The following is a 72,089-nucleotide window of genomic DNA, read 5'->3' as shown; positions in this document are numbered from 1 at the left end:
CATTCACACAGCTAAGGGAGCTGCTGCCTCCCCCCAACAGAAATTCCTCTCCTCCAAAGTGGACATGACATGAATATTTCCGTTGCCTATGGTGACCAGTGCTCCCCTGCCGCCCCACCTCCCTCACCCTCCCGCAGGGCTGTGTGAATCACGCTGACCTCCCCTCATGTGATCTGATCCTTATCCACCCGTAATTTATCTGCCGTCTTAGAAGAGGAGCGGCCCGTCAAAGCTTCCTGGACATGTCATGTGAGGGAGGTGAGGGCATGTGCTGTCATCCGTTGCATTCTGGGAGGCACCCTATTTCCCATTACTTTGATGTTTGGATTCAGCTGATTCGCGGTTTGCTAGCCTAGCCTGTTTTATCTTCCACTTCAAGTAATGCACATACACCGCGATCCTGGAGCAGTCACAGTTGGCCTTCGCTGATGTTGTCAGCCACTGAGGTCTGTCCCGACATCAGCACGGATACCGTTGCTCATGAATCAGTACGTTCAGCTGTCTTGGTCACACAAGCTTCCACCAAACGTGTCCCACCAATCACCCCTCTTACAAACTCACTGAGGTGTACCTTTGCACCCATGTATAGATAACCAGGCCAGTCCAGCATTCATGCACATGACCCTGTGCATATGTAATTTGATTAATTCATCAATAATCTACTCTTTTTTTCCATTATCTGTAGAACAGATAAGATCTGTAGATCTGTAAACCAAATGGCTAAGGTTCCCCATAAAGTTACCATAGTACCACTAGATGGCAAAAAGGCACAATTGAATAGTGGCAGCATCTGAATATTGGCCATTCAGTTCTTTCTTTGGTATTTTCCTTCAATGACTATCTGAAATTATTGCATAGTTATCTTGTAATCCTTCAGATGTCATGATTAAATAAATAAAGAATGAGGCACAAGTGTATTTCTAGGCAATAATATGATAAGTTCAATAGCCAAAGGCTGGTGTCATGTTATGAGAACTTTTATTCACTCTCACACTGTGTAAAATGAAAGGAAGTGATTTCTTAAAGAATTGGGGGCGACATTAAAAGGGGGTAAGTATTCTCATCTAGCAGTCGGAGAGTTGGTGGTTCGATTCCCCACCAAGGGTGTTGAAGTGGTTGAAGCCTTGCATGGCAGCCTTTCGTGTGAGTGCATGTGAATGGGCGAATGAGAGCCATTAATTGTAAAGTGCTTTGCGTAGCCCTATTTGCTGGAAAAATCGTTATATAAGTACAGTCAATTCAAAGAAGAAAGACACTAAAATTACATACGTATGGAATATGCTCTGTAATGGAAAACTAAATTGATCCATTCTACTATTTCTCCTCCTTATCGTATGTGCATGTTGCTTTTTATCTGACAGTTGCAGTTCTCACCATGGTAATGTACTGTAAGGAGTAATGAAGTGTGACAGAAATACATCATGAACCAGAGGGCCAAAGCTGATCCCTTGGGCCTCTTCTTTTGGCCTTTTAAGAAGTACAGTTCCCCAGGGACTCACTCAGCTCACGTCTCCACTCTCCCTTTGTAAGTTCTATCAAAGTTCTGTTCAAATATACTTATTCATATCTATCAAGCTAATTTCACACCAAAAAGGTCACCTGAGATCACACCAAATAATTACAAACAACCTCCATCATCTAGAGGACTGCGATTTAGCACTGTACTTCACCGGAGATGTGAAATTTTCATTTCTGAAGCTGTCAGTCTTGTGGTAGCTGCACTCCGCTCTCTGTCATCAGCCTGTTAACCACAATACGCATGGCACAAGGCGGCCATTAATGATGCCATTAAATTTCTCAGAATATGAATTCCCCCATGATGCAAATGTCAAAACATACCACATAAATTATCTTTGCAACTTCATAGTGGCTTGTAACCCAGTTTAATTGGCCTGCTCTTAGTTTTGAAAAGGTACACAGCGAGGTTGCACAAGGCTGGTTGTGCTGCCTTGAATAGTCAGTTGGCTGATTCACACTTATGAAAGTGTTGATGAGTAGTCTTTCTTTTGTCTTCTAACATTTATCCTTCCCCTATCCCTCTCTCCTATTCCAATGAGGTTCATTTGTACCATATTAGAAGCTTAGGAAACTATTTCTACCGCTATCCGAAGTCACATTTATGGACGGAAACATCAGTTAAAAGGACATCTATTGACTCCATAGTTACAAAAAGTCTACTGATTGCCCACAAAAAAAAACTGTGCCGTTGTCCTAACAGCAATAATCTGTTTAACTATTTGTGCTGGAATTCCATGGTCACCCAATTAAAGTTACTTTTTAAAGCCTCTGCACTTCAAGCCCCTAACCACTTCCACCACCCCCCACCCTACCAAGGAGAGTTGACACACCATGACGACTTATGACTGTTAGGTCCTTCTTCTCATTGTCCTGTGGAGTGCGTCAGATAAGCGGAACAATGCTAATCGTTCGAGGGAGAGGAAGGTACACAGGAGACTGAGAAGAGGTGATAGCTCTTCTATATCAGGAACCTTGTTCAGAGAGCTAAACAAGCATCCTAATCAGAGCTCAGTCTGAGAACTATACCTAGTGAGTAAAGCATGTTTAAAAATAACTGCACCCAGCACATCTGTAAACCACAATTAATGGAATCTCTGTCTTTCTGTGTCTGTCTAACTCTCTATGTCTCTCTCACACACACATACACATGCACATTAAAATGCTCACGAGCACATTAAATAGGCAACACACACATTTACACACAGAGACCTCCAGACACAGGCACACACAGACATCTAGACACACACTTGCGCACACCCCCCAACCCTGCCCCCCCCCCAGTCATGTCATTTTGGCTGTTGGCATGGAATCCTGGTAATTGGCCCGACTGCAGAGAAGTGGTAAGACCAGGGCTGTCTAGAGTTACCTTTATGAGGAATGGGGCTTTCAAAAGAACTTCATTTTCACTTTAATTAAAACAAGCCGCCTTGACATTCACCCCCCATGGCCAATTTCGATCAATATCAAATCCTACATATAATGAGAACCTCCGGTATATATCTGACAAGCCCCCTCATATGACTAACCCGCCTCCCCTCTTAAAAAAACCTTCCTCTATCCTTACTCCTCATTATTTGTAAATACCGTAAGCTAAGGTCCTGACACCTTAACACCTCCTAACGAGTGTACAGCAAACTCTGAAGAGATTTACAGTAGATCATTGTTATGAAGTACAGTGCACGAATGTCGGTACTGTGAACTGATGATTAGCACTACCGTATTTACCTTTATGTTCCTTCTCTGGATTTCCACTTCTGGTATATACTTGAATATGATTACTTTTTATGTTGACACTGTGCATTGCTTGATTAATTCCTATGGGCACGTTCATTTTTTGAGATCACTGAACTTGCCAAACTGTGTTTGTGAAGAAGAACAACTTGTACTTAATTGTGAGTCAAAGTTAAGGACAAATATGGATTGAATCCAGGCCACTGGATTTTATCTTGGTGTTCCGTCTCGGAGGTGTTATTATTCTGTGCCTACAACCTGGTTCTTGTGACATGTGTTCTGTGTGTAAAATATCTTGCTTGCTAGAAGGCCTTGTAAGCTGACTTGTGTAAGTGCATGTGCCAAAATAATGAATCATAACTTTAGAGTAGTCCTCCTGTATTAGCAGTGGTGTGGAGACAGGCCTGCCCTGCATGTTGGTTAGTGCAAAGACAAAAGGCAATCAACTAACAGCCATTTTATAACTCCTTTGACCTTGGTTCATATTCATAAATATGCCAGAGTAGGGGTGCTGGTCTGGGATCAGCTTCTCCAGTTTTACCTCCAGATTGGGTATGTTAGGATTTGGACTGGTGAAAGCTGATGGTGGATCAGCACTGCCTCTCCGAGACACCTTATTAATACAGGCTCAGTGGTGGAAGAATGACAAGAGGAAAGGGGAAAAAAAACACATCCAGACTCAGAAATGATGGTTTTATGGCTGAGGAATTGGGGAGGAAGCAGTACCATGCAGCCGATACGCGTGAACGGCGCTCATATTGAGAAAGGCATTGTAAAACACATAGGCCGATTGCTAATCAGCCCCAGCTGGCAGGCCTGTTAGAGAGGCTTCTGCTATCTATGACTCATACACGCTCTATGATGAGGATGAGTGTGTGACCAGGGTGCTCTTCTGTTTTCTCTTCTCTCTCTCTCATGAGAAGGGTAATAGCTGTTCAGCAGTCAAGGCTTTTTTGACATGACTGGGCAGTGAGTCGTTGCAGGGGTGTAGTCCAGAGGCTGAACCGCACTCCCACGCTACGCGTATGAAACTCCCATGATCCTCCTCGAGGCTGCTCTTCTTGTCCTCACTCGAAAGGCCAAGTACACCGAGTCCTGTTCGCAGTGGAAGTCCTGAAGGCTCATACGTGTGATGGAATGTACCCTCGCAATTCAGGGAAGAAAGCCCTGCTGTTGAAACATTCAGGTGCCGTCGAATGCTTCACCCCTACCCATTAGCAGCATTTCAAAATTTTCAATGGGCATAGGCTGCATTTTAGAATATGAATAAAATATTACTGTGGATATACGTAAATAGCCAGATGTACTAGCGATAGCCATTTTCTCTCAATCCCTGAGCTCTGCTCGGCACGCTATCATACTGCAGTGCGCCTCATACCCTCGCCACTCCTATTAAATAGTATAACAATGACACATTAGCGCCGGTAGCCCCCATAATGCAATGCTTTGAGTAACATACAGCTGGGTCGGCCTCTTTGCAGCATTTCAATTTCGTGCGATCGACCGAAAAAAGAAACGCCATCCGCGCTGTCCCCGCACCAAATTAGTGATGTGGCCTGAGTGAGACTATTCCATTACTCCTCCGCATTTGGGTCCGCCGGGAGACACGCTGCAGGATTGTGCAGTGCTTAAAGGATTGCGGTGTCTAGCACTCCAGTGACCCCGGTTAGGTCTGAGTTAATTACCAGGGACCCAATGGTTATCTCAGTCCTTCTCCCGGGGATTCCCCCGGCCAGACGCCAGGATAAAGTGGAGCGTGTCGCGGGCCGGTCGCACATCCAGGTCGAGGCGGAAAACAAACTTTTTTTCCCTTTGTTAACCTCGCAGTATTTTTTCTCTATTTTCTGGGCCCGGGATCGATCACATCTGTGACAGCTTCAAGTAATTCCAGCATTTTTTTTGGGTCTTCTGAGTCAGGGTTTCAAAGCTTTCAACCTTTTATTTTCTTTTTTCTTCACCTCTTCTTTCACTTGAGTTTCTAGTGATGAGGAGGGGGGTTGATACTAAATCAGTTCAGTCCATTTGCCACTCTTTCATATACACTCACTGAGCACTTTATTTGGAACACCTGTACACCTACTTATTCATGCGATGATATAATCAGCTAATTGTGTGGCAGCAGTGCAATGCATACAATCATGCAGATACGGGTCAGGAGCCTCCAGTATTGTTTACATCAACCAAAAATGTGATCTAAGTCACTTTGACCATGCAATGATTGTTGGTGCCAGACATCTGGTGGTTTGAGTATCTCAGAAACTGCTGATCTCCTGGGATTATCACCCACAACAGTCTCTAGAGTTTACTCAGAATGGTGGGAAAAAACAAAAAAAATCAAGTGAGCAGCATTTCTGTGGGCAGAAACATTGTTAATGAGAGAGGTCACAGGAGAATAGCTAAACTGGTTAAAGCTGACAGGAAGGCGACATAAAGCAAATAACCACACATTACAACAGTGGTATGCAGAAGAGCATCTCTGAACGACAATGCGTCAAACCGCAAAATGGATAGGCTACAGCAGCTAAATGCCTAATAAAGTGCTCAATGAGTGTACATCTGAAGGTAGTTTTTTTTAAGAGCCGTCGAAGGAAGCTTTTATGGTTCCCTGAGAGGAATTAAGTGCTGTGGATTTGTGTATTCCTAAGGAGTCCCACTTGCTCAACGGTGGGGGAAGGCAGGACAAGTTGTATTGTATTATTTCGGTCTTATTACTTCCTCGTTCAGATAAGAAAACATACCTGTGGGATTAGATGACTGGACCATGCACTATACATTTTAATCAGCAAAGTGGCCTAACCGCAGTCATCAAAGGCCACAGAACTGCAGGCAAGAGTGAAATCCTCGTTGTTCTGGGGACTGTGGAGAGAGAGCAGACAGCCGCATTAGCATAAGGAGCGTTTAGCATATCCGCCAAGACCCGCGACTGTGCACTGAAGCCTGTAATGCCAGCTCTATGCAGCACCGTGGCAATTTTGCCAGAAGTCGCCAATCAATAATGGCTGAACAAAGTGTGAGTAGATTAAAGGTGCAAGTTCAGGTTGCCATCTTGCTAGAAAAATACCAAGTTGCTCTGTGCCTGCTGAGTGGCACATCCAGTTAAAACAGTCTGTTCTGAAGATTGTCTGTAATAGAACCCCGACTGTTCTAGTGCAGATTGGCTAGAAGCCCCGTGTGGTAATGCATAATTGGCTATATCATTGCCTGGGGGGGGGTTGGGGTCGGGGTCAGTCAGTAGGGTAGCCGCCATCTCAGGTGTCTGCACTCTGTTTAACGCTACCTAGCTAGCCGGTGCTCATTATGCGGCCTGTGCAGCTCTGTTAGTGGACGGCAGTGAAAGGAAGGGGCAGCTGCCTGTACAGTATATCTTTAGGGAAATGCGTGCTAGTTTGTGCCCTCTTGAACAGCCAATAGACTTTTGATTGTGATTCACTATAATGATATAATATAATAATATATAATATAATATGTGCTGAGTTGAGCTGTTACTCTGCTGGAGAACTGCGCAATTGGTACAGGCTGCTCACAGGTGCCTGGTAACTCAGGGGAGTCATTACCATGCCATTCCATGCCATGCAAAACCCTCCCTCGATCTTTGTTCTATGCTGCAGCCAATTATGAATCACCCTGATTCAATTCCTTTCTGAGCCACTGGGACACTCCGCAAATATAATAACAATAGTCTCAGCTGGATACACCACCCAAAAGCTGCGATAACTTTCTGAGACACCGCGCCACCCACAGCTTTTTCGGCAGGGCAGTGAGGTGGTAAAGTCCCAGCTCACTCTCGCCACACAATTAGCCTGCCAGACTTAGCGATTTATGATGTCATCAAACCGCACACTGGTTCCCATAAAACCACTGCAAAGACAGTGGGACCATGGTGTTAGGCATGTTAAATCCTGTTTAGTTAATGAAAAACTATTTTCAGGGGAGCATACTTAGGGAAGAATAGCCAAATAACATTTAAAAAATAGGCTTAGTACTCATGGGTTTATTAAATGCATGAAGAGGCTACATCCTCATGGTAGCTAACAGCACCGAAATGTGTTGATGTTAAACTCCAGTGTGTTGTCAGGCTGTGTGAAAAGTATATAAAAAGCATATCAACAATAACAGCTTGAGGTAAAATATTTCACAACATATTTCTCAACAATGCAACTGTATGTTATTGCAATTGTACTTCTACCTTGGTCTGTCTCACAACTAAGCTGAATTCCTTTAGTTCAACCAGTCCATCTAGTTTCATGTCTAGTTTGCAAACTAGAATTTTCTATACGTTTCTTTCTGGATTGCTTTTGAAACTTCCACACTGTGAAAAAGAAGATTGGTAACACAAAGTGCCTTCATTACCTCTGGGATCCACGCATTTTAAGAATAATCTTGGCTCTGATGCTTTCTTGCAGTTTGCCAGAACTCGTTGTCCTTTTTAAATCAAGATGCAGGGTGACAAAAGCAGAACGCAGACTTTCCTGCTTTGCAAACTCAACAAATTATTGAGGGAATTATGTGGACTTCTAACTCATGTGGAGCTTTTGTGGCAGCTCTCCCATTTACCTTGCATTCTTTCAGTAAATGCACCCCCACACATTTTTCCAAAAACCCCCCCCACACACACACACAAACCCTTCCATTTTCCTGTTGCCTCATCTACTAGTTAGGGCAGCCTGTAGCTTAGTGTTAAGGCACATGACTGCAAAGGTCGGTAGTTCAATCCCCGGTGTAGCCACAATAAGATCTGCATAGCCGTTGGGCCCTTAACCCTGCATTGCCCCAAGAGAGGATTGTCTCCTGCTTAGTCTAATCAACTGTACGTCGCTCTGGATAAGATGCCATTAATGTAATGTACAGTACATTCAGACTTTGGGATTCCATCAGCAGAGTCAGGCCCAGCGATTACCCAGCTCTCGTGGCCTGCTGAGCCTTGTGCTCACCCATGGTCAACAGAGAGCTAGCGGAGCCTGGAGGGAACTCAGCTTCCATTCAATGCAAATAAAGCTGTGGCATCAGGAAGCCATGCAAATATACCTGCTGCTCAGGACCCAGGCACCTGCTCTTCTTTTATTAATACAGCCACAATATGTGCACGCGTACAATGCCTTCACTTTATGTGCTGCATCACACATTCAGTGGGGACAGGACATTGCAGGCTTGTGGTGATGTACCTCGACTTTGTTTTTGCTGGCAGACAGCATAGCCTGATGTTATGATTGCTTTCAAGCTATTTATATGTCACTCTTCAAAGCTTTGGAGAATCTACTAATATATTCACACCACTGAACCGGGAGATTACCAGAAAGGCTGAAGCCCATCTTGACAATGTGAATCAAAGGTATCTCAAAGCCACCTGAAGGATTTACCCAGACTTTCACTTGTTTCAAAAAAATAAAATGGTCACCTTCTATCTTAGCTGTCTTCCAACACATTCTGTTCCATACCTCGCCCCCGACTGCTGCTGCAGTGACTGTCCTTTTCTCAGGATCACACTGATAGTTTGAGATGTAGTATTCTAGTGTTGAAGCGCAGGGCATAAATTGTCACATAGACAAATGATGACCGAATCACAGAAGCTGTAGTTGAATCTAGTGTTGGAGAATAATGTGACACATTTCAGCAATCATGCAACAGCTGTGGGATGTGGAGTTTGGTTTCGGGTGGCTACTGTTCAGGCCAGTCAGCTGAATGGATTCAAATGTCTTAATTGATAAATTGGGCTGTGTGCCCTTAAAATAGTGAAACATTAGACCCACACAAAAATTTAAGGGGACATTGTGGTGTGCTGTATGCACCAATGTTCACATAATTCTGATTAAAATAAATGAACAAAGGGGGCCAATAGGCTGGGCCTAGCAGGCACAGTGAGTAACAGTTTTAATTTTGTGGCATTCACTAACAACGTATGTATGGCCTGATCAATGATTTCATATTAATTCTGCGAAAATAGCCTTAGAGTTCTCACTGACTCACGGCTAAGAGAACGACTCATAATCCCATAGAAAAGAGGGGGTTGATCTGGCCTTGGCATGCAGAAAGCTAAGCCTTTCTCGCTTTAAGGATCAACATATTATTTCATTATTTATTATATGTGTTAAGCTACCAGCAAAGGGTAGGTAAAAGTAATGGATTGCATTTACACAGAAGCACCTTTCATCTCTCTCAAAGCTCTTTACAAGCTCGACTGGTGCCAGTGTGCAGCTCCTACGCATGTGTAAAGATATTTTATTGTGGGTTGGGGCTAAGGTTTTGAATGGGGTCACAGTGGTTTTAGTCCTTCAACTGCTTCTGAGCTTTCTTTATGAATAGTCAAAAGCAGAAAAAGTGCTGACCTACTAGCATTTTATCATTAGGAAAACAGATGGCAAGGAAAGTGCTATACTGTGATGTATTTTCACCACCACACCTTCCTCTTTTAGCATTTCCCAGTCATTACCACCGCATGTCGGCTATAATCGGTGCTAAGACTGGGCTTTTGCGATCATATGCTCTCAGCCAACGTAATGTGGGCCAATAATCACCTTTAATTTCGTGTTCACCAAATGTATATACCTATAATTACCATGCTAACCTCCGCTCTGCATTAATCGCGAATAATGCTATCACACAGCTCTGGAGAGCAAGATAGCTACAGGTCAGAGCAGATATGACTACACTAATTAAGAAGGAAATCGGCTCAAGGAATATGTCCTCGCTTTGCATTAAATCTGGCTTCAAAGTCAAGACTGCCTGGCGGGAGGTGGGAGACTGGGGTAGATGTATATGAATTAAACAGGACCACTGACTGCTCCACACTAAACCAAAAACAGGAGGTCTTAGAGACCCCAATTAATGCTATTGTTTATCGCTAATGCAGCCCCCTCCCTTCCCATACTTTCTTCATCTTCTTTGAGATTGTTTTCAGACCCTATAGGCAAAAAAATACAGAATCTCAGAGGTGGTAATAACATGTTTATCAGATATGGCACGCACACCGCAATGATGGCAAATCACATCTTCCGCCAAAGCCAAGAACCCAATCTTATTAATATGTAAGTGTAAAAATGAAACCATGATTCCTTGCAGCGACCAACTCCGTTAATGCTCTTTATGAACAGACCGGGAGCTATGCACCCTCCCAGCTTCTCAAGTCATTAAGATCAAACGAGAACCTGGATAAGCTCCCAATCAACTACCTCACCCCAGGAAGTGCTGACCTCATCTTTCAAAATGGCCTTCACACATCAGACATACTTCACCTCCATAAGCTTGGGGTTTCTCACCCAGATCAATGCGTTTATCTGTCTCTTGCTTTTTATGCATCTGTCCTGGTCTGTTAGTCTGTCTGTAAGCCAATCTGTCTATCTATCTATCAGGCTCTGAAACAATGCCAGTGTAGGCTATTTGCTTATCAATGTGCATGCCTGTCTATCTCTGAAACTCTGTGTATTTACTTGTCTATCAATATTTTGGGCTAGTGTTTTCTGATTTGAGAGTGACTTGACATGTTTCTGTCTATTTTGTCCTTGAGAATTACATGGTTCAAAGTGACATTTTAGTAAAAAATGGATTACATAGAAATAAGTGCTGTACTACTCTTCACATGTGTGTGGTGTAAAAAATTAATTTGGGGTGGAATTCTAGTTTTCAGGAAGTGTTAAAACAATGAACTGACAAGAACTTTAAACCTCAGTATCTCAGAACTGTAAAAATGGCAGGTAGAACCATGTAATTTCACAGGTCTCAATTTATCTCTTACTCAATGACTGCCAACCTGTTTCCCTATCTGACTGTCTGTCTCCCTGTGTCTCTGCATACTTGCCTGTCTGGGTCCATTTCTTTACACTGGTCTGTGTGTGTTTGAGCGTGCACCTACGTGTGTGCATGTATGCATGCGATGTGTGTGACAGCTTGTGTTTCTGTGAGAGAATTTGTGTGTACGTATGCTTGCGTGCATGTGTGTGCGTCTGAGAGCATGTGCGTAACTCTATTTCTGCGTCAGCGACATGACGCTGCTCCAGTGTTTGGTCTTTGGTAGATTTCCCATGATGTCTTTTCTCTGTGCGGATGGCAGTTTCCCTCAGTCCCGCTGAGTCACCGTGGAAACAAAGCGGAGTCAATGGCCAGGTTTTGTGTTCTGCATTGTCTACGTCACACGATGTGATTAAGCCACCCCAGAGATTAAGTGCCAAGCAATAAATCTGCTGTGTTCACTTCAATGTCCCTCTGTACCTTATGGGCATAAACTGGCCAGAAAACCCTTTCATCACATTGGTTGAATATTAATGGTTTTTATTAATAGTTTTTTTTTTTTTTGGAGAATAAGTGACATCACCTCAGGGCAGCATGACAATGAAAAGGCGAATAACTCCAGAAATTGTAACTGTGATGGGGGAGGAAGATCTATGAACTCATTAACACTATAATTGTTCCAGTTACCATGAGTTATCAATCATTGTCTTGTTTGAACCAATCAGCTGATTTTTGCTGTCCGCAGCGAAGGAGGGTGGTTGGTCCAGATCAGTGGGTAACTGTCTATCTGAATGATCTATTGTAGCACTTTCTCCCCAGGTTCCAAAATGAGAGGGTAAAATGTAAAGGTGTATGTCTGTACAGTAAAGTTTAAGGACAAGCTTTAAAGTATTAAAATCCCCTTCTATATTATATTCATGCACATCTCAGATATTTAAAGAAAGCGATTTCAGTTGTTTACCCAACCCAGTTGTACACAAAGTGGAAAGAAACAAAGAGTCTTACTTCTTTAAAAAAACTTTTTTCTGTATAAAAATGTCAGGGAGAACGATAATTCTCTCTTCGTAAAGGCCTTGAAAAAATTAAAGTCCCCTGGCTCAGATGAAGATGAATGTTCGCTCTGCAGAAATTCTAGTCCTGCATTTAGGAACCGAAAGGTGCAGCGTCAGATTGTCTGGTGAGGTAACGCCGAGAGGTCCCTGCACTGCTCTCATTTAATGATTCATACGGCTCACTTTGATTTGTAGAGCAGATTAGAAATTTGCTGATAACACTTATCTAAGCTTTGCAGAGCAAAAAAAGTTTGAATCTTATAAGACAACAATAGCAACAGCAGTAGAAAAACAAGGGCAAACAATTTTTCAAAAATGTGTTATTCCAATTTGTGCTGGCTCACTCCATGTTGCTTGAAAAGCACATTGATGAGACGTGTTAACCTGATCTGGAATGGTTTTGACCCACTACAAGAAAAGGGGACCTGGACTGTGCCCACTGCCAGAAGCTTGTTGGCAAGCTTCCTCTCTCTTCTCTCTTCTTTAACAAAATCATCCAAAAACCCTTTCAGATTGGATGTCCATATTTGTAAAAATGTTATATGTCAAAAGGAATGTTCATTGGCAGTGAACAGAGGTTAGTGGTATAGGTGGGGGGGAGTGATCATTGTGAAATATGCAGTATCTTAGGCCTCAATTGGACACATTGCACTTACTTGTTTGTTTTTATTCCTTTCCACCAAATACAAAAGAAAGCATAAGATGTATGTCATTAAAAACAACAAAAAGCCCCTCTTAAGTTAAAAAACGAATTAGTCCATATATGGATATTTTAAAAATATTTTTAGTTATATATGTTTTTTATACACTCAGTGAGCACTTTATTAGGTATTAATTAGACCTATTTTTTATACTTAATAAGTCTTCTTCTGTTGTAGCCTGTCCACTTAGAGTTGTGATGTGTGTTCAGAGATGCTCTTCTGCATACCACTGTTGTTATATGTGGTTATTTGCATAACTGCCAACTTCCTGTCAGCTTTGACCAGCCTGGCCCTTCTCCTCTGGCCCCTGTCATTAACAACGTTTTTGCCCACAGAACTGCTGCTCACTGTATTTTTTTTCGCACCATTCTCTGCAAACTCTAGAGACTGTTCTGTGTGAAAATCCCAGGAGATCAGCAGTTTCTGAGATACTCAAACCACCCTATCTGGCAACAACAATCATTCCACAATCAATTAGATCACATTTCTTCCCCATTCTGACATTTAGTCTGAAAAACATCAGAACCTCTTGACCGTGTCTGTATGCTTTTATGCATTTAGTTGCTGCTACATGATTGGCTGATTAAACATTTTCATTAACAAGCTGGTGTACAGGTCTACCTAATAAAGTGTTCACTTGGTGTATATCTACTCACATCACGAGTCAATTAACAATACATAATATAAATGCATCTTTATAATGGTAATGATGATAATGATGATGAATATTAGAATATTCAGGTAACTAAACATTTTTGTCGACCCTGGGAATATTTTTGGCGAGTGAAGATGGACTACATCTACACTGCTCCTGAGTCAGTTGTCAGTAAGGGCAGGTACCACAATAAAAGTTATGTAATAATGTGAATACATGATATTAAATTACCTTTAACAAAACCGGTTGATGCCTGGATGCTCGATAAACTGATGGGCAAATCAATTAAATCCGATCCAGAAATTGCGTTCTCTCTCTGGCTGCACCCCAGTTCCTGAACTGTAGGGGGCGTGAACGTAAATGGACCCGTGGGGCGTTCAACGGGTCAACTGCAACCTGCAGGAAAGTGGGTCAGTTATGTTATTTTCGTATGCCGTTTCGGTTTCTTTAGTTGCCCTGAAATCTATCGGCGCATTTCAGTATCACGGCACCAGTACTGAACTACTTCTTAAAACTTTACACTTTGAATACCGTTAAATAAATTTGATATTCAAAAAGGAGCATTTTAGAGTAATAGCCTGGAGTAAGACTGTAAGACTACCAGTTTTTTAAGACTCGCCTACGTTTTCTAAAAGATACAAAATAAACTGCCCCAATCCTGAGTCTGCGTTATGGGTTGTTATTGTTTCGCAACAACGCATGCCCTAACCTAACGCAATTTCTGATGGAAATTTATAAGGAGAATCATTTATATGCTGTGGAACTGGTGTACATTGTCTCCACTCGCGCCAGTAGATATTTGAATTACAGCCATGGCCATGCAAAGTTTGATTTCCTTTCGTAAATTAGGATATACGTGATCTAACACGTTATACGTTAAAACAGTCAACACCAAACAAGATGCCTGCATATGTCAAATACACACATAATAAAACACATGTCACACTCAGAATTTCACTACGGACAAGACATGAAATGAGGTATGTCACACTGCGGCCTCTGGGTTGCATCCGGATGCATCTCTCTCATCTCAGCGCAACCTGTCTCCTCCCGGTCTTTCTCCTCGACACTGCGACTGTCGATGACATGCTACCAAAATCCAGTCATTCCGCTTTCGTTGCATAGTTTTTCTTTTTCTTTTCCACTTGCGTTTCTTTTTCTTTCGTAAACCGGGGACATTTGAATGGCAGCCAATCAGACGCGGGTTCCACTCTACATCAGCCTACCCGCTCTTCTGAAAGAGAGGAGAGAGAGAGAGAGAGAGAGAGAGAGAGAGAGAGAGAGAGAGAGAGAGAGAGAGAGAGAGAGCGATTGTGCGAGCGAGCGAGAGAGAGAGAGAGAGAGAGAGAGAGAGAGAGAGAGAGAGAGAGAGAGAGAGAGAGAGAGAGAGAGAGCAGGTCAGAAGATAATGTGTACAGTAGGCTATTGCGGCTGCAAGATTCGGATACGCATCTTACTGCCTCTTTCATTGCTTCTCTTTGGTAGCACGTTTTAACTGCTTTAAAGGTTTGGTGAGTATCGCGTTATAACAACTTTTGTTATTGCTTTAGCCTACGCTGCATCTTCTTATGCGTTGTATTCCCGCTTATTTATATTTATTTATCTAAAATGTGTAATGAGCTGAAAGCTCTAGTCTCTATTTACGATGATGTAAAGGAACCGTAGAATTCTTGAGCAATTGTGCATAAGTTATCAGGTTGTTCTTTTTTCGGCCAGGGACGTGCGGAGCGTTGTTAAGTTGATAAACCCATATTTGCTGACCCACATATTTTATTCATTTGAGATCGTGGTTACACTTACGATATGAATTAATCTGAGATCACACCAAATCACAGATGCACAGATTATTGTTATTTTGTGATGATGTTAATGTGTGTTCACATTAACTGTCTGACTAACAGGCGTTTATTCACACTTGAGCCTAGACGAGAGAATTGTTAGGGCTTTGGCTGTTTCTCATTATACACGTTGTCCAGTCTGATGTGTTGTCAGATTAGTTTATTCGGTATGGAAAATCCCGAAATCTAAATGTCCAAATCTTAATAAATAAGAAATACCAGTTATCATAGTGTTTTTTCTCCTTTTTTTCTCTCTTCGCAAAAGAGCATGTGGGAGAAGTGTTTTCTTTAAATCTGAATATCCAGACAGGTGGACAGATGGGCACTAATAACCTCCGGCTCGTTAAATGGTAGAATTAATTGTTTGCGGGTTTCAGACGGAATCTAATGTAAGCAGTTCTCAACTGTCCATCATAACTTAAAGTGCACTTGCCATAATTGATCGGTTTCCTATTGTCTTTTGAAATCGCGTGCGTCATATTCGTTTATGTGCAAGTGCTTGTATTCAAGAGGCATTGGCCGCTTGGCAAAGCGACAAGTGTGAAGTGACTGACGTACGGGGGGCTTTTCTAGTTGTGATACAGTTTGTGAAGATATGTGAGTGTGCTTCGTGAATGGGACACTTTTAATGAAGCTTCGCCGTTAATATGTTGCCAAATGAACAGAGTAACACGTTTCGTGAGCTGGCGCAAGCATTATTTCTGCAGACGCTCTGTAAACTCTGTGACGAAGAGCGTATAGGCTATTACTTGAGATCGATGTGGGTTCTTTTAGAAATACTTATTTCAGCTTTGCACCAAATAAAATTAGTATTTTAATTATCAGTGGTCCATGCACCATTTTGAACACCAGTAAAAACCCTGTATGCGGCTAAATTGTGCCGTCCTGTTTCATTTTGAAGTCGGTGTTGCAGTTGTGAGGTAGCCTATGACACAGTAGGACTTATGAATTAATTAAGACCACCATGAAATCCCCTTACTTTTCACCACTAAACCAGATCCATGGAGACTCAGTAGGGCTTGGATATAATAATTAAAGGTCACATTGCGCGTAAATTATCGAGGTGATTGTGTTTCATTTGACGCAAGTGCATGGTTGTTGATTTCTTTAAAATGATTAATGTATTTATGTTTTAACAAATTAAATACTGGACAATGTCACACAGCCTACAGCAAAATAATACCTGTATGAAATGTTTAATTCTTTTCTCAGAAATTAATATGTAGCCTACGCAACCAGGGAGAAATTCCCCTGGTAGCGTAGCCTATAGCTACTGCATAGTAACAGCGAACATAGAAAGTCATCCTGCCTCTGCCAGCATGTGGTAATTCAAATGGGCTGCATCTTAATATGGTACTGTTTGATATCGTACTAGATTAATTACGCTCCTATCATTAATTACAGATCTGCTTTATTTGGGCTTTTACGTTTGAATGTTACATACTTTAAAGTTTAATATATTTTTTATAACTAAAATACTGCTCTGATTTGTATTCGTGTGTAGGTGTTTAAGGGAAAAGTTATCGCAAAGAGAAAAATAACAGTGGTGGGCCAGTCGCGCCATTGTTCTTCTTGATTGATTTGAAATTTTATAAACTACATGGATGAACACGGCCGTGAAAGATGCTGAAAATTAACGTGAAAGCGAAATGTACTGCGGGTGGCTTATTCTCAGACGCTCCCAGAGAATTCGGTTTTTCACTGTGTGTCAGTCGATTTATTAGGCTCTTGCACTATACCCATATGAATCAAATCAGCTCATTCAGATGATACAGTACGCCGACCTGATCCACTGGTAAACTAAGCCACACAACCAACATTTACATTTAAATATTCTGGCCAATCACAAAATGAGCTAATATCCAACAGAATATATCACAGATTCATTGACAAAGGCAATATACAAAACATTGATATTTGAGTGTTGTACTACTAAAATTAAAAAAGAGGAAACTTGGTACAAAAACCTATTGAATACTGTTAAGCGTGATTTGGACACACACACACATACACACACACACACACACACACACATATATACACACATATATATACACACACACACACACATATATATATAGTTTTAAAAAATATATAGTTCTCAAATTATCCATGTACTCAAGCATAATAAAGTCTTTAAGATTTGAACCCACAAGCTGCTGGTCATAAGCCTAGCTTTTTATCTTCTGCACTAAAGTGCCGTCCTTCCAAGGTACAAATACTGTAGTGCTATTTAAGCATTTTCACAAGAAAGTTCACGTAAGAGAGACTGTTAGGTTGGCCATCCCAGTTGCTCAGTATTATCCATTTAAAAGCCCCTGGCTTGTTGGGCGCTTTGGTTTGTCCAATCTTGTTTTCAGGTTGATTCATTTCAACATATATGTCATTCTTTTACAACTTCTATCAATTTATTAAATACTGTAATATTGCCCTGATGGGCCATTGACGAATATGATGGGCCATTGAAAAATATGCAAACTAAAACAATCTTCTGGGCCATAAAATATATTAACTTGTTAGTATAACAGCTTGGTGTTCTCAATATGTACTGGTCATTGAGAAACATAATATGTCATACATATTTTAGGATACTATTTTGCTTCAATTATTGCTACATATTATGCAAATGCTAGTGTATGCTATGGTGCAAATGTTACTGTACCATTGTTGGCCATTGTTAGGCACCGTGCCTGTGTTTGCATGCCTTGAGTTTGTTTTACTTGTTTACTAGGTCATTTTTGATTGTGGGAGTGTTAGAAATTACAGTATGTGCATGTAAAGTAAATATCATGCTTGCAGTGTATATACCATAGTAGCACAGCACTATTTGGATGCAGTGTTAACTGACGTTGCTTGTATAGATCAGTGTTAAGCACAGTGTCCACGTTAGCATAAATGATGGTAATGTTGCACTTATTCATAACTGTCAGGCACTATGGGCTTGTGGCTCAGTTTTTAAATCTGTTTAAGCAGATGCTGTGTGTGTCTTGCTATGATAGACTTGGAAATGCGCACACAATAAATATATTGCATACCATAAGATACATTAATTATATTTTAAGAATGCAGGCCCTGCCTCTAGTTTCTTGTGTCACTGGCACTATGCCCTCTTGTGGAGGGAATATTAGTACCGCTCATCATTTTGGCTACTGTCACTTTAAAGTCTTAAGTTCATTTATTCCATTACCATTTTCTTTCTTATGGACCCTATACATTTCAATAACTGGAAGAATAAATCGCCACCAAATTCACACTTATCCTCAGCAATTGAGAATGGGTTGATTTGATAGAAATATGTTCCCAGCAATCACGCATATTTTTTTTTGGTGGAAGGTGGAAGTATAAGTAATAAGTTATACAAATATATATATTTTATTTATTTATTTCAACATTACCATGTTTGTGTGTTTAAAAATAGACCTCAGGCCTTTCACTGGCTCCATGTTGTATAACTGTTTCAGGTAGTTACGTTGACTGACACCTGACTGCACAATGGGTCTTTTGTATGGGCGGAATACAATCACACAGAAGAAGCACTTGCATCTCTCTTAATGTGCTGTGGAGGGTCACGCCTCTAGCACATCACACTGCATTATAATGTGAACAAAGCAGGTGTTTAGCAGAAATTAAAGCTATGATCTCAGAGATGTGCAAATGAAACATATATGCACAATGCAAATAATTGTTGCATATATAGATATTAAAGTATATGCTATCCTCAAATGATTTTAGATGATAGCATAACATATCATTGAAATTGTTTTAATCTTATGGCAGTAAGTGGCAAGGGTATTTGGTGAAGTTAGAGAAAGGTTTCCAAACGTTATATTTGGGCATTTAGTAGATACTTTTAGCCAGAGAGAATTGGATGGATTACACTTTTTACATACAGTCCATTTAAATGGTATATCTGAAAACGTTTTCCTGAAGCAGTTCAATTCAAGTTAAGTACCTTGCTCAAGGGCCCAGCAGCAGTGCCTCAACTGAGAATCGATCCCACAACCTTTGAGTTGTAAGCCCAGAAACTACGCTATCTTTGGACCTTACCCCAAGTTTCTCATTGTAAAGTTAAGAGAAATCGGTTTTATTTTTCGCATGTGATGTAATTTAAGACTAATACATTTTATTGATATTGTTTCCTTTGTTCATGGTACTGACTACATAATCATTAAAAATGACAATAAAGATACAAAATCTATATATTACTAAAAACATTATTTCCTAACATGCTGACAAATTACTATAATGTGTTATATAATGTGGCCTTATGTCAGGCCAGGTCAATTGAATGTTCAGATTGCCGTTCATTTGCTTTTCTTCTTGTGTATCCTGGGCTTTATAATGCTGTGTTGTGAAAGGCTTGCTACTAAGAAGCACAATTGACATGAACTTGCCTCATTTCATCACGTTTTTAGATGTAATGTAGCGTAGCTTTGGCCTTTGAATGAGCTGTTCTGGTTGACAACCAAATGAGTTTTCATGTTGGGCACTGGTTCAGATTAATTACTGCTGAAAGACAAATAATTCTCCTTGCCAATTTATTTTTTTTACATTCATTTAATAACAGCTTTGGCTCTTATGAAATTGATAAAGAGAAGACCTGGAGGCAAAACAGTGAAGGAGTGGTCAAAGCGCCGTCCAGACATCTCTACCTCATATCAAGAGTTTCCTGTGCGCATTTGCATACTGCCTACGGTGGCATTTATAGATTCCACACAGCCGCATGCTGTTCAGTGTGTGCTGCTCTCCTCCTGTGTGCTAGGCACGCGCGTGTGTGTGGGGTGTTTTTAAGATATTATTCCTATTTATGGAGGCCTTCGAAGATACAGCTGTGTGGGGCACAGTACACTTCTTATTCTGCTAAAATAAAGCACTGCGCACCAGTCACACAGTCAGCAAGCAAGGGAGAGAGAGAGAGCGAGAGAGAGAAGGAGTGAGACTGGGGGTAAGAGAGAGAAAGAGAGTGAGGGAGAGAGAGAGAGAGGAGAGAGACTGGGTGTAAGAGAGAGAAAGAGAGAGTGAGATAGAGAGAAGGAGAGAGACCAGGGGTAAGAGAGAGAAAGAGAGAGAAGGAGAGAAACCGGGGGTAAGGGAGAGAAAGATAGAGAAGGAGAGAGACCAGGGGTAAGAGAGAAAAAGAAAGCATGAGAGAGAGAGCGACAGAGAGAGAGTTTCTGATGCACATCTGACAGAACGTGAAAGCAAAAGGCCCAAAGCTTGTTTCTCTGCAGTTAAGTTCCAAGAAGGCATTAGTACATTAGTGATGGTGTCCGCGGGGCCTTCAGCAGCAGGGCCGTGGGTAACGGCACAGGGGAGACAGCCCTGCAGGTTGGTAATTGAATGAAATGGGGTAAAGAGGAAGCATTAGCCGTACCCTGGCCGGGGCGAATGGAGACCACAGTAGGGGAGAGGGAGGCGAGGGGAGGGGGTAAGGAGGAGGGAGGGGGAGAGGGGATTATAGCTGAATAGGGTGATAAGGATGTGTTCCCCTTCCTGCAGTTCTGCTTCTTTTCTCTCGCTGAAAAATCTCCAACACCACGGCACGGGATGGGCCAGCACCATGCTGCTGGAGTCACATGACCCCCCTCCCTTCCGTGTGGGAAAGGGGTCTGTGTGTGTGTGTGTGTGTGCTTCTCTATCTGTGTGTATGTGTGCAAGTGAGTATGAAAGAGAGTTATGAAAACCCTTGTCACCAAAAATGTTGATATCATATGGCTGTGTTTCTGATACCTAGTGGCTGTGAGTCTCTGGTGCATACTGACATTGTGTCTGTGGTGAATACTGGCTGCATGTCTGTGGTGCATCCTGGTTTTGTGTCGGTGGTGGATACTGACTGTGTGTCAATGGAGCATACTGACATTGTGTCTGTGGTGCATACTGACTTTGTGTGTGTGGTGCATACTAACTGTGTGTCTGTGGTTTGTCTTGGGTCAGTGGGCTGATCATGATAGAAAGTCATTCCTTACACATCACAACATTACCAGCTGTTGCAATCCACAACGGTATAGAAACATACCTTCTAAATAGACCTCATATGAAGTCTGAAGTGAGATGGTGAGTCACGAACTGTCACCAGACATTTTACAGATGTGACATGAATATAATTTAAAGGCACTTTTATAACGCGCATTTGAATAATGCTAGAATGTTACACTCAAATTATTTCTTATTTCCCTTGCCGTGCTGTATAAAGATAGGCAATATGATTCCGCTCAGATAACAGATGACAGATGTAATATCCAGCACACATTAAGCGGCAAACATTAACACTAAACTAAAACACAAATAGATAGGGCACAGTTCGCATATGGTTGTCGAAAGGGGAATCAATAATGGCAAAGTGTGTTATTTAGCTCTGCTAATTGATTTGCTGCAGACAAGCTTAACGAACGGGCCTCTCTGAGCGCATGTTGTATATCTGCAGCCATGGCCCTGGGGTCAGGCTCCTCTGCTCTATCCACTGTCCGACGCGGCGCCTTCGGGCTCGTAATGATGCTGTAGTCTCCCCGCAAGGAACGGGGGGAGAGGGGTCCTGCATGTAACGAGATGTGAGCCGCAAGTTTGGTCAACAAAACAAAAAAACTGCTCGTAATGTCCTGTTCAGTAGCCTAGACGCACCGGGCTCACAGTGAGACATTTTAGAAAGGCACATTTTGCCACTCCCCCTCTCGCACCCCTCACCCCCTCGGCCCGAATACGGTGCCAGGTAAACTGGTCTTGGGGTGCTACGGATGTCCTGGGGCGGCTATAATGTATGGTTTTGATTTGCTGAAAGGAATGGCCTGTGTGGAGCAGAGGCCATTGAGGCCCATTACGGTTACCTGGCAATACTGCCGGGAGCCTGTTAGTGCGTGTATCCATGTGTTAGTGCTTTATTCATGAATTTGGTAATGCCAGTAATGCCTCGAACAAAGGTGTTTTCATACTGTAAGGCTCATATTCTGGAGACCAGGCTAATACATATCGTAATTCAGCAGGTTAGTGATGTTTGGAAAAGAGGTGATTTAATACAGAGATCAGCCGGTCTTTGGAGATGAGTTGTTTTAATACCAAGATCCGGTCAGAACAGTAGCCGTAAATCCTCGGGAAGCTTGCATCTGACATTGACGTTATAAATGTTGCAGCACAATCCATCTCGCGCGTGTGAAAGCAGAACCGCAGGAGAAGCAGCGATTTTATACACATAAACATTCTCCCCTCACAGCTCTCGCCCGCAACGGCACAGCGCTCGCCTGCTCACAACACGAGGGCAATCTTATTTTCTCTATTTTTCTAAACAGTTTCCCTCCTTTTTTCTCCGTGGTTTGGAGCCCCTGCCTCCTGAGCCGCCCCTATGCGAATCACCTTTTTTCGGTAAGCTTAGATTATGAGCGTTACGGTGGGACTACTGACATATATAAAGCTGCGGTGCTTTGAATTTACTGTGGCCCTCTCCTCTGCAGGCTACAGTGTCACACATTTCACATATTGGTCAGATGGAATTTATAACCGCAGGATTCATCCTTTCTTCGGTATACTTACCACTCGGGTGAAAAATGTAGAGTAGATGTTCCCCCCGTGCCGCATTATCAGTAGAGGGGAGTATGGAGGTGTATGGAGGTGTGTGGGGAGGGTTATATTGATTACATTATATTGATTACAGGTAAGTACAGAAAAGGCACACACACTCAAAATCAACTCGCTCATGCAGAGCTGAATGGGTTCTGTTGGACGTTAGGGAGCAGAAGCTCCAGTGTGTTTGATCAGGCAGCCTTTCCTCTCTCTTCTCCACCTGGTCAGATAATGATGAGTCCTGGTGGAGGTCTGCATGGGTCGGCTGCTGTGCTGTTGTGGGGAGGGAGGGGGTGAGGAGGAGGACAATCAGTTCGCTCAAGTTGAATTAAGGAGCAGATATCTTCACCCTCACAGTTGTGGGTGAGGAAGAATAACATGCCTAGGATTGGAGTACAGGGAACAGACAGCACAGGAAATCAAAGCCTGTCTGTTGCTGTTGCCCCAACGGATTTGGTATCTACAGTATGTGGCATACTCATCCTCATTTGTGGTGATGTTTCAGTTATTTCCATTATGCAATAAAAAAGTAAAAGAAATATATACATATATTAATGATATATTACCGAGAAAGAGGGAAGAAGAGATGTCAAATTCAAATAAGTTTTGCATAGAAACAAATAAGGTTTCTTGGGAACTAATAATGTAAAAGCAAATGTTGCACTGGGAATCTTATTTGGGGAATACCTGCCACTGAGCCAGTGAACAGTGAGTCCTAACAACAGCAAGCTTCATCATGCTCTTAGTTTTCTCTCTCTCTGTTTATCTCTCTTTCTCTCTCCCTCTTTCACACGCACTCTTTCTCTCTCTCACACTCTCTCGCTCTCTCACACACACGCACGCACACACACTCTCCCTCTCTGTCTGTTTCTCTCTCCGTCTATCTCTGTTTTTTATTGTACCCTTCAAGGAAAGCCCATTATTCTTACTCTGAATAGGCCTTCTTTCAATTATAACATTTATTGGAGTTGCTTTGTTGTTGGATCACAGCTTACTTAGTTCTCCGTGACAATGGGGTTTGTCATTTTATTAGCGACCTGCTGTTAATGTCAATAGGCGCTATTGTATTGTTGGGTCTTTATATTCACAGAGGCATTTCCTGCAGACCCACACAACCTGACTCAATCCTGCAGCTGTATGCTTGGCCCACCAACATTAAACAAACAAATAAGGTGTTTTTTCTTTGCTCTTATTTAAACACAGTGGGGCCCAGTTGGCTGTAAATGAAGAAGGTGGATGGTGTCTCTTTAAACTGCCGATGTTCCTAAATAGTTTTTCATGATTTAATAAGCTCACCGGGTTTATGTACAAGAATCGCCCAGCAGAGGTGGGTTAATTTTGTATGGGTATAAACATGGCTACGTCTCATTAGATGCCTTTGATTATGAGAAACAAATCAGCTTTAATCAAATAATTATGCTACAACATTCCACCGAATGATACCGGCAATACCCACATTAGATACTGCAGTGTGATGATAGTGAAAAGGCTATGGTAATCCTTATAGACCACAACTTGACATTGTGTAATCATTAGTACGCTACTCACACTATTGACGACAGGGGATAGAGCATTCATACCCAAGGCTTTAGTCATTTTACTGGGATTGTACCAGACCTGTCATTAAAAGTAATATCCAGGTTACAGTGCATATATATATTTTTTGCAGTCGTGTTCTTTTTCTTATTATGACTATTTTGATTCAGCTCATTAGATAAAAAAATCAGAATGCAAAATGTACTGTTATTTAATCCCCACAGTAGTTCTTTTGCTAACGAGATGCACAGAATTACAAATTAGAGACAGTATTATTATTATTTTTAATGTCAGCTGGATATACACTAGGCATGTTCCCAGTTTGTGTGTAGGAACAAATAGGGATGAACACACAGCATTCTCATTATAACAAGTATAGCAGGTCCCCGTGGTGCAACTGCACTGTAATTAATGTGGCACAAAAGACTGTAATTGTGTGGTTGCACACATTTCCTAATTAGCCACTACCCATGCCATGAACACACAGGCTGTATCCAGTGTATTTCTTTACCCCAGACCTAGCTGTACCCTTTACAAAAACACACACTTGCTTCCACCGGCAGTTTCTGCCGGTTACTGTGTGCTGACTGCAGTTTCAGTGTCCCTAACAAACAGACGGATGATTGTGCGGCACTATTTCCAAATGACATTACTGTATATTCCTCCTGTTATGTAATGGGGGGGGGGGTCCATCTGTCCAATTGATGCGCCCTTTACTGTCATCAGCTTTGACTGAGCTAATATGGGAACCCCATTCAGGGGGGGGGGGATAGAGAGAGAAAGAGGGGAAGAGAGAGAGGTGGGGTAGATAGATAGACATAGAGTGAGAAAGAACAAATGTTTGAATGCATTATCTCCCTGCTAAGATTACCATGCACGTGAGTGTGGCCTGGAGGGGATTATGGATTGGGGAGGGGGGTGGGGGGAGGCACAGAGGCACGAGACCAGGAATGGCAGAAGTTCAGACACTACAGTATTGTTCTCATAAATTCAGATGTATTGGAGAATATGCTGCAGGCTGCTTGATGGACTTCTCCCATTTGAAGGGAAAGAAATTGGTAGTCCATTTTTCTGTGTGGTCTCAACCGACAGTTCGGTTGTGAAATTGATTTTGTCCAGCATTATGCTATCGGCCACACAAGATAATGATTTCTAAGAAGAAGTAACCAACTGTTGGCTATTAGTTCTGTGTCCTGAGTCAACATTCAGCAGCAAAGACGATTAACCTAATATTGCAATGCGCCCACATTTTTCTCATTATCATTAACTCCAAAGTGCAATTAAAATGGAATATTCCGTTGGGTTTCCTTGAATGCAATATGTCACCGGCATTTAAAATGCATAATATGTATGATATAGTGACTTCTGGCAGTTCAAATTTCAGTGTTGATGAGTTTAGGTACCCTTGAGAGAGGTACTTCACTTGAATTGTTGCAGTAAAGATCTGTTGGCTGTGTAAATACATAATTTTGTAAACTTACAAGCAAAGTTTTTTTTGGCAAAGCCATCTGTTAAAGCAAATCAATACAAATCTGTGAGAAGGCGAGAGAAGGCATTAGTCACTGAAGACAACCCAGGCGTTTAGTCGTTAGCTGTGCTGAATTTAGATTCCTGTTGGAACTGACCAGAAATCCGTCTTCTCAGTTATCATTCAGCACATTAATATTAATGCACCATGAGAAAGAAATGACATCACTGTTACACAGCTTTTACACATTTAGCATAGCCAAAGAGCAATATCCATTGGTGATGGTAGCAAGCAAAATGTAAAAGGTAGGAGTCCTTCTCCCAGGAAAATGATAGGAATTTGATAGTGGCCACATAGGCAAACTTATATCCACATATGTAGTTAGACTGGCTGTAAAAATATATAATAATAAAATGGCTAACATTATAGTTTACTATTATCAGGCTACAGAAGACCTTCCAATGGAAACAAGCCTGGCTTTTTATGAATACGTGTCTACAAACGAGCAGGCTGATATAAAATGTGGGAAGAAATGTGTGAAACTATATGCTTAGAGAGACTGGGTGAGGATATGTACAAGCTGGTCTAACGGGTCAATCTAGGGCACTGCAGTCATGGCTGAAAATCTTATTTCACATTGAGCAGGAAAAACTTCAGGGTAACTATTTTGCTTTGCAGGTACTTTCTCTGTCCCCTTGGCCTTCAGGGGTAGTTTTTCCTTGCCACGACCACCTTGGGGTTTCTCTTGTGGGGGTTTTGGCCAGGGTTGGTTGTGTAGCGCACAGTGAATAATGTTTGTAAAGTATGCTAGCAAATACATTTGATTTGATTGCTCAGCTGCATCTCACCCTCATTGCCTCTAAATGGTCACCTCATCTCTTCATCTGTTAAGCAAGATACAATAGTAGAAAACACATAAAGGCATTATTGTTGTAGCAAGTAATTTAAGTGACATTAGGTTTATTACAAAACTGTTTTATTATTTATTTAATTAGCAGAGGTTGGCGTAATTATCATGAAACTAGCCGAATTGGTCTTTTAATTTAATACAATTATTTCAGCCGTAATCAACTCAATTCAAGAACCTTTGATGAGATTATGCATAATAAGTGATAATTAGACTTTGAGAAACAAAGTGATTAAACTAAAACACAGGTGACAAAGTTCCACATAATCAAGACTAAAAAATACAAAAAAATGTTGCTAGGTAGAGCATAATGAAGAACATTCTACACAATAATTACCAACCGATTAAAGGCAGGAAGACACCCTGCCTAAAATACAAAAGTTACTGGAAGAGGGAGCACTTTTGGGACAGTGCCTGACTTAGCTCAGCTTTAGCATGACACTTATTCCCCATAACTGAGATTCTGCTTTGATAATTCTGCACTCTGATCCTTTGTTCATTCACTAGTGTACACGAGTACTTGGCTAAATTCCTTGGTGGCTGATTTTCTCAATATCTACCAAATTTAACTTGAAAACAAACGCTGATTTAAACTTTCATTAAATAACATTTGTTAGTTGGAGATTTTAGTTGAGCTTTATTTTATGTGTCCTTTTGTTGAAGTGTATTTTAATGATTTAGTGGGATAGTAGTGAAATTGGTTTTGAATTAATGCATCTGTTCTCCACCAAACCGACACACATTGGTTTATCTGAGCTTTAATTACTCATGTGCACAGAGCCTTATCAGAATCACAGACACCACAGAGAACACACAATTATGGGGCATTGCTGTCCAAAACATGTCTTCCCATCCTGTATAATCTCATGGCCCTCAAAATCACCAATCTGTGACTCTGTACTGAATGAGGAGATTGTACGTAATGGTGTGTATTTACAATCCTAATCATTGTTATCATCCTCGTTGGGCTTATATGCATTACTGCAGCTAATTAACTCACTTATACATTGAAGCATGGCTAAATCATGATTTCATTATACACAACATATCATGTCCTATTTTGCGATTAAAGGTATTTTTTTAAACAGGTTCTCGTACGAACGCTTGTGGGCCCCCAGAATACCAGACTGTTTGGAGAACGCCAGACCGTTGCCAAAAATAATTGGATAAAAATAATTGGATATTGGATTTAGATCAGTGGGCACTGCCATGTGCTCAAACCTTTGGGAACTAAGTCTAGGAAGTGTCTTAGCCATCAGGTCTCTACCCTCCACTACACTCCAAGTGCTACAGACCTCATCCAAGTTCTTAATCCTTAACATGTTCTACCCTAATACCCTCATGTCGAATTTAAGGGCACTTTTTTTCATTCTGAAGTGCCAGCTGGGCTCACTGCTTTGAAAATGAACAGTCATGATTTAAAGGCAAAACATTTTTTTTAAATGAGTGATTTTAGAAATGCTTTAATATTAAATGATCCAACAAAATACCTTGTTGTGCCTGGAGGGGCTAGGACTCATCTGGCATTAAGAGGGGTAGCTGGACATTTTGCGGTCTTGCTGAGATTATCCCTGTTAATTATCTTAATTTGAATGAGCAGAGAGCCTGAGAGGTGAGAGCATGCTGTTGCACTGAATGAAATTCAAAATGGAGGGCCTTAACTTGCCATTTTCATATTATGTCTATTCTGGCATTTAATTTTGTTTGAAGGAAATATGTAAAAACAATAACATTGTTTCTGCAGCATTCCCCTGCATTTGAAGTTATACTAATCATCATAAGAATATTTTGAGCATATTTTGTTTGAGCATATTTTATCATAAATATTTTACAGAAAGCTGTGCTGTGGGTATGTTGCCACTGTACTAATACATATACTGTATGTTTGCATTTGTAGACAGAACCTAAATTGTTTCAACACTTCCCTAAATTGTACCCGCTTAACTCTTATGGCTATTACTGTATGTCCAGATCCTGAGATTGGCTACATTGTTACAGCCGATTTCAGGCTGGTAACTTTCACCGGCGTGAAGTCCAGGCCCGCGTTGTTGAAGCTGTTGTGTTTTAAGCAGAGAGAACGTTGCAGTGGTAGCACGGCTTGTCTCGCATGTCTCAGGCGGCTCTCTCTCTCTCGAGGTTGTTTCCCAGATTTAATTGGTCCCATCGGACCCATCTGGGCTGCCGTGGAAACCTGCAGCCCAACTGAGTCGTTTTCAGGGCAGGGGCGGTTCCCCCGCCCCCCTCCAACACCCCCCACCCCCTCTCCCCGCAGGTGTCTAAGGTCCTCTTTCTCCTCACCAATCATGACAATCTCTCTGGCACTGTCCTTCAGGGCAATCAGGGATGCATTACCTTCTGGCCCGCTGTGCTGTGTTTAGTCACAGTGACCTGGGTAGATGTCAGCTAGCTAGCACTGACCTTTCAGACTAAAGGCATTGTTCAGCCTCCAATTTGAATTAATTTAATTTCACCTCCATTTTCATTTCTTCAGCAGCAGATATCATAATGCGGCTAATTAATCCATTTCTTATTGCCCTCTACTGTGTGACTGTGTCAGTTTCCAGAATAATACAAATGTAGTTTCGACATAAAAAAAGAGAAATAAAAAAGTGTGCTTGGATCGCAGAAACATTGTGAATCATTGATTGTATCTTCCAGCATGGTTACTTTGGGTCTGCAGTGTTGCTGTATCCAGTGCCCAGACCTCCATTCCTTTACTGTGGCCAAAGACTGAAAGTTTTGTTCTAGTTTCTACACATTTTCTACTCTGATCCAGCCGTGTAAATACAGAAACGCACAAAACCACTCATCATTGTTTGAGCTTTGAACTATCCTCACAATAACAATACAGCAATATAATAATACAGCAGCCGTCCAAACAAATAGAAATAAATAAATCCTTTAAAATTTAATGTGAGGCTCATCCTTTCAAAGTATGATGTAGACCAGGGATTCCCAACCCTGATCCTGTAGGTCTGCTGGATTTTGTTTTTGCCTGAAATCAGCGACCAATTCTGGATCCAGTGAAGCCAGGTGAGGTGAGGTAACCATGTGATAAATTGGTCTGACTGATAAATTAGGAGCTGAGTCACACCGAAAACCAGCAGACCCTGCAGACTCCGGGGAGCTGGTTTCAGACCCCCTGATCCAGACTCTCAATCCCAGAACAGCTCCTCCTCCAAGACGTCGCCAAATGGACGCCTTTCGCAGTTCTGCGTTCTAAGAGGGAACAGGCCGCATGGAGCTCTTGGGCGCTACAGGGAACCATATGCGAACACACCCACGACCAGGGAGATGCGAATCGCTGCTGGCATTTCAGATGGGGCACCATACGGAAGACGCGGAAAAACAGCGTCTGAGACGATTACGGCAGCCATTATTTTTTATTTGCTTTTAATTCAATCTGTATTGATCACGCGTCTGAAAGCATACGCCGCCATGTCTGCGTCCCCTCACTCGCTCCGCTCTAATGTACTTTACTTCTATCTCTGACCATAACCGCAATCAAGATGTCTCAGTGGTAATTATTGTTTTGAAAGTCTGTTCTGCAAAAGACCTTAAAAAACGAACTGGCAGATGCCCGGGTAATTAAATAAGAATGTCATTGGCCACCAGACATATTAGTTCTGCTTATGGTCCCACTGCAAAAATAAAGAAAATAGTATGACCTCCAAAGAGATGTCTCAAGCACTTGTAATTGTTGGATATTTTTAGCAAAATCTATAGTGCCCTCCATAATGTTTGGGACAAAGACATTTATGTATTTGCCTCTGTATTAAATTAAATTCCTTTCGTATCTACTGCATATCTGGCAGCAGCACAGTGGTTTGAGGCTCTTTTCATACCTTGCCCAAGGAAAGAGAACATATTACAAGCAGAACTGTCCTTTGCCACCTCGACATTAGTATTCCTATGAGAACATTAATTGGAGCTAATAATTTGGAGCTGACCATCTGGTTAGTGTAGAGGGTCCATGGTCATGACCTACAAGATGCCACTGGCTGGGATTGCCCAAGTCACGGCAACAAAGCAAAGAGACATTTGGGGGTATAACAAAGGCAGTTAAAGATCGCCAAACTACCTGTGGCTCGACCCCCCCCCCACCTCCCACACACACACATTCCTATTGGGGGTCATTAGTTTCCATGGTGATGCAAAAAATAAATCCATACAAAGGAGGCAGCCCACTGAGTTGAAAAATCAGAGGGATTAGAAATAACCCCTCCCCCTCCCTGCCCTCCCCCCCCCCCCCCCCGTCAGCCGTTCACTGGCCCCCTGTGTGGTATTTTCAACCTCAGTGACTTCCATAGCAAATCAATATGACCCCAGGTTGGACTTTTTCATTGTTACCAAGTTGTATTAGGCTTGTTCATTCAGTCAGTGGAATGTAACGGAAATGCAATAGATAATACATACATAAATAAGTGCATTTGTATGGGGCGAACGTGTTGTGGTTTTCAAGGGCAATGTGAATGCGTAAATGTGTCAGTTTAACAGAGTGAATTTGTATCGCTTTACCAATTCCTCTAGCCTCGCTGTCTGATAAGCTCAACATGGCCAAACTGGGGTCAAAGAGTCGATACCCATGAATATCATCATTCATATTTTCAGGGCCTAGTATTTGTCTCCCTGTGCGAATATTGTCCTGCTTGTTTGTTATTACCATGGTGTGACAATGGGCATATGCAGTACATTTTCCATACCAGCTAACGGTGCTAAACTTTTATTTTGAGAGAACACATTGGAGAGAAACATAGTAGAGAGTATTGGCTGAGGTAACCAAGGCTGTTTCCCATCTCACAGGTGATTTTGGACCCGACCTTGCGACCGACAGCTGAGACAGGACACACGCGGAAAGCTATGAGCCTGGACCCCTCTTCCCTGACTGAAGGATAGGGGTACGGAGAGGGGCTTTGTTGGAGGCGGCTGTGAGCTGGATACAATGAGAACTTATGTAGTGCTGGTGCTTTGGGCATCCCTGGCCTGCCATGGGGAGGCCCTGGCCCTTTACAAAAGGACTACAGAGGCCACGGCACAGGGGACAGCAGGGACGAGGCGGGACTCTGCGGTGCCTCTGAGGCGGTCCAAACGGGGGTGGATGTGGAACCACTTCTTTCTGCAGGAGGAGTACCGGGGAACCGACCACCAGTACGTCGGCAAGGTGCTGTAAGCATTCCCGCCCCGTTCCGTGTCATCGCGTTTTCCAGTTTCTGTTATCTCTGCATCGGTAAATTTGATGCAGTTTGGGGAGATGTTATTGTGAAAATGAAAAAGTCCTAAAAACAACAAATTTTCACTCCTGTTCTATTATTCCCTCTGACTCACAAATCAATATCAGTATGTTTTACGGTTGACTGGTTGGCCATATATTTTATTAATATTGCCATTATCAAAGTAAAGGAGACATCTGAAGCCAATCAATGCATATAATGTGAGATAATGCATATGAATACTGTACACTGTATACTAACAGTCTCTATATGTACGTATATGCATGGCTGTGTGTGTGTGTTTGTGTGTGTGCGTAAAATTGCCACCCATGCCAGATGGATTGCTGGATGAAAACTAGCATCTGTTGAATTGCAGATTGGAATCGATATCTGTTTTCCACAGACAGAAATCCCCCTGCTGACACCATTCTGTCTCTCTGCCTGAGAGTGTTACACCATATGCAGGAAGGAAAATGGTTGTATTTACTTAATTTGCAAACAGATGGTGAGAATTATGAACATATTAGGTACGAAGAGCCGCATAACTTTACAGACTCACACTAAATAAATATTTTTTGCATAAGCACATAAAATTATTTTGCAATTAGAATGACTTCCACTGAACTCAAATAATTAAAAACCAGACGAACTGACATTAATTACACATTGACAGACTTGCATCTCTTGACATTGTGGCTTTTTCTTGTGAAGGAAAATAAAATGAATGTTTTTAAATCGTAAATGATTTTCTATTGCGGTGGGAGGAGACAGACATTGTTTCTCTGTCACGTGATGTTTCAGTTGTTAGCCAACGGTGCGGGCGTTTCTGTTTTAAGACTGCAAAGTACAACAATATTTTTGCATTTACAATTAAAAAAGTATTGTGCAACCATTAAAAAAAAAAAAACATGGCTGAGGAATTGTGCTCGTTCGCAAATCCAGGTGATTTGAACAAAATATTGGGGAGGACTTTCTGAACCTGGATTGCCCACCTTTGCTTAAAACGCACATCAGGTTGAAAGTATTTTAGTATTATTAACCTAAAATGGTTGTGATTTGTTATTCAAGCCCTGATATAATTTCAAGAAAAACCTCTTTAAAAACTGGTTGTAGAGAGTAGAGAGTAGAGTTGGACTGGACAAAGTGGCCAATAGACTGTATATATTGAAATACTTCCAAGCAGGGCCACATCTACAGCATAGTTTCTATGCTTGGATGGCCCAGACATAACAAGATACCACATAAACTGGGAAAAATGTTTTAGTAGAACAATTTTCAATTTTTCTGTTTTGATTTGTAGATAAATAGTTTCTAACATTCATACAGTATACACACAGTGAGTACTTGATAAGGTATTTATTAGACGTATATTATATTTTAGACTTCTTACTCCCTTAAGTGTTCTGCTGCTGTAGCCTATCCACTAAGAGGTGTGTTCAGAGATGCTCTTCTGCATACCACTTATAATGTGTGGTTATTGGCGTGACTGTCAGCTTTGACCAGTCTGGCCCTTCTCCTCTGACCTCTTTCATTAACAAGGCATTTTTGCCCACAAAACTGCTGCTCACTGTTTTTGCACCATTCTCTGCAAACTCTAGAGATCAGCAGTTTCTGAGCAGTCTGGCACCAACAATTATTCAATGGTCAAAGTCACTTAGATCACAATTTTTACCCATTCTGACAGTTGAGGTGAACATTAACTGAAGCTCCTGACCCGTATCTGCATGATTTTATGCATTGCACTGCTGACACATGATTGGCTGATTAGATAATGGCATGAATAAGTAAGTGTACCTAATAAAGTGCTCAGTGAGTGTGTAATGGTATACGGTATGTGTTCATTACACTTCACTCATGTTTTTTTTGCGTCATAATAAAGCATAATAAATGGTAATGTGTCACACTTTTTTAATCATAGAAGTTACCCTTAAGGGTTGTGCTATACTTCTCTGTGCTTCGACCTTACTAGCTTTGACCTTTGCTACTGGCAAAAAAAAGTTAATTTACAGACCAGGTTTTCATATTGTGCCGGTACATCTTTCATTCTCAGTTCTCGAGCAGTGCATGGTCTTCACTCCCAGGGAGCTGTGTACTAGGCTGTTTATATAAGAATTTCCTTGAGCACAGATTGCATAGCCATAGGAAATAGTTCCAACCAAAAACAAGATTACACGTAATTGTTTGGAGAATAATCGGGTAGTATACGCACGTATAACCTCTGGAGGTTGTTCATTTTGTCACATTACAACATGGCCCCCAATCCTAAATAAAATTTGGTCATACATTAAAATAAGCCTACACTTCCAGCCACTAATCAACTTGCCATTTAGAGGTTGCTGTGCAGGAAGAGAATACCAGCCGCAGCCCCAGGTTCTAGATGACTTATCCTCTCACGGATGATAAATCTGACGGTGGAGAAGACTGTTTTGCTGTCAGCACTAAAGGAGAGAGGACAGAATCTTTATTATCGGCTGCCAATAGACAATTTGTTCTGCTCCATGTACTTATAAAACACAGACACAATTTCACGACAAATCAAAATGCACAACACTGTTCACAGCAAAAAAAAAATGCTGAATTTTATTTTTACTACAGTATAGCTAGCAAGCTGTGATTTGTGAGAAAACATATTTGGATGGATGGAAGGAAGAGGAGAGAGAGAGAGGCTGAGCGATAGACCTGATTGAGGGAAGTGTGTTATGCAACATAAAACCATTTAAATCTGCTGTTGAAAAGTTTGAGGATGCCCTTGAATTAATGAAACAGAAACACTCCTTCTGTTTCATGCCATCCTTCTTGTATAGACTCAGTGAGAGGGCAGTCAGAGAGTGTGGGCTGTAGTAATACATGACAACCGGATGTCAGTAAAATGGCAATCTGTGGTAATGAATGGCCTCCTCTTCAGGTGTTATTGGCTTGATATATAGCTAGCTTAAGCAGGTAGTAGATGTTACAGATGGTGTTAGGTGTTATGAAGGAAACCAGAGTGAAGTTGTTTATTATTAACTGAAGATATTTGTAATTTAGTGAAGATGCTTTTCATAAAATGCATGTTAAGGCATAAGGGAATGTGTCGGAGTGGAAATTCCTGTGTGAATTATGATGTAAAATAATTAAATCATGTATTACTACAGATACACAGCGGGGACGTGTTGGGGCATTGAAAGATATATTACTGTATATCTTGTGGCTGTTAGGGTATATGCATAATAGAGACTGGATATTAGTTATAGATTATGAAGTATCCTGTATGGCATGGTTAAAGATACATGAGCGTACGGCCATCCATCCAAACTATAGCGCACTAAGTCCAGAGTCCCTGTGGTTTTAGCTGATTAATGCCTGAAACCATTATAAGTGCAGTTAATGTACCTGATGGCCGTTTACATTGAGAGAAGACTACAGGTTGGCATTGTTTGTTCTTACACATCAAGCAGCCCAGGGTCATTACTTTAAATATGAACAGTATAGAGAAAGCCTAATGGCCTAGTGAAAATGCGGGGGATATATTCGCGCCTTCAGTAAAATGGATCCACCAGGGCCTTCGTAAGACCTGGCAGATGGCCTGATTGATTTCAGTGGAGTGCGTTATTTCCGCAAGCGGTGTACGGCTGAGGTCAGAGCCACTGACAAGCACCATCGCAGGGGGCAAGGATGCCCTTCAGTTAGCTCCTTCTGTTGATGTGCAGGACAGGGGCAAGAGAAGGAGGTTCACGGTTCGAGTCCTGACTGGCCGTTTCCTCTTTGTGTTCTCCTCATGTCCGTGTGGGTTTCCTCCTCTGTTATTATTAATGTGTGTGGTCCCTGTCAGATAAACAAATACATTCAATAAATGAGGGGTTCCCACATTTTTTAATCTCAGCATCCCCTTAGATCACCCACAGATCGAATATCTACACCTCACGGAAATGGCTATATCCTGGAAAAAGTACACTCACTGAGCATTTTATTAGGAACACCTGTACACCTACGTATTCATGAGATTATCTAATCCAATCACAAGCAGTGCAATGCATAAAATCATGCAGATATGGATCAGGAACTTCAGTTAATGTTCACATCAACCATCAGAATGGGGAAAAAAGTGATCTAAGTGACTTTGACTGTGGAATGATTGATGGTGCCAGACAGGGTGGTCTGAGTATCTCAGAAACTGCTGATGTCCTGGGATTTTCATGCGCAACAGTCTCTAGAGTTTGCAAAGAATGGTATAGAAAACAAAACATCCACTGAGCAGCAGTTCTGTGGGCAGAAACCTTGTTAATGAGCGAGGTCAGAGGAGAACGGCCAGACTGGTCAAAGCTGACAGGAAGGTGACAGTAACGCAAATAACCACATATTATGGTATAGTATGCAGAAGAGCATCTCTGAACACGTCAAACCTCTAAGTGGATAGGCTACAGTAGCAGAAGACTTAATAAGTCTAAAAAATAAGTCTAATAAATACCTAATAAAGTGCTCACTGAGAATAATCCAGATTGCCAAATAAATAGTCCGTTCTGAGTTTAGAATGACCACTGTGATAAGGCTCACTTTATTACATGCAGCATGGAGAGAATTCACTATACACATCTGAAACAAAGCAGCAAGCTCTCTGACAAATAGAGTCAGTGCTTTAAGTTAAAACTATGTACTTATCACATTGTACATTGATCCAGCTACGTACATATTTCTCATTCTCGCTGAATCAGCTCTTAAGCAAAACATATTTATTTTATGGCTGGGAAAAACAACTTTATCTAGTAACTGCTGATGAGCAAACAGACTCACACACATAATATCACTTTAAAAATATCCCTGTTTACGCAGTCCTCCAGAGCTAGCATTTGACCCATTATTCCAGCACTCCAGGCTGCAATGCAATGCAGAGGTCATTGTTATAGTACCACTAGATCCATAGGGTAATGCACAGTTGCCAATCGCATTTTCCCAGGGTATGGGAGGGTTTAGTCGGTAAGGGGTTCAGGTCTGTTCGCTCTCCAGCAGCTGGTCGATCGGGTGCCCATGGATTGCATGCTAAAGCCGCATATGAAAGGTCTTCCTCTGCCTCCACCCTGTGCAAGCTTAGCTGTATTCTGTGGTGTGACACGAAGCAGCTGGTGACACCACAGAGGAGAACCACAGTGTCCACACACTGAATTGGCAGTGGGATTCATGCATAACCGGGGTTGGGTTGTAGATAATCGAGCATTGCTAAATTAGGGTGGGAATTGGTCCTACATTGGGTGCCAAATATTGTAAAAATATAAACATAGAGTATGTGTTACTATGGATGTGAAAACCAGGCATGGGCATTCAAACAAAATACAACAGTTTCCAGCTTAAATCTGTTATATAATTGACCTATCACGGCTAGTGTTTGTGCACTGCTTTCCAGGTTTTTACAGCTAACAGATGACACATTCCTCATGCCACAAAAACCACAACATAGCCACAGGTTGCGGGTATAAAGGGTGATCCATGGTGAGAAGAAAATAGTGTAACCACATAATTTGAATTTTGTTAGAGGTTTACTAACAAACACAATTTCTGCCATACACAGTCTTCACTAGGTTACCCCATAGCTGCAGCAGACACATCAGCATTTCTGGTGGGTTTTAAGACACGTGGTGTATCCACGAGAGTAGAGGACATAATGAAAACACATATACAGTATAATATAATGCAAAATCAAAGTAAGTAAACAAGGACTGCAGTCTTGGAGCGTGATGGGGAGGAGATCATACCAGCGACCATTATTTTAGCATGGAACATACAGTCTAAAAAAAGAAACCTATCATGACAGGACCAAATTATATTAATAGCTGTGCACTCTGAACCCAGTGACTAACTCAGCCTTGTAAAGGCCTGGATGTGCCCATATAAACTCTGCACATACTGTATGCCTGCTGATCATACCCTGCAATCCATAGGCGTGAGAATCCGGTTTATCTCATTCTCATGCATTGATGTATATGGAATAAGCTATGACAACCCAGGCTCTCCAGATATATGTATGTGCGGGGTGGAGATGATGTGACCCAAGGCAGAAGCATTATGCAAAGCTTGTGTTTTGGGTGCAGTCGTTTGGAGCTGCTTGGAAAAGCCCCGGTGCATATTATTAATTATGTGTGTGCTTCATATTCAAAAGTGCTTGTTTTCTGTTAGATCTCCTCCCTTTCCCATAAACATTTTGTGCCTTGTCTGCACAGTGCAGCATTCTGGGATTTTCCATTTAGTTCAGTCGTTCAGACTACGTGCCCCATAAATGTTGCCACTATACTTTGTCCATGTTGTTTGTTAGATAAACTTGGAACATAAACTTGCATATGTTCATACCAACAGAAGAAGGATATTTTTCCCAGTGGCATTGCCTTCTTAAAACATGATAAATTAATAAAGACCCTGTGTGGCAGTATGGATATGAATATAACATGAGGAACAGAGGAGGGATTCCTGTGTTCTCTTCCATGAAAATGGTTCCACTGCACAATGCGCCCATCTGCCCATGACCCAATCATCGCTTACCAGTCAAGCGTCAGGGCTGTCATCCAGCCAGACGCATATAAATCTAGAGATAACCATGCACTTAACTGAGATAAGTATGGCCAGACTGCCCTTGGCTATAGCCAGGGGCATTGATTGATACCTGCTTGTTGTTTTTTGTAATGAGATAGACCTACTGGGCACTGTTTGAGCATGTGAATCACCTGCTGCTATTCGTCGCCTGCCCTTTTTGCATGAATTATCTCATTTTGACAAAGTGAGAATGAATAAACCTTGGGTGGGGGAATGGGGGTGGTAAGGGAGTCAGCACTTTCTGTATAAAAGCATGTGGATCCGCTTAGCTTTTTGTGTGATTGAATGTGTTTGACTGGCCAACACGTGACACAGTCTCAATACAAACTGTCAAGACTGAAGAACACTCAATGTCATAAAATTCAACACCTTTTCTGCAACAGCTGTTTTAAAGATTTTCCTCATAAAAGACTACTGCTATTTAAATGACAGGTGAGACTGTTAAGCCATATGGATCATCAAAAATTATGGCACACATTACGTGAGTTTTGGTTTACAACTGAAGGCCGATAAGGGATTTTGTAGCTAAAGACACCCTGGTCGGTGACAGTCATAATACTTCATCATCTTAGTGCTGTCAGCAGGTCCTGACACGGCATCCATCTTACCCTCCACAGCTCCACTCCGACATGGACAAAGGAGACGGGAGTGTGAAGTACGTCCTCACCGGAGAGGGAGCGGGGACCCTGTTTGTGATCGATGAAAAGTCGGGCGACCTTCACGCCACCAAGGGGCTGGACAGGGAGGAGAAGGCCAACTACACCCTCCGAGCCCAAGCGGTCAACAGGTACACGGGGCGTCCGCTGGAGCCCTGGACTGATTTCATCATCAAAATCCACGACATCAACGACAACGAGCCAAAGTTCTCCAAGGAGGTTTACACCGCCAGCGTCCCCGAAATGTCTGAAGTCGGTATGTTTGGAATTTAGTTAGTGAACCTGTTTATTTGTTTGTACGGAATTGTAATAGGCTGGTATACATAGGGTATTGAAAGCTTGTGGATTCTCATTGACGGGAAAAATGCAAAAGTAAGCTTTTAATAACTCGTAAAGAAATAAATAAAAAAAATACAAAGTACTTTAAAAAAACTTGGTAGGCGTGCAACTTTAAATTGCATTCAGACATGACATGCATGTGTGAAATTGATGTTTCTCACTGATGAACTGTGGATATAATTATCCACCTGACTCATCTAATAAAAAGGATAAACCTGAGAACGGGACAGACAGCTATATTGGGTATGGGCGCTTTGAGCTGTTGATTTATGCAAATCAATTTCCTGTTATAAGTTTTATTTGATAATGTATTTAGAGTAATAATCTGGCAGCCATCCAAAGATGCATGACATGAATAGCACTTTTCTATTACCGTGATCTAATTTTGAGTTTACAGCCTCAATGACTTGTTATTTTCTTTAGAGACGAGTGTCATCCAGGTCACTGCCACAGATGCCGATGACTCCCTGTATGGAAACAGCGCCAGGCTGGTCTACAGAATGTTAGAGGGTGACCCCTACTTCAAAGTGGACCCAGACACAGGTAAGTCTCTAGCCTACAGCTGAGGTCTAGACTTTCCTTATTTATTTTATTTTCATCATTTTTTAAAAGGAAGCGCTACAAACCGGTGGGGAAGCTGGATCCGGTGCAGGAGCCCTTGAGTGTTTTCCAAGTGTGTGTTTCACTTATGCGGGCCGGTGAATTTAATGGCCGAGTGCTCTTGAACATTTCCCCCTCACCTTTTTTGTTTAAACGAAGACAAAATGGACACAGAATATCCTTTTGGCAAAAAAAGCGATACGGTTTATCCCCGGAGTGGCTTTGGACGATCAGCGTCCATGTCATGCAGCAGAGGACTCATGAGAGCCTTACTGTTTACATTGTTTTTGATATCTTTGTCTGAATCTGAGTACTCCATTCCCTTAGTCTTCATCTTTCCCATGTGAAAATGTAATTACAAATCTTAAATTACACAGCCAAATCAAGAAAAATATGTATTTTTCCCAGGACTTATGGAGCTCACTGTATAAACATGCACATATGCACAAGCACACAAACACATGCAGTCACGCACACATATACACATGGATGTATACATGGATACATGCATGCTCACATACAAACATAGACACATGCATATATAGAAATACAGATGCATGCATAGATACACACACACACTCTCACACACACACACAGAGTATATATTTATATATTTAGTAGTCAGTGTAACAGACTGCTTGTTTTGTCTTTCTGTCTAAGAAGAAAGAGGGGAGCGTTATGGTTCCTCTGAGATGCTTTAAATGCAGCTCCGGTGGTTTTGCTTTAGACCCGTCGCAGGTGCTCCTGCCACGGTGCTCTGTTCTAATCTGAAGTCAGTTACTGCATCGGTGAGCTTGCCGCCGGTCCCTGCGCTTATTATCAGGAAACATTCAAACGAGGAGAGATCAATCAGGCGCTGCCAGGCCTGCAGGAGGGCTGTCTGACGGAGGGAGCCTGCGTGGGGGACCCGGGATTACAGTCAGTAACAGCCGCCCGTCTCTCTCCCTCTCTCTCTCTGTCCCCCCCCAGGGATCATCAGGACGGCCCTCAGCAAGATGAACAGGGAGTCGCGCGAGCACTACCAGGTGGTGATTGAGGCCAAGGACATGGCCGGGCAGAGGGGTGGCCTCTCGGGCACCACCAAGGTCAACGTCACCCTGACGGACGTCAACGACAGCCCGCCTCGCTTCCCGCAGAGTAAGCAGTCCTGCACCGTGGTCTGTGTGTGCTCTTCACGCACGTGTTATAGGATCTGCTCTACTCAGGCCCCCCGGTTATGCTCCACTCCTTTCATGGCCCGCCTGTCTCATTCTTACTTACCCTACTTACATTACATTACATTACATTATTGGCATTTGGCAGACGCTCTTATCCAGAGCGACATACAGTTGATTAGACTGAGCAGGAGTCAATCCTCCCCTGGGGCAATGCAGGGTTAAGGGCCTTGCTCAAGGGCCCAACATCTTATTGTGGCTACACCGGGATTAGAACCATCAACCTTGCGTGTCCCAGTCATTTTACCTTAACCACTACGCTGCAGGCCGCCCCTGATATTACTTGCCATGTATGGCATTGACATTCCACTCTTCTCATACTCATGCTCCATCCCTTATGTGCTCATCCCCATTCAAGCTTCTTCTTCTTCATCATCTTCTTCTGCTTCTTCGTCTTTTTCTTCTACTTCTTCTTCTTTGTATTCTTCTTCTTGTTCTTCTTCTTGTCATTATTTCTGTTGTAATGAACACTGGGCCATGTCATTGTGCTGCAGTGGCTGCTGCAAGGTGATTAAAAACAGGCACATACTGTCGGATGGAAAAGCAGTGTCCCTCAAAGTGCATCATTACAGTCTGGTAATCCCTTCTGAATGAAAGAGTGCTGTTTTATGGCTTTCACTCTCCAGTCTATTATCCTTCTCTCTATTTCTTTCTCTTGGTCACATCCTCCATTTTCTCTCTCATTCTCTTTCTCTTTCTCACTTTCTCTATCTCAGTTTTAATTAAGACCCAATGGTGTGGCATACGGCAGCACGGTAAAAGCAGACATTATGGAGAGAGAAAGAGAGAGTGAGTCAGAGCTCACGAGGCTCCTTGCGGTGTGAAGCTGATCTGTCTCTTCCTCTGTGGTGTTTTTCACACCTTTCTGCCCGGAGTTGCAAATCAGCCTTAGGCAGCCTTGCAAGAATCAGAGACACGGGGGCTGATGAGCCAGCTCTGCTCTGCCCATCAATTAAACAGTGCCACAAGTGCAGGGCCTGACAGTCGCATTCTCTGAGTCTTATGCAGCGAGGTTAGTTGCCATTCCCGGTTCCCACTGGCTTCTCATGACACAACAAATGTCAACACATACCTTGAGCCTCAGAGACAGTTCCATTGGCTTATTCCAGTACCAGTGATGACAGAGAAAGCAAGTAACAAGTGCCTGAGTAGTATTATCACTAGTTCACCCTGCCACTTAACAGGCGTGGAGCAGTGCCAGCCCAGTAGACAAGAACGGCACATTTCAACAGCAGGATAATTAGCTGAGCCAAACTGAGGCTGAAAACATCTTGCTCGCAGACTGCCACTTGCTATCTTTTGTGGAGTAGTGCTTGCTTGAATGTGGTCCATGCTGGTGCAAGCGTGTCCGACCCACGCAGACTGAAATTCAGCAAGGTTTCATGTCCAATGATTGGCAACAGTGCAGGTAGCATTGGTGCTGGCATGTGTAATCATTTCACTACTTGAGATTGGACTTCCGGTTGACTAAAACTGAGGTTGAGGTTTTAGTTCCTGAGTCAGATGCTGCAATTGTTCATTTGAGCATGATACTTGATTATCAGATGGACCCTTTGTAAAATATCCCAATCACAGTGCATAACAACTATATGGCTTCTAAATGCTTAAATTGAAATGTCATTTGAATTCTGTTGGTTTGAGCCCATCAGTATCATAGGAGGAGTGGCACGCTGGCCTGTTGTTATGGAAAAAGAGACTGCCTCAAGTTAGACTTAGACTTATTTGCACGTGTCAAGTTAACATAATTTATGTTGATGAAACACTTGCATGCTCATATCTACACCCTGTATTTCTGCCTAACAGCCCATTTCTATTTTAAAAACCAGATTAAAATCAATAAATAATTAATCCAAGGCAGTTTACAGTGCGCTGGACAGGGACCAGTCCTCTCTTGGGCAATGTGGGGTTGCGGGCCTTGCTCAGGGGCCCAAGAGCTGCACTGCGGCTGAGGTCCCAGGCCTCCAGTTAATGTGTGTGTGTTTGTGTGTTTGTGTTGATCCAGGCACATACCACTTCAGAGTTCCAGAGTCCATCGAGATGGGGTTTCCTGTTGGAAGAATTAAGGCAGAAGACGATGACATCGGCAGGAATGCCGAGATGGATTACAGTATCATTGGAGAAGAGGGTCGTGGTACCTTCAACATTGTGACAGACAAGAGAACGCAGGATGGAATCATTATTGTCAAGAAGGTAATTAGCAGTTATTTTATTTCCTTTTCGGAAAGTTGTGTCAAAGGTTACAGATAACCGATCCCTTACTAGGGATAACCAGAGGTGAGACTCAGAGGTTTGCCTGGAAATAAGTGCATCTACATATCCCAAATTCTCCCAATGCCCCCCTCCCCATTTTGGAAGCGCCACTGCTGGATGTGAGTTAGTCTGTATTGTTAGAAAAGCAGACAGAGATATAATTGCCGTTGCAGTTGCAAATCGGCCCATGTGTCTCCTGTCTTCTCATCTCTGCCGTTTCTGCTTCTTACTGTGATCAAAATACACGTGGGATCAGAGCTGTCTTCTCGCATTCAATCTCATTCTAATTCCCTGTTCTTCATAAAGGTTTGTCATTTCTCATGAAACAGAAAAGCACTGTTCATCCAACCTCGCTTGTTGTTCCACCAGGAGATTTACAGCCCTGTGTTATAAATGTAACCAAAGTCTTACGATCCACCCAACATTCTCACTTCCATAAACCGTGGTTTAATCTCAAAACTTCAAACCCAAAATGACCTGAGGTTATCTTCTATAGTTACACGACCGTAGAAAGGAGTAGAGATATAACCTGAGCATTGCAGAATGACTACAGAAATATGTGAAGTTGTACTACGTGTCACTGTGTAAAAGGATGAAGATATGCCTGAATCTTTAATACACTGGGTGTCAAACTCAAATCCTAGAGGACCACAGTGTCTGCAGATTTTTCAGTGTCTGCAGAGTTTTCTGGTTTCCTTTCAAGCAGCAGCCAATTAAGGCCTTGAGAGCAAGGTGTGTGGATTCCATCGCCTATCGATGACTGAACCCTGAAATGCACCAAATTCTGACTTCTGTACCTTAAGAAAACTGCTATACACAGGCCACAGAACAGTAAGAATATCCAAATCTCAGGAGTAACAGTAATAGTCACAACTGTGTCCGTAGGTCAGGGAGGACAATGAACATGACTCTGGGATACAGAGTGTGCTTGCCTGTGACCGTGCTTGACACCTTGTCTTTGCTGAGTGATTTCTTAACCAGTCACCATGGGTAATGGTGGGTAACAGTTGACAAGCGTATGTAACCGTGTGTTGTCATATGTGACCACCTATGGACACTAGGGGGAAAATGTGACCGCACGTGATGCCTGGTGACCGCATCAGAGCGTGTAGGGCAACATGTGACATCTGGTGGCCGTGTGTGATCACGTGAGATCGCGTGTCACTGCCAGTGACCATCTGTGACTGCCTGGCGCCATGTTGTGACTCTACGTTTCAACCTCCAGCCTCTGGACTTTGAGAGGAAGAGGAGCTACACGCTGCAGGTGCAGGCGGAGAACACGCACCCGGACCCGCGCTTTCTTCAGACGACCTCTTTCCGGGACAGCACCACGGTCCGGATTGCCGTGGAGGACGTGGACGAGCCGCCGATCTTCGAGAGGCCCAGCTACATCATGGAGGTGAAGGAGGACGCCTCGGTCCGGACACCAGTGGGCTCGGTCAGCGCAGTGGACGCTGACATCCAGCAAACCCCCGTCAGGTAGGCCTGCACTCCGCTCCCTCTCTCCAGTTTTCTGTACTGATGTCACTTCCTGTTCCCTAACACCATGGAGAGGGAGATAATTATCACAGTAGGACCATTTGCCTTTAACCTTCACTAACAATTAAAAACAAGAATTTGGCAAGCCGCTAAAAGTAGTCAAACTGGCTCACGCTCGTTCTGAAAGCAAATCTGGAACCTTGCGATTGAGTGGTGGAGTCCCAGCCGCACCATTGCCAGCTGTAGCTGGAGGTCCAAATTTGGCGAGGCAACAATCGGCCTACCTCGCCTGGGTAATGATAGGGGGTAAGCCAGCTAGTTTGATCTGAGCGTTCTCTGGCGGCCACTCCTGATCAGGCCGGGCACCTGCACATGCACACACCAAGAACATAACCTCGTAATCCTCAAACCAAAATAATTGCTGGTGCATCTGCAGTGTGAAAAGCCGCGAGATGAATCAGAGTGAATTGTCATGTGAATCGGAGGAGCCACATGTCTATGGCTCTCACCTTCTTAAGCCGACAAAAATGTGCCAAAAGTGCAATGCTTTGTGAATGCTTTTTTGTACTTTCAAGACAAAGAGAAATTTCACTGAAAACAGGCCAATGTCTCATTTCTGTTGTTCATAAGGAAGCTTTTATGTCTTTTTTTAATGAATACTTGCTGGTTTAGAGGAAGTGTCCTCTGAAGTGTCACATAATCCCTCTTGCTGATTACGAGGATGACTCAGTAATTTGATTTGGAAGCAGAAAAAGATATTTCAATATTGTAGCTGCTGTCTCAATCTTTGAGCAGTTTCCATTCTATGATATTTATGATATCATCTATATTAGTTTGTCGGTGTTTACCTAAAGGAGAAGCCTGATCAAAATTTGTTGCTGACAGAATGTTATTTGAAACAATACAGGGTGATTTGATAGTTATATGTCTTTCTTCTGTTTTCAAATCTATCTCATATTCATCGATAGTGCCTAAAAACATTGAATAAATAAATTTAATTCAGAGGTTTGCTCCTGTCTATTTACTCTTGTTGGACGCATCACTTATTTGTATTGTGTTTGAGTACGTTTACAGAAATGGAGTGCAATTCAGAGTAGCAGTCAGAATCGCTTGCCAAATTACCTTTATGATTTCATAATCCATCAGGGTTCACTTGCAGTATTTTATGCCCATTCCTCCTCAAGGGCTTTTTCTGCTTAAACTAAATGAAATCTAAACTGAATCTTGTTCATTCATGTTTGCCGGATCAGGGATGAGTGCGGTAATGAAAAATAAAATTCCCGCCAGCTCGCAAAACCCGTGCCGTTTAACATTGAACCTGTCTTCCTTTATCTATCCCCACAGATAAGACAGCAGGCTGAAATGTAGCTTCGTCGTAGTGGCGCGAGTGCCAGAATATGTTAAAGTTACTGCGCCAGAGCTGAATCTCTAGCTGTGGGCAAGGATGAGGAATGTAGAATGTGCCGGAACCATTTACAGAGCTGCTATCCAAGGGCCTCATAGCCCAGCCAGCAAACACGTCCTCTCCGGGACAGAAAGTGTAAATAAGCACTTTAAAAAGGGCAATTAAAAGTCTTACCATCTACTGGGAGCTGCACTTCAGGGCCTACGCTGAAATAGACTCATCTGCCGCACAGTCCAACAGGAAGGGGTTGGACAAAATTAGTCAATTAGCGATTTAGCTTCATTGCATTAAGAAACAATGGGCCCGCATGATAATGACATAACGGCAGCTAATAGACCGTAAAATGAAACAAAAATAGGCAAACATGTAGGGAAGAGCAACGGTGAGAATCTATGCACTGGATAATGCCTCCACCTGCCCACGCAGCCCAGCCTTGAACCCAGCCTTGGCACGTGTTCCCAATGAAACTGCCACACGAGCTGGCGGTCTTCACCAGCCCTTCACGAGGCCCTACTCCCCCACACTGATCAGGGCCTGAAGTGGAGGACGGGACTGCTGAGGAGTGGCACTGAGATGGCTCGACTGCGCAAACATTTGTCTTCCTCCCGCAGAAGTGCTTCATCTCATAAAGTAAACATCATTCAGAGTGCGAAACCCACTTCTCTTCTGAGTGAAGTGTCTTCGGGTTTTTACGTGCAAACCGACTCCCTTCTTGAGAACAATGGCTTTTGTGATGTTTGAATATTGGATAAATGTATTGCATTATAATATTTAATTGAGTTGGGAATCCCCAGCCAAGTTGTGTTGGGGACCCCCAGCCCCAGGCGAAAGGAGGCCATTTTAGGGAAACCACTTACCCAGGTATATATGGGGCTTCGTTGACAGGTACTCGATCGACCGACTCTCAGATCTGGACAGGATGTTCAACATTCACTCGGTGAATGGGTCTATCTTCACACTACGACCACTGGACCGTGAGGAGACCTCCTGGCACAACATCTCTGTTATTGCCACCCAGTTTGGTAAGGGTCCTACAACCATTGCCTACAGCAGGGCAGTACCATAAAGTTTCTGTAAGGGAACTGCATAGCAATGGAACTACACAGCAATAGTTCTACATGGCAATGGAACCTGCTATTATATTCTATTCCATTCAAATGTTATTAGAATAGAATAGAATATATTTTACTGATATTCAGGAGGAAAATCACCTTGCCCCCAAGGGGAACGTATAAAAACAATTAAAGACATGCATAAAATAAAAAGATATATAGATAGTAATAAAAACAGTAAAACTTAACTACTCAGTCAGTAAAAAGACCAAGTATTTCTTCCTATAAGATAAGATAAGGAAGTAGATAAATGAAAGCATCATGTGAGTGCAGGTTGTGCGAATTCCGTAGGCTTCATTACTGCAGATTAGCTTAGTCCAACAGTGTTGAATATATGAGCAAGGCGATTGTTGTGAGCCGCTTCAGTAAACATGCAGCCATATTAATGGATAGTGTGTAAAATGGTTGCTGTTTAAATCATAAAGTTGCCCGCTAAGGAAAAAAAAAAAATCATAATGCTGAGTAAGAATTTCCTGTTGAAGTGCTGAGTGTACGAAAAATTAATCTTCTCTGTGTGTGTGTGCGCGTGTCAATGTGTGTGCGCTTGAGAGAGAGAGAGATATTGTCTATCATGTCACACATGGCGGAAGGGGTCATTTTGTAGGACACACAAAATCATTTTGATTTTGCCCTCCTGGAATTCCCCAAAGGTGAAAGTAGTATGTGTAATATGGTATTATTGATTTCAGAAGATTTTTGCCAGTAGTGCTAATATTTCTAGCATGTACTTTTGATTAGCACGTCAAACTCTTGGTTTAATGTAAGGGAAAAATTCCTGATATTAATCTTAATCCATGCAAAAGTAAGACAGACCAAATTAGTATTATGACACATCACAATAGATTCCAGAGTAAGTACTCGGAGCTAATGTCGCCATACTGAAATAGCAAACAAAGTAAATACGTTTTTCTCATTTTGTCATTTTCCCCACAGGCAATCCCAAACTGCTGAGCCGTGTGCCAGTTTACATTCGGGTGCTGGACGTCAATGACAACGCGCCCACGTTCGCCACTTTCTATGAGACATTCGTGTGTGAGAACGTCAAGCCAGCGCAGGTGAATGTCAACGACCAGTGAGCGAGACCGAATGCAGCCTTCTGTTGTTTTTATTGTTGATGCTCTCCATTATGTATACTTTAACCCAAATAACCTTGGAACAATAGCAGCAAAGACCAACTGAAATTAGTCAACAAAATGCAACTTAGTGAACAGATGATACATTGCTAGCTCCGCAACCTAAATTACAGCAGTTTAAATTTGTTTCAGTAGTATTCAAGTCTTACCAGCGGGCTGTTTGTGAGTCTCACCAAGATATTTTTAACTGAGAGGCCCTGTATGGCTGAAAACCTGGCTTGTTGGCCAGAAGAGCAGAGGGTCTCAGCAGTGACAGTGACACGTGATCTGTGTTCTGTAATAACACGTGTCTGCCGTAGGGTAATCCTTCAGCTTTCATTTCCACTCCACCGCCTACCTGTCGCCTTGTTCTCGGGGCTGGCCCCCTTGTTGTTTGGCATTACCACTCCAGGTTGCGTTCCCTGAAGCTTTTCCCATTTTAGGGTGCCTCTGTTGGATACAGGGGAGCGATCGGTGCACTTGTGTCCGGATAATTAACACCTAGTCATCTGTTACGACCATAAGGACTCCCACACACATTGAGACAGGTGGCAGAGCTGGCCTGTGATTGGCCCGTTTGGCAGATGGCTCTGAAAAGGTGCTGATATGGATTCTCATCTCAGTTGCTCCCACAGAGCCAGCATGTGCTAGCCTGCCCCGATCAGGAAGCCACTTTATCAAGAAGGGACACACACACACACACATACTCATCCACCTGCACAAACAAACGCACACACAGACACACACGCACACGCGCAAGAATACACACACACAAACACATACATACACACACACAAAAGTACTCACATGCACACACAAACACACATATTTACATGCACATGCAAATACAAACACTCACACGTACACGTACTCATGCACCTGCGCAAACAAACACACACACAGACACACACAATCACACACAGATACATAGGCATGCACATAAAAACACACATACAATCACCCTTGCCTGCATGCCCGTAAACATGCACTTGCCATTTCCTTTTGAGGATTCAAATTTTTTTATATTATTTTTTGCTGCAAGCAAACAATCATTTCTGAAACTCTTTCTTTTTTAATGGAACAAACCAGAATAGGTAAAAGAGCATTATGTGTTACCTGTCCTCAAAAGCACATGCAATAGGCCTTTACTGTAATAACCATGGGTTCTAAACAGTTGTCCAAGGATTTCAGAATGAAGATAAAGAAGAAGTAAAAGACTACAAAAACCCAATGTTTTAAACAACCTATTTCCACTGTCAGAAACATTATTAGAAAATGGAAGCTTAATGGAACAGTTGAAGTCAAGGCAAGGTCTGGAAGATCTCTGGAAGATTTCAGATAGTATGACACGAGACTGGGTGAGAAAGGCTCAGAAGAACCTACACTTCACTGCAAAAGAGCTACAACAAAGAGTAGCAAACACAGGTCTAGCTGTTCACAGAACAACAATACAATGTACTTTAAACAAACAAAGACCAACCCTGCAGAGTTACCAGAAAGAACAACCTAAACACAAAATGAAGTGTCTGAAGTATGCAAAAGAAAATATCGAGAAGCCTGAAGCCTTTTGGAACAATGTGCTTTGGACTGATGAAACCAAACTTGGCCACTTTTTGGCCACCAACAAAGAAGGTATGTTTGGAAAAAAAGGGTGAAGCCTTTGTAGAGTAAAACACCTTGCCAACTGTGAAGCGGCCAGAGGCATGGGGAATATTGTCCGAGTGGAAGGAAGAATGGATTCCACCATATATCAAGAAATAGAGGCTAATATTCACAGGTCAGTCCAGACTTTGAAGTTGGGTTGGGTATTTCAACAGAACAATGATCCGAAGCATACCTCAGAATCGAACATGAAGTACCTTTAGGAAAGACAGATGAAGGTTTTGGAATGGCCACCACAGTCCCCAGACTTGAACATTATTCAAAATCTGTGGAGAGATCTCAAACATTCTGTACACGCAAGGGGGCCAAAGAACATTTCTGAGCTAGAGGTGTTCTGCCCAGAAGAATGGAGAAAAATTCCAACTAACTGATAGGGTTCCCAAACCTTTGCACAGGGCCTTTTTTATCATTTTAAAACTGTATTGTCTCATTTAGAGGTCAGGTTTGCTTCTGTTCAATTAGATATTAATTGTAGAAGTATTTTTGACCAGAGGTGCCCATTTTTTTGCACACTACTGTTCGTATGTTTAGTTTGGTTTAGGCATGGTTGCTTGATTAGCCTTGGATCTGTATGTGTAATTTTGTTCGTTTGACACCGTTTTTGCTTTTAATTCACAGAGGATACAAACAGTGAGCGCTGTGGATGCAGACAACCCTGCTGGCGGGCACAGGTTCTACTTCAGCTTAGCTCCCGAAAGTGCAGCAAAGGACAACTTCACCGTTCGAGATAACAGAGGTGAGCAGCGCCCAACCTCACTATACCGCATGTATTGTATTATTAATAGAAGTATATATGACCATGCGCATTTCTTTGTAGATAATACGGCCGCAATTCTGACACGCCGCGGGGGGTTCAGTCGCCTGCAGCAGAACATCTACCTGGTTCCCGTGGTGATCCTAGACGGGGACTACCCCATGCAGAGCAGCACGAACACGCTGACGGTGCGCGTGTGCGCCTGCGATCGCGAGGGCAACGTGGAGCTGTGCAGCGCTGAGGCGGTGCCACTCACCGCCGGACTCAGCACCGCCGCCCTGGTGGCCATCCTCATGTGCATCATTATCCTCCTCTGTGAGTGGCCCATCAACTGAGAAGTTGACCTTCACAAAATGGCCAGCTGATTAGGATGTACCATGTCTGCTTCAGATTGTTATTTAACTCCACATTCATGTATGGATCACAAATCCGCAAAATTATATTAATTACATAAACTCATAGCATGACTGTAGCTATGATTTCAATTCTTATTATCTTAGCATCTGAAAGTGGTTGTATGTTTGTGGCCTTTGAATATCGGGTGAAAGCTCTCAACAGCCTCTCTCTCTCTTTCTCTCTCTCTCCCTGTATGCCCCTCATCTATAAGTTATATCAGTGCTGGTACATCAGTTATCTGTATTAATATAGACACACATGTTTGCAGTATAATACAAATACATATATAATTGTTTGTATTGTGGTGATTGTGGTTTAGCTCTCTAGTAATAGTGTACTATGTGTAATATAAATGCATGTAAACGTTTGTATTGCAGTGATCGTTGTTCTGTTCGCCGCCCTGCGGAGACAGAAGAAGAAGGAGCCTCTAATCATCTCCAAAGAGGACGTGAGGGACAACGTGGTGAGCTACAACGACGAAGGTGGCGGGGAGGAGGACACGCAGGCCTTCGACATCGGCACGCTGCGGAACCCCGAGGTCATGGACGTCAACAAGCAGCGACGTGACATCGTGCCCGACTCGCTCTGCCACCCTCCCGTCCGCCGCCCTGCCGCCGCCCGAGACAACACTGACGTCCGGGACTTCATCAACCAAAGGGTGCAGGAGAACGACGGCAACCCCACCGCGCCCCCTTACGACTCGCTGGCCACCTACGCCTACGAGGGAAACGGCTCAGTCGCCGAGTCTCTGAGCTCGCTCGGCTCGGCCACCAGCGAGGGGGACCAGGACTACAATTACCTCAGCGAGTGGGGGCCTCGCTTTAAGAAGCTGTCTGACTTGTACGGGGGGGCAGACAGTGACCGGGACTTTTAACATGCCCCTCCGCCCTCCTCCTCCCTAAGCACGAGCAACTTGTGCGCCACACAGCGGCCGCAAAAAACACAGAGGCTTAAAGAACTCTGCCGCTGTTTTACAAAGTGTCCTTTTACTCTTTAGCTACCAACCTTGTCAGTGACCAGGAAGTAACTTAGCACGTCCTGTGTCTGTGTCATTTCGTTCCTGCGAGGTGGAGACAGTTGACATCTCTTCAAAAGGCGTGATTCACGAACAAGAAAAATCTGTGCATACTCTATCACAAAATCTCAAATGTGTTTCTTTATCTGTTGCCTTTCATAGGAAATATCCATTCACATACACACAAACACTCACTCACACACATTTGGTTTTGTGGGAAAAATATAAATATAAGAATTAATTTTATTGCTTGAACCTATCGGTTCCATTTGCTGTGGCTGGAATTTCATAATAGAAGTACATTTCATCAACCACCCCATTTCACCTCAAAGTCTACTTCTGTCTTCTGTTCAGCCTTGCACATATGTGACTACTAGCTATCTCTAAATAACCTTATACCCACATTATTTTGTCAGGGCACATTCCTGGACCAAAGGTCGTTTCACATTTTTTGGAATGACATTTTGGATACTTCCATTACTGATTTAGGCAATACACTGAAATTGGTGTGCATATGTGTGTGTTTTTCTCTTTTGTTTGACATATTGGATCATTTTATAAGTCATTTGAAATTCATCCTGGAATTAATTGGAAATTGATCTATAGGTGTCATTGGGTAGTATAAAGTTTCTTCACCGTGCAACTGTTGTTGAAGTAATTCGAAGGACCTCGAGTAGGGATCTAAAGGACTTCATTGAAAATTGGAACGGGTTTAAAGGCATACTTTGCAGGATTTTCACCTTAAAATGATAAAACAATGACAATGAATTGATGCGTTTGTGAGTATGCATGCCTATATTACAGAATTGTGCAATGCTTCTTTCCAGGCTGGCCAGAGCAGTCTGAAATCCACTGGTGAACTTACGTTCAACTAAAGTTAGCAACCCCATAATTATTCTGCATATGGTTTTTGCTATTGGATATGTCAGTCAAGCATTTTGGCATACTTTGTACTGTCTGTCTGCCATGAATGCCGCTATTACTGCTATTATGAAAGCGACGCAATTGCAGTAACTTGGCTAGCTACTAACCTTAACTAAATACAAACATCTGTTAAATAGCTAGCTAAATGGCTTGGGTGGAAAGCAACTACTAAAGCAGATGACTTATGAAGCATATTCAACCATGGTTTTCTAGCCATAATCATCTTGGGGGTGTAGGCGGGGTTGAGAATGACGGTGTAGACGTTTTTATCGGTAGACGGGAGGGAGCAAGGAATGAAATCCTGCATAATACGCCTTTAAAGATGAGTAGATTTTTGCTATCACTTTCACTGTTCTCCATCTCTCCATCATCGTTGTTGTTTGACTGAAATAAAGAAGAGGTGATGTCATGTTAACTGAGATGTTAACTGAGTAATGCCACTGGCTAATCCACATAACCCCCCATCCCTACACTACTGTCTTACCTACAGACCACACTGAGAGGTGTCTGACATTTAACAGCAGTCTGGTGGACTAATACGATTCTTTTAATATGGAAATTGTACTTGGTGGATTTCTGTTGTGTCATATCTATCATTTTATATTATAATGCAGCAATTCAAATAGTTTTGACTTCCCTTTCACCACCTGTAGAGAGAATGTACAAATATTTTCTAACCTTCTTTCTTTTTATAAATACATATATATATATACAGTATATATACCGTGAAAATATGTTTTATATACCTTTCACTTTGAGAAACGTGTTGACATTTTTTTCTGAAATGGTCCAGATTGTGTTAAACCAGGAAATTGTGGAATCCAGGCAGTTGTTTTTGTATTTATAAACAGTGCTTTCTAGTGCATTATGGAAATGTATAATGAACGTGTCATTGTTCTCCTCAAATTAGTTTAAAATGGCCAAATGGTGTGTCTTTACCTATTTTTCTGCTTTTCCACGTAAGTGAGACAGTACCCTGAAATGCGTGTGCGTGTATGTGTGTGCGCGTGCTTGCGTGTGTGTGCATGCGTGTGTGTGTTTTCTGGGATGGTGGAGTAACGTTTAAATTTCAGCTTATGGCAACCATTGGGAAATGGTGAATCTGCCTCCCCGAATACCCAGATTGGCTCCCAGGCTGAATGTGGTGTCCTGCTGAAGAACAATGCCGTGGAATTTGTACTGTATAAGCATATGGAATTAGGTCCTAAGAAAATGAGATCATCAAGGCCGTTTGACGGACCTCAATGGACCTGCTCCATTTCTGATATGAAAAAAAAAAATCAAGCATTAGGTCTATAAATGTTCATTTAGATACAGTCGGCCCATTTGCTGCAGCTCTGCATTCTGTCTGTGACACTTTGTATTCCTGAACGGTCAGGGTTTGTTTGCAGTCACTTCCGAAGAGGATATCGTCAATGCATCTTTCTGCTTTGTATCTTGTGACTTTGTACCAAATATTTATACACACATCCAATGTTGCTGTTTTAATGTTTTAAAGAATGTTTTCAGAACGTTCCAGCGTGCATCTGGGCCATCTGCAGCTTGACCATCAATGTATTATTAAACGTTTGCATTTATTACAATAAATAAGAATTTTCAACAAAAAAAGGGCTTCTGTGATCAAAGAAACTCCCTGTCTGTGAGCCATGTCTGAACCATGCTCTCGTAACTGTGTTGACTAATTGGAAAGTCTATAATTGAGCTGTCTGGGTTTGAAATAGGATTTTGTGAGAGACAGAGAAAAGACATTTTTGAACTGAGGACCAGCAGATGTGAGTCAGATGGTGAAATGCTGTGAGTGCTATGCTGCAAATTATAGACCTGTAGACTGTTATGGGAATGTTTGTGTCCCAAGGGTTTGCCTGGCTCTCTATGTAAGGCATTAAAGCATTCAATGTGCACTGAGAAATTACAGTGGAGCATGTGACATCCACAACTTTGGTTTGCTGCTTTGGCAGTTATTGAAATGTTATGGCTCACTGTAAAGGCTCACAGTCAAATTTGCCATACAACCAAAACAATTACTTTAAAAAAATATGGACAGTGGCTGCACACAGTGTTATTAAATACAGTACACGGAACTTTATCTGATTAAGTACTTGTACAGAGCTACCACAAACTGTACTTGTACAAAGTACTTCATCAGTTGAGGTCACATTAACTCAATAATATTGCATGCAACCACTGCCATAATTCAATGACTCATTTTTTGAGGGTAGTTTGCATGAGTGTAAAATGGGAAAAAAACCTTTAAAATGGTTGCTGTGCTGCATGCTCTGCTGTTTCAGTGTTTGGATTAATCCCACAGTGACTATAAAATATAGACCATAGCATCTCAGTACTCTAAGATTGGCCATAATTTTGATGAACATGCCAGCTTGGCTGCATTCTTCTGAAATCACAGAGTATGTTCCGGCAATCAAATGTGCGAAATAAGAAATCTGGAATAAAAACAGGTTTAAACACATTCTAAGTAAGTGGGATTGTAGCCAGCATTCAGCCTAATTGCAGTGGGATTTGTCCTCAAATTTCAGCTAATTTGGGGTTTAGACCAGTTTGGATTCCTTTCTTTTCATTTTCCTTTGGATTCCTTTCTTTTCATAACTGAGATAATCAATGAAAGTTGATGTTCAATGAAGTTCTCAATGAAATAAAATTGCACTTAGACTGAATAGACTGCTACAAATTTCAGAGATTCCATTTGTACCCACGGTTCAGTCTCCAGATTCTTTGAAGGGTGCAGTCGCCCTTTGGAGAACACTTGTAACCATGGCAATGCAAAGCCCAGCACCGTGACGAGCCAGAATTGAAACATCCATTCTGATCCCGCCGGATGAACTTCCATCATCACCCTGCATGTTTCACTGCTCCCGTTGTGTGTTTGTCTGCCTCTTCTGGAACATTCCCATGCACTGGAGAATATCAGCTCTGCTGGCACACATGCAATAGTCCATTACATTGCATGTCTTTTCATTCATTTTATGTATTCATGAGCTTCCACAGGGCATGCAAGTACAGTATGTTTAAATCTCTGCAGTTTCAATGGTTTTCCAACATCCTTTCAGACAGAAAGTGTGCTCCGCTCACCTTTGTCCACCATCCTCTCTCTCAAGATGGAGAGTTTAGAGCCAGGAAGATGTGCACTGCACTTTTTCCTGTGTGTTGGCCTGATATGTTTTCACAACCATGCATTTTTAAATCTCCTTTGTTTCAACTCGAGACTTCACGGCATTGTTCCTGGTCTCCGTCTTTCAAGGTGTCCAGTCGCCTGAGAATTCACAAGACAAACAATAAGAGTGAAAGAGAAAAACACCCTGACAGAGCAACCTTGGTGGATAAAGAGATTAAACTACCCTGGGGAGTACCATCTATATTTGTGCTTCACAAGCTCTGCATGAGGTATCTGCTGCTAGTTTGAAATAAGTAGCAAACTCTCTCCTGTTTTGGCACCTACAGTACTTTGTCAGTGTAATTTTCAGTCTTTAGTTCAACCCCTAGATACAGTTTCTGTACATACTCTTACAGATTTACTGTAAGATGCCGACAAATGGTAAGGATAGCTGTGCTTTGCTCAAATATGAGGTTGGAAATAAAACAGATTTTTACAACTGACTTACTGTTCTTTTCTATTATAAGCTTTTCAAGGAATTCACCTGTTTTGCAAGAACAACATAGCCAAGACAGCGAAGCAAATGAAAACAAAGGAAATAAAACAACTGCTGTAATATAATTAAACACCCATTCTTGATATACAGCAATTATTAATAGTGTTCAGTACCTTCAATTTGAAATGTTACAGTGGTACAAATTATACAATATTTTCTATTATAAATAAATAATCAAGGACAATACTAACTTTTCTTTACAACTTAACTTTGAATGTTTTGATCTTTTTACTTGTTCATTTGATATTGAGGTTTTACCGAAAATATGATATAGTATATTTAATTCTATTCTAATGGAATTGTGAGGAGACTGGTGGTGGCATGACGGTTGATGGTGGCTGATGTCACATGACTCACATGAATGAAATTTGTCCATTTCGAAAGCACAACAGGCACATCCCAGATGCATTCCTAATGAGGAAGCAGATGGAACTACAAACAAGCGTACCCGAACAGAGCCCTCGGAAGGCTGTGTCTGATGTAACCACTGGAGACCGACTCTCACAGACCCCAGACATCATAAGAAGAGAGCTTTCATTTGCATGAAACTCGATCATCAAATCTAAACATTAAAGTTACTGTGTACAAAACATCCATTATTTGATACTGACTTGAAATAAAGACAGCATTGAGAGCAGTTCATCAGAAAATATTTTATGCACCACTTAGCCCTACAAAGCCTAAAGTCCTACAAAGCCAAAGTGGCGAAGGCACTGCATAGGCTTGTAACTCGATAGGGACTGCATTCAGGTGGGTGTGTGAAGCTTCAAGGTGTGGCTTCACGCAAATCTGAAGGAGGGAATTATGTCTTTGATGACATAAATATCAGTTATCAAAGACATTCATGTTTTGAATTGTTTCATCGCACACATCTATATACGGAGTTATTCGCAAGATTTTCATTCAAGACAGCATATGGCAGGTCCACCCTATTATTGGGTTCACAAAACTTTGCTTTCCCATTACAACATTTGTTCCCCCTTTGTTCCACTCTCACAGCTAAAAATGCAGTAAAGAAAATGTGTAGTGGGGGCAAAAATAAGTTGCTTTATTGTTTCTCCCATTTTTAGATATACACTTTACTGGACAGGGTTGAGAAGAGGCAGCTGCCAATTTGAAGTCTTGTTTTCATGTATCGTTAATGGAGTTAATGGCTTTTTAAAGGCCCCCTAGGTACAGAGAGGCGTTCTCAGGAGTATTGGGGACCCCGTGATGGGGTTCTGTGACTGCCATTCATCTGAGATTTATTCTCATCACAATACATGAGAAAGAGGCTGAGTGGGATTGGTGGCGATATATTTTGATATTTCAAACAGAGCCAAAAAAGTTCATTTTCAAAGTAAATTGTATTACAGCATCAGAGCAGGAAGCAGTCCTGGAACAACCCCAAATCTCAGCTCCCGTGCTGAGCACCTGACCTTGCAGGGGTTAGGTGTGTGGGGGGGGGGGGGTGACTGCAGGGCAGGGAGACTGGAAATTGTGCTGTTGGATTGCACATGCAGAGCACTCAGACATGGTCATTATTTTCTGTCCCAGTAATCTCTATTTTTACCCTTTTTCCATAGCGCTTTTCCTGGTGACTCAGGTATTAAAACTGGGCAGAAGCGGTTGGATTTCTGTGGCGGATTACCAAGACCAGGGAAATGATGGAATATGAAATAGAAGTATATACGTACTGTATGTGAAGCCTACTATATGCCATCGTGTCTTTATGGTAACTCTGAATCACATTATTGATAGTGCACAGTGATGTCGGATGTGCCAATGAATAAACAATTTATGTGGGCTGAGGTTTTCAAAGTTCAAATTTATTTTTAACATTCCCTTTTTCATGCACCCCCCACACTCACACCTTCATTGAAGGACATTAAACCATAGGTCCATACAAGTTATAAGACAAAATATTTGTATGACCACAAAGCAACACTCACTAATCAAAAGTTCACCTTGTCTCCTCAGCTTGTGTCATCTGTAACACCTGAAATAACAACAACATACTGCAAAAAATAAAAAGGACTTAAAATGGATCGTATTTGATGAGCTTGTTAAACTACAGTCAACACCAACATTAACAGGAAACAGACTCAGGTGTATTTGGACAAGAGCTTGACAAGAATTCCTCAGTTATCCTGAATAAAATTTTATGTTGTAACTTGGCCCCTGAAGACACACTGGGCTTGTTGAATTATTTCACACAACGCAAGAGGTGTTTATTGATCTGATCTTTTGTTGTACTCTGCTCAGAATGCTCCTGTTTTCTTCTATTCATTTTAATACACAGCTACAGCTTCACAAAATGTGTATGCTCCAAGAGCATGCATCATTTACACTGAAGATTTCTTACAAAACTATTCATAAGGCTGTGTTCTTAATTTACTTTTATGTGTATTTATTTTTGCCTGGCTTCTACCTGCAGTGAAACCTTGGGTTGGCATCTTGGCAGTTCATGGCTGTCATGCTCCTCCCAGTGTTATGACAGTCGACGAGCCATGGGGGGTAAGACACGACAGAGAAGGGAAAAGATTTGGGAGGTAATGTGTGCTTTTAGTGCAGTGCAAATGTACAAACAGGGCCTGTAATGGGCAGTATTCAACTTCCTGCAGAGTCTCTGTGGGCCATCAGCAGAAATCACAAACAGCAAAATGGTATGACATTTTTGTTCTCAGGGAGAGACCTACCTTGTGTGTGCGTGTGTGTGTGTGTTAGTGTGTGTAACCCACCCCTGGATGACGTTGGTGCTCTAGATATAAGCTAGGTTCGTAAGGAGTAAGGTATGAAGTAAGTACAATAACCACGACCACACGTGTTTTCTAGGTTACCACTTTTACTTTGCAACCTTGTATGTAACTTATGCAACAACATTGTAGGGACTACAACTTCCACATTCCCACAGGAAAATTCTGCGACGTCCACCACGAATGACGTCTAACTTGGTTCAGCCAATCCCGTAATGGCGGGAGCAATAAACGGTCCCGTATAAGAGCAAGACACGTTCTTGGGATCTTTCTTCTGCTTCTTCTCTTCGACGCACCCTTTTTGGCCATTCGCTTCAGCTCATCTGCTCAGAGACTCGGATAGAGGCTGAATGCTGCACAGCGCACTACCAGGCCTACGGACACACCCAGTTACCTCGCGGTAACTACGTGTCCTATAGTGAGTGGAAATAGTTGTACGCGGAACGCGTACCCAATAAAGCTCAACAACGAAACAGCAACGAACTTTTACACCTGGAAAAGGACCAGCGGATCAGACGACAACGCGCTGCTAAGACGGGAACACCCCAGCCTGCGCATCTCTCCCGGACACCATTCACAGCACCATCGCCGCTTCTACAAGGACAGCATGTCTTTTGGATCCAGCAATGCGTATGGACTCAGTAAGAAAACAAACATTCAGGCATAGCCAGTGTTTAGTTTAGTCTTAACTGTTTTTGTGAATCTGTGTTTCAATATTTACCATCCAACCATTGTAATGTGTTTGGTTAGCTACATATATATGTACGTGAATTGATTCGCCGTCTTTTGCGCATATATAGAGTAAAACTACGCAAGTAGTCCCTTCTCACAGCTAACTCTAACTTATTACCACACCCAGAACTCTAGCTTACTCAAGCTAGCTACTCCCACCTTTCCTTTGTTCAAGCGACACGCGCGATCGCGCGCACCCACACATACACGCCCTAACTTAACCTACTAAATTTCCTTACTAACTTCCCGTTAGTTTATCTGTTATGTGTTTGTATGTTTGTTTAATAAATATATTTTATTAAACCCCGGTGTCCGTTTTGGAATCACATAGACATGAGAGCCGAGTTAAAGCAGTCTTTCGAAGAACTTCCAACCTTCAGGTTATCGGTATGTTTGATCATTAATATTGGTTATTAAAATTAATTAATTAAAATACTAAATTTGTGGTTAGATATTTCTGATAATAGTAATTTCATGAGACTGATTACTTTTTGCAGTTATACTGCTACACAACGTTTAACTGGCGCCCCGGTTTCGTAGAGAGTAAAATCCCTGCGTTATTTGGCGGCCCGTGCGAGGACCCTACATAATTTGGAGTCCCGTGCGAGGACCCCTACAACATATACACATGTACAATACAGAAAATAATAAACGGCCCAAAATGTTGTGAATGTCTCTCCGTATGAATTGTAAAGTGTCCAATGTCCAAGTCGAAGGTGGAATCCGATGGTGGTCAAACTCCTGTTCTAGTAGGTTGATCCGCAATCCTGGAAATCCAAGTTGGGTGGCTCGCCATCTATTGAGATCGGGATCGTCCCTGTGGTAGTTCTTGATGGAATCAAAAGACGTGGTTCTCGACGGAATCAAATGACGTGGTCAAAAGACCTGACCTATACAGAAACAGGTTCAGCTCTTCTCCATTCTGTTTGTTGTACAACATAATCACTCTAAATTCAACAATGTACTGCTGCTGAGCACAATACATTTATGTATCATGTATGACGTGACCATGTATGGCGACAGTATAGAGAGTAGGCTAATCAACATTCTATGAATTTCCTATCAAATGCCTTTGAAATTAATTGACCTATTTTAGCTGACTATGAATCACACAACAACAGCCAATTACGCAGTCTTAAGCTATAAAAGATAAACATCGTCATATTTTGCGAAAATGTTTACAAGCAGTATTTTAACTTTTGCAATTAGCTGGCTCTTGCATCTCGTGAACCAGAACTTGTATTGGAATAAATCATTAATCATTCAGTCAGCTAAATTAAATATCTGTACTTACGGCCAATAAGTAACGTCACGAAAATCCACTTATTCTGTTAGATAGCTAACGTTACCTTTGTTCAATTAATTATTTCATTTTATCTCTGCTCGCATGAAACCAACATTAAGTCGCATTATACATTTTCATAATAGCAAGCGTCAGAAGCGAACAGCTATAAAACATTGCAAATCGACATCTACTTTAGGAAGCAACAACTATTGAGGATTTCGGTTCTACTGTATGTTTTCACCAAGTCGGCGTTAGTGTCCTTTCGTTAATTGGAAACTGCAATCCAAGTTTGTTACGGCAGCCATTAAAATTAAGCATAACATCGTCGCATTATAGTTAGCATGTACTGATAGTCATATTTGCATGAAATTTAAACGAAACTTCAAACGATCCACCATACTAACGTGGAGATCTAGCAATGAAAGTTTAGCTTAGTTTTAGCTTACCGAGTCTCAGCAAGGCACATACAAAAGAAAAGATGAAACCGGAGTTTCCACTGCAGTGTCCTTGCGTTCTGTTTAGCTTCTCTTCGGCTTCTTTGGTGGCTATAATAACGTTAGCTTCCAATTCTCTCGTGAATATAAAGTGCAACAGAGCGAATATGGAAGCCGGTAATAAGGCTACACGAATTCAATGCGTTTGCAGCATTTAGAAAAGACAGTTAACCTGCACGCCCGCCATAGTTTCTCGATCGTTCTGCTCAACTCTCTGTATTCATGTTTTTTCACCAACAAGCAACACTCTGGTTCAACCGGCTAAATCACTCATAAACCATATGAAAATATATTAAATAAAGATTATGGTTAATATATTGTCTTGTTTAACCATTCATTCTGTAAACCCAAATACTTCACTGGGTTACGTGTGTGTGCGTGTGTGGGGTGGTGTTAGTGCTAGTATAACTTTTTTAAGTTTGAAAAATAAAGACATTTCTAAATTATATGGTACATTGTAAATCCCTACCACCTATCATTAAAAAGGCTCACTGACTCACCCTCTGCCAGTGTTTATAGTCCTTAAATTTGGGTTTCAAAATGTATATTGGCCTATCACTCTGTATCAAAACATTGTACAGCTGTTCAACAATTCAAGCTCATTTGTTGAAAATTGGTTCTGCCACAGCCAATGGCGTGGGGGCTTATTCTCGTGTAGCTGCCCAAATTGCACTCCAGACATGCCATCACTGAAACTCTGTTTGGACAGAGACAGAGTAACAGTCTCTTTGGACAGTTACACAACTCAAACTATAAGTTACACTTGCATCATTTGTGATGGACTATCATATCTTAGTTACATACCTAGCATACATAGCCAAATAACTTGCGTGCTCAGTTGGTTAGTTTAAAGTGAAAACTTGTTTCATAAAGTCACCTGCTCGGCAAACATTTTCTTACGAGAACACTACGAAAAGACAGCAGACCCTGTTGAGTTTGTCTCTGTAAGCGTTCCTAAACAGTGCATGAGAGCACAGAAATGTATAATAATGCTTTAGATTACATATTAAATTCATAGACTGTGGGAAACTTAAACAGAGTTGTGGTCTGAGGTTGTTTGTTGTTGCAATTCCTCTGTTGACTCGAGTCCGAAATGACCTATTGTACCTTTAAACTAAACTGAACTGACCAATCTCCCTTTGGAGGAGAAAAAAGTCGCAGCCTTGGCCTTCTTTGTGGTGTATAGCCAATGCCTACAGGTTAGGCATGGAATATCAGTCAGTCAACATCGTCAGTGTCCTACGTGGATAGAATGACCCACACATGAACTTTATTTAGGCTACCTAATGGCACACACTCCAGACAAAACAATAACACGGTTGTTATTTATTGATCTCTTAGATATTGAGTGCTACCACGGGCACAACACAAATGAGTGCAGAGTGCAACTGGGCTCCTTATTTGCCAAGGCAACAGAATGACAAGTTTCAAGCTTTAGTTGGATTTAAAATGTCAAATTTTCCTGAAAGTTGAACAAGTTTGATTATTGAACCAAAAAGTGTGTGTGCACAGGCCTGTATTCTTGCGTATGGTTGGGCGAGTGTGTGTGTGTGTGTATGTGTGTCTGTTGAAAGAAAGGATACAGTGGGGTGCACAACCTGAACTCTAAAAAAAACAAACCTGAACTCTAAATTGTAGAGAGTTAATCACAAGACCATTCTGCAAATGTTAAAATAAGATTGCTATTTATTTTCATTTTTTACTGTTTATAAATTATAAAAAAGGAAAAGCGCCCCCTGTGAAAAAGTTTGGGAGCCATTTTGGATTATTCTTTGTTACTTTTTAAAAATATCTTTTCTGAGGCCCAGACCCAGGCGATTTACTTTAATGAGTCAGGTGAATATAATTCCAGGGCTGAACTTTGTATTCTGAAGTAACTCCATGCCTTCTAAAGTATGCAACTGCAGTGGCTGTTATGTCTGGTGTTAACAGCCACGGCTTACTCTAAACAGTTGTTCAAGGATTTCAGAATGAAGATGTTTAATTTCCACCAGGATGAAGAAGGCTAAAAACACTCACTCAATGTTTGAAACTACTATATCAAGAAATTGTAGATGGAAATGTTCACCAGTCAGTCCAGAAATTTAAGTTGAAGAGAGGTTGGGTATTACAGCAAAATAATGATCCAAAGCAACCTCAAAATCAACCATGAAGTACTTCCAGGAAAGACAGATAAAGGTTTTGGAATGACCACCACAGTCCCCAGACTAGAATATTATTGAAAATCTGTGAAGAGACCTCAAACATACCGTACATGCAAGGGGGCAAAAAAATATTTCTGAGCTAGAGGTGTTCTGTTGTAATTGAGTTTAATTCCAAAAGTGAGAATTTAAAGACTCTTAGCTGGCTACATGAAGTGTTTACAAGCTGTCATCATTGCCTGAGGAGGAGTTACAAAGTACTAACTGACAGGGCTCCAAAATGTTTTCACAGGGCCTTTTTTCCTTTTTTCAGTATTTGAGAAAAAAAAGAAATGGTTTCTTTCTTTAAAATTTGAACAAATGCCTCATGTTTAACATTGTACCATTTAGAGGTTAGTTTTTCTTCTGTTCACTTATATATTAATTGTAATATTAAAGGCTTTTTTTTTAACCAGGGGAGCCCAAAGTTCTGCATACTACATATACTGTACATATACATATACTGAATATATATGTGCTTACTATATTAATTCAAGGAATCTACCAAATTACTTCTTGTATAATAATCTCTTAGTGTCCCTTTATTCACAATAGTGGTCATACAATGCATCATTTATTGAATAAACAAGACGCTAAAACCCACATTGCCGAACACTCCAAAGCCTTAGCTTTGTAGATACTGCATGTGTTACCCAATCCAATCCCGAAGACGAGAATGCTTTTGAAAAACTTCTACACTAATCCTTAGTGCCCAGGCCCCTTCATATATGGTGAATATGTCTCTGAATATGTGAAAACATCACTTCTAGCACAAGCATTCAGCCAAGCATAACGGCAGTGGGGCTTGTACACTTGAGGAAAAAAGTCATTAACAAAAATCCAGCCTTAAAAAAATAAGTGTTCTCCCTTTGTGTTGCAATGTCCCCAGTTTAATTCAAAGATGGTAAAATTACCAGGGAACATAAACTTGCTTTATTGGAACTGTTAACATAATATTAATTTTGATCTCTCTCTCTCACACACACACACACACACACACACACACACATACATACATACACAAACACACTCAATCTCTCTCTCTCTTTTTAAAACCTTTTTTGGGGGGGCAAGCTTAGTGTATGGCAAGATGGAATGCAATTCAAAACACGAGTAAGTTTAGTAAGCATAGTAAGTCATCTTAATTCTCTATACTATATGAAGTATGCATACTATAAACTGAATAACAATATTTGCATGCTTTGTAGAACTTGTTCTTTTAGGTTTCTAGTTTGTGTGGTTGTGAAATCACATTGTCATGATTGGGGGGGTGCTGTGTGTATCGACTATTTATTGGTTGTTTTTTTATTATATATTTATTATGTAATTGTAATTACAATTAAATACAAATGTATTTATTCTGTAATGCCATGCTAGAATACAAATAATATCTTTGTCCTGCACAGAGGCTCAAACCTATGTTGGGGTCAGCGTTCTGATGATGATGTGTTCAGGTGGATGTTATTTCTTATGAAAACTCAAATAACAACCACAGACTTTTTTCTAACTTGGAGAAGACTTCACACAGCATTGAAGAGCATTAAAAGAGCTTGGATCCTGTTTCATTTTATATTCTGTTTTAAAGTCTTGCTTTAACTCACCAAATCCAACATTGGGTTTATTGAACGTCAGTCTATTTTATTTATTTATTTATTTTTTTAAAGGAAGCCTTCTCACATCCATTAAGTGTAACCATAGAAAGACCAGCCATGTCGATTCAGGTGACGAAGGGAAGTGAACAATACCAACCGCTTCAAAGGGCATCAACAACCTTTTCATCAGAGGAGAGATGTGCTTTCAAGTTAAGTCATAAATAGCCATTAACTCTGCTTGCTATTCTCCACCTTGAAGTGCTTATTGATAAAACAGGAGAGGAGCACCTCTTATGGGAAACAGCCACCTGTCAATTTAAATGACCTCCACATCAGGGAAGGCCTGAACACTTGTGAATAGGGGAAGGTACTCCAGCACCTTGTCAAAGCTCAGAGAAGGCTACAAAGTAAAGGAAGACGATAATTTAATTTCTATGTGAGCCATTTTCTTAAGAGAAAACCTAAGCCTGTAAAAAGGCTTCCACTGCCGAAATCTGAATAAAAGGCCAGTCCCAAGATGGCTGTCAATGCGTCTGGTTCTTTCAGCCTAGTTATCTAGAATCAAAGACAACATATGAATACAAAGCATGTGAAAGGCCTTTTCATATAAAATAAGGCAGGGATGATTGTTGATAGATATTAAATGAGCACTAGTCTTGAGTCTGCTCATAATTTTCAAAACATTTGCATAATTTTTGGTTTTGAATTTGAGCATATAGTATTATATAGCAGAAAACTGTACTGAGTGTAATAAAGGTAATCTATGAATGACACAACTGAAATAATAATAAAGATTCGTTTTTTGCTGGAAAAGAGCACCACCATTCAAAAAATAGTATTAAGTTCATCTGAAGTGGTATCTACTGATGTAAGTTATAGGGTTTTCCATTAACCATAGCCAAGGAGATTAAGTCTTTAAAAACCTGCAGAATTGCTATAGCTGCTATAGTGCCCCCTAATGGCTGACTGGTCCCAATATATACATGGAGATATTAAGTCAAGTCATGGACATTTTCACCATGTTTCATGATGAAGGCTGTTTCATGAATGATCATCATAATCATATATTTTATTTTCCTGAGCTCAAAGCACTGCAAATGTAAATGATGGCATTGCAGGGCCACTATGTCACAAATAGGTGTTATTGTGGTAACCTGAGTAGAGGTTGGGGAACATACCTGCCAGGTATTGTAGCTCTATAATTTCCGTTTTTGCTGACCATTCAGTAAAAAAAACAAAACAGGGTTTCAGCACTTTGCCTTGACCCCTAACTATTCACTCTTCTTTGCTAGACAGTTTGTCGTGTTCAGCAATGACTAATTAATCTTTTATTGGAAAATAAAGTCCAGCTAACTGCCCAGCTTCGTCTGAATGTGAAACCCACCACTGAAAGCCTTTTCTACTTGTACTTAGCAATGATAAAAATAAATCTCTTCATACATTCCCATTGAATCCTGCTCAAAACTGTGAGTGAGTATGGTGCACGAATGATGATTTCCAAGCTCACCCCTTTCAAGTCAAAGCCTTTTCTATTCTTTTGTAGCTCTGCCTTTGATGAAGAGCTTTTGTCTGCCTTGCCACATTTCAACATGAGCACTGCCCACATTGATTTGGCTCCATAGATTTGGAGACCAGGATTTTCAAAAATGGTGCGGCACACAACTGAGTATCCTTAAGGATTACACTTGCTCCACATAGATCAAATATACACAATCCCTGGAAAAACCACAAACCTGTCACCAAGGAAATCCTACACCTGTAACCCAGAGAAATCCTATATCTTGGATAAAATATGCCTGTTACCAAGCAAAGAAGGCTTTTAATTTGAAAGACCGCACAGTTGTAACTGGGAAAAGCTACAAAACTTTGACCTGGAGAAGCAAGAGAATACGCACCTGGAGAAAATTTTTTTAACCCTGATATGCCACACAGTTGTCACCTGAAGAAATCACACACCTGTTACCTGGAGAGATGCTTCCTTTGAAAGCATAGTCGATTATTTAATATATTAATATATAATATATTAAGCAATAGATCAGATAAGGCATTGAGGTGTCAATTTCTATTTTGATAGGCAAATACAAGTCAATACAGACAACCAATTTAATTTCAGAAAAAAATATAGTCTCATGAATATTATCTCTTTTCATAGATTCATGAATGAATAAATCTGCCACTATTTACAGAATCCTACTGTCTTTGACTGGAATGGACACTTTACCACTGATTGTACAAGGTGCAATCCACCAATCCATTTCAAGTGAAACCATGCCAAACTACAATGGCACAATTTATAGGAAATACATTATCTAGCTTTAATATAGTTGTAATTGCGATGCAAAATTAAGTGGATTATAGATGTGTTTGTAACAGTGACTATTGATCTGAACATTTCTACCACTTTGAAATAGACACAGTGTTTGAAATTGACTCAGTCCTCTGTAGGCTGTCTGTTTTCTGCATTGCCCATATGACCACAGGCAATTCATCCCCTCTGAAATCACTCCACGAGTCTCTCTAAAATGCAGGCATAGCAAAACACTGACATAACATAACTTTGAAGAGAGGGAGTTAGTCTTTTCAACCCTCTCTGTGAAGAGCCTCCATCCTTCGATAGCCCTGAGGTTTTCATCAACCTCTCCAGAGGAGCTCTGGTACTCATCTCCTAAGTGCCCAACATGGTGGTCCAGTAAATGGTCACAATGGGCCTCTTTTGGATGGTAACTTAATTGGCACTTCAGAATCATTGTATCTCAGACCGTTGAAAAAATGGAAAGGTTTTTAACGACAATGTAGTCTCGTGAAAGGGGCGGATATGGCAATTTATTAACAAACGTGATTGAAGCAGTATTTTTCCCGCTTAGCATTTTTTTTCCTGGAATGCATAATTCATAGTTAAGAAAAGGAGATTTCTTATTCATCATTTGGTCATTACAGTGAATGCCATATATTTTAAAATGTTACAAGAATGGCACTTGATGCAATCAGGATTAATTTCCTCCCTGTCTGTTTAGCAGGATAAACTGGCTTCCTATTAAGGAATTCCAGAGCTAGCTGAAGACCATGCAGTAACTGCAGTTCAAGACTAATAGTGGCTTATTTTGAAGATTCAGTTGGTACTGATTCCTAACGTACTGTTTCCTGGTTCTTGGCATGCTGCATGCAATAACTCTGTCACTTGGTTGGAGGATGGGGGGGGGGGGGTTCTTTATGTCAGGGATTACACAGTACAGCATGTAATCTGCAGCCAGTCTGAGCTGTGGGTGGGACACAAGTCATGCGGAAGGAACTTAATGTGTGTTGCTTCATGAAAAAAATAAATTAGTTGTGTGAACAGAAACATATCAAATCAATATTTGTGTGGGCAGGCCTTAATAAGGATGTCCAATAAGTAAATTGATTATGAAATACCTGAGCACTCATTTTGAAAAAAATAATACTACACAACAAATGCATGCAGAAGAATTGAAATGTTAGATTTAGGGCCATGATTTAGGCCATAATTCTTTGAGTTTTATTTTCCAAATATAATCATCACACAAAGATCCTTTGAAAGCTATAATTCAGTGTTGGGAGGGGGGGCAGAAATGGGAAAATGTTGATTTGTAAAAACCGCAGGATGCCAGATCAATTCAGTGAGACTGATGCCATGTCAGTAAGCCAGGGGTGTGTGTAATGGAGGTGTGAAAATAAAGTCTTTATCCCAGGCTGATTTAGATGTAAAACACCCTTTTACAGCTGCTGGGAAGGTGAATCACAGAAGACATGTTGCGGAAACTCTTTGTTTTTGACGTGACGCTCCCTGCTGTGTTCTAGCAACCATTTCTCACAAACTAATAACGTGTGATAGGTCTGCTGTTCTGACTGCTATCTTTAGGACTGTGGATATATGCCCTGTTGCAGCACACCCCCTTGATTGTGGGGCGTGTTGAGCATGCAGGCAAATCCAGCTGATCTTCCAGCCAACACAACAGGATCTGAGGTGTTTTTCCCTGCAAAGGGGGTATCTGTCTCTGGGTTGTCTGTGTGGTCCTTCTGAAGATGTGGCTAACAAGGCTGTTTCAGATTACATTGCCCCTGTACTGTTTCAGTAACTGGTGTTTAATTGCACACATTCATGAACACAATATTTAAGGATCATGTTGAAATTATGAATGGGCTGTATGTTTATGTTTTGTTTGTTATTGTTTTTTTTTCTTTAAAAGGTGGACACTTTGCACACACAGGGTAGAGTTGAAATATATTTGAGGATCACGTTGAAGTGATGAAAAAAGCGTGTTTTGATGGGCTGTATGTTTATGTTTTATTTGTTGTTGTATTTTTTTCTTTAAAAAGTGAACACTTTGCACACACAGGGTAGAGTTAAAATATATTTGAGGATCATGTTGAAGTGATGAACAAAGCTGTACGTTTATGTTTTGTTTGTTTGGGGGGTTTTTTCTTCTAAAAAGTGGACTCTTTGCACACACAGGGTAGAGTTAAAATTCAACATTCCTGCAGCTCTGCAGCTAATTCCTTCAAGGAGATAAATTGTAATTTCTCAGTGATGCAGGCAGTCACTCAGTCTCGCTACAAGTGTGTAGTGGATCCCTTAATCCGCTTTCCTGGTTCTGCTCTGTGTTCAGGGCTATGCGCACTCTGCCTCATGGCCAGAGCAGACACACCGAAAGTCACTGTCACTTTGTGCAACGTTGGAACTGGAAATCCTTTTACAAAAGCTTTGATCTGTTATTCCAAACTCAAAACTCAATTATTCTATGGGCTGCAGGCCTTTCTACGTAAACAACTCATGTAGAGAAATAGACGAGTGAGAGAGGGAGAGAGAAGAAAATAAAAAGAAAGAAAAAGAAAGAAAGTAAGAGAGTGAAGGATGAGCGGGAACTTTTTCATCTAAAAACAATAACGATACCAATACCATCCCAATATCAGCAGAATAAATGCATTCTCATTACACAGAGCCTCAAACCTCCACACCTGCCACTACGGTGTCATTTCCATGAAACTACACTTAATTCCATGAAACTATAAGCACAAAACCCATACCCAGTGTCTGCAAAACGTTGCTGCCATAGCATACACACACGCCTTCAAATGATGGATGAAAGATAATATTATAATAATCCTCAGGTATCAATACGCTTTCACTCATTCGGAGTTGTAATATACAGCTAGGTTATTACAGAGTATATCTTCTCAAATATGTTTTTTTCCCCCACAGATTGCAGTACTGCATGACATAGGCAGCATAAAACAAAACAAAAAAAAACATAAGAAAAAGGAAGTGAAAAATAATAGACAGATAGGCAGGTAAAAAAAAACACAAGAAATGATTAAGGATCCTGCCACTGCACTTGATCAGGCCAGGGACTTCACAAGCAATGCCCATCTTGCTCTCCCTGATCTAGCGGGATGAGACAGTATTGCACTGCAGATGTACAGAATTGAAGGGATGGAGACTCGGGGTTGGAGAATGCCCTGGTTGCTGATGGCTGTGATATTTCCCCCATGCTGGCCGGGGACACACAATGGCACAGTGGGCAATGCTGTTCCTTCTGTGTCACCTCCGCTTTGTCCAATCCGCAATGGGGCTGGGTATCTAGTTCACACATTCTCTGAGTGAGAAAAAGAAGAGGATGTACTGCCTCCATTGTGCCTGATTTCCTCTCTTTTTCAATTCCCTCTGGAAAACGTTCACTGTGAAGTCGCGTGTGATAACCTGATCCTAAATGGAGATATGAAAAATACAGATGGATTGATTTATTTGACAGCAGAGCAAAGGCTCACTGGTGAGCCTCAACGGACCTTTTGGCCCAAGGGGCAAGGGTCAAACCCTGGCCTTTACCCAAGTGCATTCAGTTCAGTGCCTATGATGCTCTTGTTCTGCAGTCCGCTGAGTTTCAGCTGAGGCAAGAAATGAATGCAATATGAAACACTCAGCTCATGCTCCCGGGGGCCACAGATACCTTATTCTGTGGACAGAAAATAATAGCAAATGAGCACACCAGACACATTTTAAGAAAAGACCGTAAATAATGAGCCCC

At 41.6% G+C, this 72,089-nt stretch overlaps 1 protein-coding gene across 2 annotated transcripts; it reads left to right on the top strand.

The window, feature by feature from the left end:
- Positions 1-14,797: 14,797 nt before the first annotated feature.
- On the top strand, positions 14,798-54,954 carry cdh6 (cadherin 6). 2 transcript variants are annotated; one of them, XM_061254182.1, is made up of 12 exons: positions 14,798-14,890; positions 31,483-31,840; positions 39,065-39,359; positions 39,866-39,985; positions 41,012-41,179; positions 43,259-43,446; positions 44,732-44,985; positions 47,276-47,412; positions 48,436-48,557; positions 50,895-51,012; positions 51,094-51,345; positions 51,804-54,954. In XM_061254182.1, the coding sequence occupies exons 2-12, from the start codon at positions 31,622-31,624 to the stop codon at positions 52,298-52,300; spliced, it is 2,370 nt and encodes a 789-aa protein (XP_061110166.1). In that variant the 5' UTR covers positions 14,798-14,890; positions 31,483-31,621; the 3' UTR covers positions 52,301-54,954. The 2 variants fall into 2 exon arrangements, with proteins under 2 accessions (XP_061110166.1, XP_061110164.1); XM_061254180.1 differs by having other exon boundaries at positions 50,895-51,345.
- Positions 54,955-72,089: the final 17,135 nt, after the last annotated feature.

Source organism: Conger conger, chromosome 9 (genome assembly GCF_963514075.1).
Source record: "Conger conger chromosome 9, fConCon1.1, whole genome shotgun sequence".
NCBI lineage: Eukaryota > Metazoa > Chordata > Actinopteri > Anguilliformes > Congridae > Conger > Conger conger.
Note: the sequence above shows the minus strand (reverse complement) of the source record. Positions and strands in the feature narration are given on the sequence as shown.

What these genes read in the sequence shown, in the direction of transcription:
- cdh6 (XM_061254180.1), top strand. Translation starts at nt 31,622, where the DNA reads ATGAGAACTTATGTAGTGCTGGTGCTTTGGGCATCCCTGGCCTGCCAT. An exon ending in AGAACGTCAAGCCAGCGCAG is followed by an intron (nt 48,558 to 50,894) that starts GTGAATGTCAAC and finishes TTTAATTCACAG; the next exon opens with AGGATACAAACAGTGAGCGC. An exon ending in GTGCATCATTATCCTCCTCT is followed by an intron (nt 51,346 to 51,803) that starts GTGAGTGGCCCA and finishes TTTGTATTGCAG; the next exon opens with TGATCGTTGTTCTGTTCGCC.